We start from the raw sequence: 72089 nt of genomic DNA on the forward strand, positions 1-72089 counted from the left end.
ACTTCTTATTCGCTATTTTGGGTAGTTCGGGACTGTCGATGAGACGGTGGTTCGGGAATCTGCTTCTTCGGTTCAGATCGGCATCTCGAGGTGAGTTATCCTCACTTTATCAATAGGGTCTAAGGCACCAAGGCCGGCCCTTTCTCGGATTGTATACTTGTATTGGCTTGATATGCTTATTGATCTGTTAGATAGGCGTCCTGGTAATTAGGACGGTATTATGTTAGTGACCTGGTCTAGGTCGGTATCCTTGCATATAGGATGGTACTATGTTAGTGACCTGTTAGGTCGGTATTCTGGATAGGATGTTGCTATGCTATATGATCTGTTACATTGGTTTGTTATATATCGACTGTTCTGTGATTATCTGTTTATGTGCACATGGTTGTTTGATTGTGGTTGGGTTGAGGCGGGTCCTGCTTTATGCTGTAGGCCAACATACCCAGGGCGGACCGGATAGACTGCAGACCCGGGAGGGCACATAGTTAGGGTGAAAGCCCGACGAGCGGTCCGGATAAGATGAAGGCCCTGCGAGGGCGGTCCAGACGTGCCGAGGCTCGGAGAGTGGGTCAGATAGACTGAAGGCCCGGTGCGGGCGGTCCAGTCGTACTGTAGACTCAGAGAGTGGACCAGGTGGACTGAAGGCCCGGTGCGGGCGGACCAGTCACTCTGTAGACTCGAGATGTATAGCTGTTCTGTGTTTGTTATATGATACGTTTATGGTTATATGAGGTTGGTAGTTTTGGGGTAACTCACTAAGCCTTCGAGCTTACATTTATCAATTATTGTTTCAGGTTCGGCAGATGACCGCGGGAAGGAGAAGGCGTGACCCTACACTTACCTTGATTTATGATTATGATTTCCGGGAACTCTGATATGAAACTGTTTTGGAAACCATTTTGTAATAACTATTGGTATTTTAAATGTTTTTGAAATTCTAAATTTGGCATGAATTTTACATGTTTTACAATTAGTCTGATTGGGTGTGTGTACAATATCATTGCCAATGCGCTTGCTTTTAGAATAAATAGGGTTATCAGTTCGGTCATTGATGAGTCGCATACCACTTTTGTTTAGGGATGAGTATTCTTGGTGGTCCTTTGATCATCAACAAGTGTGCACTTGGCCTAAAAATAGCTAAATACAATTCCTTTTTGTTTAAAGCTGATTTAGATAAGGCCTTTGATTCAATTAACAGGAATTTCTTAGACTCTACCATGATGCATATAGGTTTTGGAGCTAATTGGAGATTTTGGTGTAACATCCCAAGTTCAGAAGCAAGAAGTTGAAGGGTGCTAAGTGAAAATAAAGGAAGGGACTCGACGAGTAGGTCTCTTGACTCGTCGAGTCGAAGCGGGTGCCGAACACGTGATTAAGTGGCCTGACTCGTCGAGTCGACGGTTGGACTCGACGAGTAAGTGCTGAATGAGGAAAACCCTAATGTTCGGGTTTGCACCCTATTTAAAGGACTTAATGTCTTCCCCTCAACTCCCTTAGCCCCCTTTAAGATCCAGAAACCCTAGAATTGTGAGTGAGAGCCCTTGGAAGCAAATTGGAGCTTAGATAAGTGTTTTGTGAAGAGATCTTGAAGATCAAGAAGCTTGGATCAAGGAGATTTGTGGAGATTCAGATTACTCTTCAGTAAAAGATCGTTTTGGAGGTAATGAATCGTTATCCTTGGCCTTCTCCTTTCTAGATCCGTCTTTCATGGAGTTTTAGGGTTTGTTTGGAGATGATATGATAAGATCTTGGTGCATAAGTTAGATCTAGAGTTGAAACTCCAAATCTGAGCTCTATTTGGATTAAAGATGCAGAAAGCCCTTTTGGTTGCTATGCAAAAGTCATTCCCCAAGAGTTAAGTTCCTTTCTAGCTTGGTTTTTGGTATTATGGGACATGGAGCACGTAAAGGTAGCAACTTTATGTTGCTAATGGACTCTAGAGACCCAGATCTATTGTTTGGAGCAAAGGAGCAGCTTTGTGACTCGAGATTATGGGAATGCACGTATGGACTCGGTGAGTCGGGCTAGGGACCAAACTTTGAGTCACGTAGTAATTCGGCGAGTCGCATGAGTGACTCGGCGAGTCATATGATTATGAGCTTGGACTCGACGAGTTGAAGAACAACTCGGCGAGTCTGATGAAGATTCCCGTGGACTCGGCGAGTCTGTTCTTGGACTCGGCGAGTCATGACGCAGAACTCCAACATCTTTTGGTTAAAGCCTTGGATTAGTGATTCGGTTGGCGATTCAGTGAGTTGGGCAGGATGGGACTCAGAGATCGTTGGACTCGACGAGTCTTGGGGCGACTCGGCGAGTTAAGTCGGGCTATGAGAGTTTTCTGAGTATGAGAACTCGGCGAGTCGACAGGTTGACTCGGCGAGTAGAGTCAATCAGGAAGGTTGACTTTGGCCACGACTTTGACTTTGACCTTTTTGATCTTCAGGGGTGTTATGGTATTTTGAGTATTTATGTCTTGGTCCATTGATGGCATCAGGTGTTGGAGTTTGGGACAGTTCTTCGGGTCAGTGTTTTCGTGGTTCGTTTCGGCAGTTGCAAGGTGAGTTATCCTCACTATATCGACAGGGTCTACGACACCAAGGCCGACCCTTTATCGGATGGAAATCCGGGTATTGTTTGCTATGTTATTGATTTGTTAGATCTTCATCCTTGTATTTGGGATGGTATTATGTTAGTGACCTGGTTAAGGTTGGTACCCCAGTATATAGGGTAATGTTATGCTAGTGACCTGTTAGGTCGGAATCCTGGTTAGGATGTTGATATGCTATGTGAACTGTTAGACTGTCTCTCTGGTTAAGGAATTGTTATGTGATTAGTTGTTTTATGTGCACATGGTTGTTTGACTAGGGTTGGGTTGAGGCAGGTCCTGCTTTATGTTCTAGGCCAACATACCCAGGGCGGACCGGATATCCCGAAGGCCTAGCGAGCGGTCCAGATAGGCTGAAGGCCCCAAGAGGGTGGACCAGACATGCCGAGGCTCGGAGAGTGGACCAAGCCGACTGAAGGCCCGGTGCGGGCGGACCAGTCATACTGTAGACTCGGAGGGTGGACTAGGTGGACTGAAGGCCCGGTGCGGGCGGACCAGTCACACAGTAGACCCAATATGCATGGTTGTTCTATTTGTGATATGTTATGAGTATGTTTATGTGTGGTTGGTATTTTGGGGGTAGCTCACTAAGCTTTCGGGCTTACAGTTTAGTGTATTGTTTCAGGTACTTCAGGAGATCGTGGCAAGGCAATGGCATGATCGTACGGCTCCTCATTTTTATGTTAATGGTTTTGGGGATACTCTGATGTTTAAACTCTTTTGAAAACAAGTTGTAATAACTTAATGGATTTTGAATGAATTAAAATGTTTTAAATTGGTGCAATTTTTATGGTCGTTTCAAGTTGGTATCAGAGCCTTGGTTTGAGTGAATTGGAGGAACATTCGTGTGAATCCAGTCTCAAATCAAGGGGAGTTTCAAAATGATTTTCTAAATGGTTTTCAAAATGAGTAAAAGAGGAGGTGGAGTGTACGATCAGCCGAAGCCAGTAAGTTGACCCCAAAAATACCATAAAAGTTATTTGATTATGTGATATGTTAGAACAACATGCTAGTACTAGGCTAGGGATCTTTAGGAATTGCATGATAGAATTGCCTGATTATATGATGCCTGCTAGCCTAGGGTTTCCTTTGTATGAAATTGACATCATTACTGTAGTTATTTAGTGTATGTATCACAGTTACACATAATTAAGATCTTATAGCTTGAGAATGTTTGATTTGGCCTTATGTTCTGATCTTGTATGATTGGGAGCTTAGGGTAGGATTGGATATTCAAAAGTCTATAGGGTCCAGCATTATGAATGACTAGCATACACTAGTGCTGCAGGGTTGATGGATGTTTCATGGATGGGTGGGTTGTGCGAGACTAGTAGGTCGGTTATGAGATAGTGGTGCTCCTCTAGGAGTGAGTATCAAGTGTTCGTTATGTATATGTTATTGTTAGGGTGTTTTGGTGATATTTGATATAAATATGGGTAGGTGTGGAAGGTAGTATGGGCCCATACTACTGAAAGCACATGACCCATACGTATATCAAAGAAGTCACAACCCCTAGGGTTTTGTTGGGAGCTAGTTCTCGGGGTTGTTATTAGGAATGCCTAATATCTTGTGGCGTATTTTTAGTATGGCGATTACGAGACATTTCGAGGCAGGATCCGGTTCGGGATCGGGATCAGGAGAGGGTGATCAGGATGGATCAGTACCACCCGAGGTCATTGGTTAGATGAGAACGGATGAGTTGGATGCCAGGATTCGTGAGATCCTGCATGATGAGGTTGCTGCTATGTTCTGGGCTAAGTTGCTGGAGATGTTTGGGTCGATCAAGACCGCCATGGTTGAGTACTTTGATGAGCGCTATGCAGCTCTTGCAAAGACGGCTGTCGTGGCAGCTACATCGGCTATAACAGCGGCAGGGGGAGGAACCGGTCGAGGTTTTTAGTATCGGGACTTCGATAATATGAAGCCCCTACCTTTGATGGAGTTCAGGATCCTATCATTGCTATGAGATGGTTGTCAGACGTGGAGGGTTGTTTCTTCATGTGTTCATGCCCTACGGATCAGAGGGTGAGGTGTGCTCTGAACCTTTTGAGGCTCGGAGCGAAGGATTGGTGGAGGTTGACTACGGGATCTTAATCTGATGTGCAGCGGGCTGCGGTTTCATGGGATCAGTTCCGGGAAATGTTTAGTACTCGTTATGTTCCGTGGATTGAGAGAGAGAGGTTGGCTCAGGAGTTCTTGGAGCTGAAGCAGGATTCAGAGTCGGTGACGGAGATCACCAGGATGTTCACTGAGAGGGCGATGTTTTGCCTGGAGTTTTCCTCGGAGCAGGCTTAGATGTCCCGATATCTGAGTATGCTCAAGAGGGATGTCAGGCAGTTTGTGTCCGCGCAGAGGTGTGATACCTTGTTGGAGTTGCAGGAGGCCGCCAGGCGGCGTGAGTTGGAGATTGAGTTGCAGTTACGAGAGCAGAGGCAGGCCCTGGTACAGTCGAAACCGGCACCGAAATGGTCTAAAATCGTTGACTCTAGGGTTGAAGGTCAGAGAAGCCACACTTGTGAGAAGTGTGGGATGGGTCATGCCGGAGTTTATAGGTCCGGTGGTACGTGTCGCAAGTTTGGGAGAGAGGGGAATTATGCAAGGGATTGCCGTCAGTCGGCCCTGGTTCAGGATATGAGGATTTGTTATCACTACCATCAGGTTGGGCATTTGAGGACCAACTATCCACAGCTTGTTGCAAGACCGGTGCAGGCTCCAACACCGGCCACTTTGAGGATTACGGGCGGAGGTCAGGGGGAAGCGGAGCCTCCGAGGGCTCAGGGACGTGTTTTCCAGCTTATTGCAGAGGAGGTTAGGGCAGAGCCAGATGCAGCTTCGGGTATGTTTCCATCTTGTTATTTTGTTATTCGTGTGGTATTGTAAACCTGTCTGCCTTGTTCCGCATGATTTGTAGTATGTTTAAGGATCTTAGTAGTTAGGAGTTGTAGTTGGTTAGCATTTAGGAGGATTCTTTGTCGAAAGATTAGATATATTATCTCGTTGCTAGGAATAGCAAAAGTGATGCGAGAAGTGTTCAGTTGAGATTCGAACTTCCTTGGAGTTCGGGATGTACGATGACGGGAGCGTGTTCTGTGGAGGTTGCTCACTCCGGAGAGAATTAGTTCCTTGAGAAGGGGGAACTTTATCAAGTAAGGTCGATCGAGTCATGTCGGTTTTGTCAACGGAAGTTAGTAGTTGGTACACTAAGTGGGGAGAATTGGAAAATTCTCCGGTTAGACAGCAAGTATCCAGGGTTGGTTAGTTGTTTGGATTTATCAGTGTCATTAGCCGAGAGTGTGGTATGATTGGAGTAGTTGATAGAAACTTGGGGCAGGGAACAGACCATGGCTTCGGATAAGGTAGTTGGTCGATGTGAGGCCTGGGTTTAGGCCGTGGGAAAAGTTCAGGGAACGGAACTGGAGTTCGGAACCCAAAGAGGGCTAGAACAAACTGCATGGGAGAGATTCCCGGGAAGAATGGTTCAGGGTGATGTAGGACAACTTTTGAGCGGTCCGGATAGACTGAAGGCCGGTAGGCGTACCAGTCAGGCCGAAGGCTCGGAGAACGGTCCAGACAAGCTGAAGGCCCAGAAGGGCGGTCCAGACCTGATGAAGGTTCTGAGAATGGTCCAGATAGGCTGAAGGCCTGGAAAGGCGGTCCAGTCATACTGAAGACTCTGTATGTATTAGTGGATCTGTATGCGGAGAATGGGTGATTATCTCGCCATGCAATAGCAATCAATATGGTCTGGCCCCAAGTATTAATCATGATGATGGAGTTGGCTGGACGCCGTACACGGGCCTTGTTAGCTATGTGATCGGATTCGGAGTATATGGGAGTTCGAGAATAGCAGTTGCTCTACATGGATAGTGTAGAGTGGAGTTTAGCACGGTGGCACTTATAGGTGTGGTAAGGGTTGTTGAGTAGACTTCCTGGAAAGGAAAGGTTTGTTGCTCTAGAAAGGAGTGTGGGTCCTCTGAAAGGAAGGCAGTAGAGTAAATGGATGATTAGAAGTACTTTAGTTATTGATAGTAAGCATTTAGATTGTACCAGATGTATGGAAGCACATACGAGTTGGATGCCCGTTGAGGTTGTGGAGTGGTCAGCACGGATGCTGAGTCAGAGGAGCTCGGAAGTGATGCAAGGGTAGATCCTTGGGTCCCGAATTATGGTTGTGTTCATGAGTCATGTATGTAGTGGTGTTCCATCCTAGGGATGGCTGGACCATCGTAGGTGTGCCTGGTTTTCCAGCCCGAGGCTGATTGGGCCAGGTATGATGTGTATGAACGTTATAGCTGGGTGTTCAGGAAGGTTGCTCGGAAGCTGTGAAATGTTCTATCGTGTCAGCGCGGTAAGGGATTTGATTCAGGGAGGAAACGGGATGAGTTTCCATCGGTGCAAGTTAATAGAAGTAGCGCCAGTGGGGCGAAAGATAGCGGGTTAATACTGGGTCAATACCCAGTGGTTTATAATGGTATCCAGTTTTCACAGGCGGCGAATGAATGCGTAAGACGGAAGTATGGTAGTGTCAATAGGTGGCACTTAGTTGATGAGTGTTGTCATTAGAGAAAATAAGCCAGTGGCCGGCTTGAAGCAGTTATCAGGACCCTGCAAGGGAAGAGATGGATTTTAGGGATTCGATAGCAGTTTTTGAAGGAATCTGGGCCGGTTTGAGATCAGTGGATGCATTGTGGGAGTATCATCCGGAAGTTTGTGTTGCCGCAGGCTTCGAGGACGAAGCCTAATTTAAGTGGGGGAGAATTGTTACATACCAAGTTCAGAAGCAAGAAGTTGAAGGGTGCTAAGTGAAAATAAAGGAAGGTACTCGGCGAGTAAGTCTCTTGACTCGTCGAGTCGAAGCGGGTGCCGGGCACGTGATTAAGTGGCCTGACTCACCGAGTCGGTGGCTGGACTCGATGAGTCAGTGCTGAACGTGGAAAACCCTAATCTTCAGGTTTACACCCTATTTAAAGGACTTAATGTCCTCCCCTCAGCTCCCTTAGCCCCCTTTGAGATTCAGAAACCCTAGAATCGTGAGTGAGAGCCATTGGAAGCAAATTGGAGATTAGATAAGTGTTTTGTGAAGAGATCTTGAAGATCAAGAAGCTTGGATCAAGGAGATTTATGGAGATTCAGATTACTCTTCAGTAGAAGATCGTTTTGGAGGTAATGAATCATTATCCTTGGCCTTCTCCTTTCTAGATCCATCTTTCATGGAGTTTTAGGGTTTGTTTGGAGATGATATGATAAGATCTTGGTGCATAAGTCAGATCTGGAGTTGAAACTCCAGATCTGAGCTCTATTTGGATCAAAGATGCAGAAAGCCCTTTTGGTTGCTATGCAAAAGCCGTTCCCCAAGAGTTAAGTTCCTTTCTAGCTTGGTTTTTGGTATTATGGGACATGGAGCATGTAAAGGTAGCAACTTTATGTTGCTAATGGACTCTAGAGACCCAGATCTATTATTTGGAGCAAAGGAGTAGCTCTGTGACTCGACATTATGGGAATGCGCGTATGGACTCGGCGAGTCGTGCTAGGGACCAGACTTTGAGTCACGTAGTAACTCGGCGAGTCGCATGGGTGACTCGGCGAGTCATATGATGATGAGCTTGGACTCGACGAGTTGAAGAACAATTCGGCGAGTCTGATGAAGATTGCCGTGGACTCGGCGAGTCTGTTCTTGGACTCGGCGAGTCATGACGCAGAACTCCAACCTCTTTTGGTTAAAGCCTTGGATAAGTGAGTCGGTTGGCGATTCAGTGAGTTGGGCAGGATGGGACTCAGAGATCGTTGGACTCTACGAGTCTTGGGGCGACTCGACGAGTTAAGTCGGGCTATGAGAGTTTTATGAGTATGAGAACTCGGCGAGTCGACGGGTTGACTTGGCGAGTAGAGTCAATCAGGAAGGTTGACTTTGGCCAAGACTTTGACTTTGACCTATTTGACCTTCAGGGGTGTTATGGTATTTTGAGTATTTATGTCTTGGTCCATTGATGGCATCAGGTGTTGGAGTTTGGAGCAGTGCTTCGGGTCATTGTTTTTGTGCTTCGTTTCAGCAGTTGCAAGGTGAGTTATCCTTACTATATCGACAGGGTCTATGGCACCAAGGTCGGCCCTTTATCGGATGGAAATACGGGTATTGTTTGCTATGTTATTGATTTGTTAGATCTGCATCCTGGTATATGGGATGGTGTTATGTTAGTGACCTGGTTAAGGTCGGTACCCCGGTATATAGGGTAATGTTATGCTAGTGACCAGTTAGGTTGGAATCCTGGTTAGGATGTTGATATCCTATGTGATCTGTTAGACTGTCTCTCTGGTTAAGGAATTGTTATGTGATTAGTTGTTTTATGTGCACATGGTTGTTTGACTGGGGTTGGGTTGAGGCGGGTCCTGCTTTGTGCTGTAGGCCAACATACCCAGGGCGGGCCGGATATCCCGAAGGCCCAGTGAGCGGTCCGGATAGGCTGAAGGCCCCAAGAAGACGGACCAGACATGCCGAGGCTCGGAGATTGGACCAGGCCGACTGAAGGCCTGGTCGGGCGGACCAGTCATACTGTAGACTCGGAGAGTGGACCAGGTGGACTGAAGGCCCGGTGCGGGCGGACCAATCACACAGTAGACCCGATATGCATGGTTGTTCTATTTGTGATATGTTATGAGTATGTTTATGTGTGGTTGGTATTTTTGGGGTAACTCACTAAGCTTTCGGGCTTACAGTTCAGTGTATTGTTTCAGGTACTTCAGGAGATCGTGGCAAGGTAATGGCGTGATCGTACCTCTCCTCATTTTTATGTTAATGGTTCTGGGGATACTCTGATGTTTAAACTCTTTTGAAAACAAGTTGTAATAACGTAATGGCTTTTGAATGAATTAAAATGTTTTAAATTGTTGCAATTTTTATGGTCGTTACATTTGGATTAGTGGTTGTCTTAAGTCTTCCAGGGCTTTAGTGATTATCAATGTTCTGCCACTAAGGAATTCCCGTTCACCAATGGAGTGTGTCAAGGTGATCCCCATTTCTCATTCCTGTTCCTTATTGCAATGGAAGGTTTAAATGTGGTTATGAAAATAGCATGTCAAAAAAGTCTTTTTTCAAGGGTGTTAATATTCCTAATTCGGATCCGTTGATGTCTTATATGTTTTATGCTGAGGACACAATGTTTGTTGGAAGTTGGTCGAACTCCATTTTTTTTATTTAGATCGTATTTTGAAATGTTTCCATGCTTCATCCGGGATTAAAGTGAATTTCAACAAGTCAAAGGTCTATGGCATTGGTGTCTCTAACAATGAAATTTCTCGGTATGCTCATATGCTTGGTTTCAAGGCTTCTTATCTTAACTTCAAATACCTTGGAGTTCCTGTCGAATCATGTTTATTATTCTTGATCTTGGCGACCTTGGTTTCAAGCTTTCATCCATTTTTGATATCCATATTGGTTCTGGTGAGAGAACCCTATTTTGGTTTGATGATTGGTTAAGAGAAGGCCTGCTTAGTTCTAGATTCCCCTGTTTATTTGAAATAAAGAAGAAGAAATCTTGTTTCCTATTTGAGAGATTTGTAGATAATGTCATTTCGTAGGCTTGGAAGAGAATTCCCTGGTGTCCCATTGAGGTCTCAGAGTTGGTTAGTATTTATTAGATTGTTAACTCAATCTCGACTTCGTAGGAGACTGATAAATGGAAGTCCAAACTCTCCACTGATGACATTTACTATGTTCATGATCTTAGACATCTAATTGATGCCAAGATCATGTTTTAGGTGTATAACCCCACAATTTGGATCTCTACTGTGCCTCTTAAAATAATTTGCTTTGTTTAGAGGGCTTGTTTGAACCGAATTCCTTCGGATTTGGCGTTAAGGCGCAACGGATTTAAGGTGTATAGTACTTCCTCTTTACTTTGCAATGTAGGGACGGACGAGGTTGATCACATTTTGGTTAATTGCTCTTTTGCGAGGAATGCTTTGGATTGGAATTTCTCTTGGTGTGGAGTTCCCGTGCAAAGTTTAATTATATCTATGAATTCATAAACATTGCGGCTAAAAGAAGGAAAGTTTACCCATGCAAAGCGGCGACAACGAATATCTTCATTCGGCAATTAGTTTCTTTCGCCAAATAGTTTTTTTACTGTTAGTTTTGTATCAATGATTAATTTATATTCGGAAGCATGTCATCTTAAAAAAACACACGATGTATCAAATATCATTTATAGATTCATATCTATTGGGACGTGATGCACATAGAACGGCTTTGTATTCTTATATAGGGTTCAAACTACATTTAATTTTCATAGAAACTGGAATGTAATTGAAAAGGAGCTTATACTTACCTGTAACCTAGAACATATGTTTAATTAAATAAAAAACCGATTGGGTGATAAAGAGATCCAGGTGGATTCTTTTAGGCAGATTTCATGTTATCAAAGATGCGAAGGTTTGCCAGTGACGAGAAACCGTTGTTGAGAGAGAGATAGAGATAGAGAGAGATAGATAGATAGAGAGAGAGAGAAAAAAAAGAGGTCTGACTGACTGTGGCGTTGGCGATTATGGACAAAGAGAGAAAGGGGGAAGGGAGAAGACATAAGAGTGCACGAAATGGAGACGAATTGGACGCATGGATGGACCTAGTATGTACTACAGAGTAGCCCGTGCTACTCCTCAAATTTTCCTGCATATGGTAAATGTTTTGAAAATTTCTCGGCATTTTGTAAATTTCTGATAAATTAAGAAAGCTGACACTCCTTTATTTTCTCTCCTCTCAACTTGTACCATGCATATCAATATTTGTACCAAACAGTTTAGGATGGGAGAGATGAAATATTTTATTTAATGTGTTTAAGGATGGTAGGGTTGGTAGTTGTAGTATAGAGAGAAAACCTGATATGTCGCATATCATTAGGGTTGGGAAGATTAAACTCCCACTATCTTAGGCGAATAGAAGTCTAAATTTTAAAAGACATGTCATATTTCTAAGAAGAACATATACAGACCCACGTCGTTATTGGTTGGTTCATATTTGTTGGATATTGGTCTACAAAATATAAAGCTATTGGAATTTTAGAAAGTAACAATTTGTAACAACCCAAAAATCAAGGGTAAAAATTTCATTTTGTTTATAATCAAAACACCATTATAACTTTATCCGAACATTTAAAAGCATCTCAAAGTAAGACAATTATTAGAGTTCATTCCCAAAGATCACATATTGCGGAAAACACAGGTGTATGCGTTGCGATCAAGCCATACTCTTTCCTTTCGAAACGGAAGTACCTGAAACCATAAACCACAAACTGTAAGCACAAAGCTTAGTGAGTTCCCCCAAACATACCCACATACAACATCAAAAATCCACATAATCCATACATACAAACATATAAGGATGTCGTGGAAACCCTCCATGGTCTTACACCGGGTGCCATGGGAACCCCCACATGGTCTTAACTATCTGCCATGGGAACCCCCACATGGTCTTATCAATTTGCCATGGGAACTCCCTACATGGTCTTATCTAACGGCCATGGGAACCCCCACGTGGTCTTCATATAAATGCATAACACATTGATAGCACATTGGTAAATAACCACTACCGCTAAATAACATGGGTCGGCCTTGGTGCCTTTGAATCATTGGTATGGTGAGGAGACTCACCTCGAATGCTGAACCTCACTGCAAGAAATCCTTAGCTATTGCCCTGACAACTTCCCGAGCTAACAATACCAAAATATCATCCAATTAGCAATTAGGTTCCAAACCATGATCCATAAAGCCCACTAATGGCCCAATTTTCCAAATTGGGCACTAAACCCTTACATGGGCCTTTCCCTAAAACCCATTTACTTTCTCCGGACCAAAAAACACAATCATAGCTAGCCCAACAAAACCCCACGCCATCCAAGCCCATAAAATAGCCCGAACTCGAAATGGCACCACAAAGCCCAATAAGGCCCAATTACCCTAATTAGGCCCAAATCCATCATGGACCTATCCCGAGAAGGTCCAATATCCAAAAAGGCCTGAAATACTAAATTGTCAACCATGGTCATATCCTAGTCCAAGGTCCAAAGCCAAAAAAGTCAACAAAACAAGATGAGTCAACCACGCCGAGTACGCCCTACGTACTAATATGGTACGCCAAGCGTACACCCTTTGGGTGTAGTACGCGCAGCGTACCAGGTGGGTATGCCTTACGTACTCCCCTAGACTCCAAACTTCTCCAATAAGCACTTAATCACTTCATCTGTAACAACCATAAAATTTTACGCCAAATTTAAACTTTTTCAATCATAAAAAAAACCAAATAGTATTTTTTTACAAAATGTTTTCAAATCATTATTCATCAGAGTGTCCCAATAACCAGATCATAAGGATGAGGAGTAGTACGGTCATGCCTTCGCCTTGCCGTGCTCTCCGGAAGTACCTGAAACAACAAACTGAAAACTGTAAGCCCGAGGGCTTAGTGAGCTACCCCCAAAATACCAATACCACACTGATAATACCATATCAGTAACATACAATCAACAACATGCATACTAGGCCATCGGCCTGACTGGACCGCCCTACAGTGCCTACAGTCTATCTCAATCTATCCCGAGCCTTCGGCATGACTGGACCGCCATGTGGGCCTACAGTCTCCCTGGACAGCTGATAGGGTATGTTGGCCTTCTGCACAAAGCAGGACCGCCTCAACCCAACCTACAAGCAATAACCATGTGCGCATAACTAACATATACTGGCATATACAAACATCAAACATATCTATCTCACCGACCTAGTCGGTCACGAACATACCAATCCCTATGGATCATAAGAGCATAACTTACTGTCTATCCTGATTCCGATCTAACAGATCATAACCACATGTAGCATACCATAACAATAACAACTAAAGGGCCGGCCTTGGTGCCTTAGACCCTATTGATATAGTGAGGATAACTCACCTTGCAGATGTCGACTCGGAAGATAAATTCCAACTCTCGGATCACTGCCAAGGACTCCACCACCTATTCCCATAATATAATCACCCCCATAAGCCAACTAATCAACCCCTGGTCAAAGTCAAAGTCCTTAGTCAAGGTCAACAGTCATGTTGACCCTTACTCGCTGAGTACCCTCGGTTACTCGCCGAGTTCCTTGAAGTACTTGTCCACTCGCCGAGTCAATGGAGTGACTCGCCGAGTTCCTTTGGTTTACGATCGAACTCTAAGGCCACTCGTCGGGTTTTCTTCTTACAACTCGACGGTTACACATGCATACATAAATTGGAGAAACCTCATCCGACTCGCCGAGTTGTTCATACAAGTTGTCGAGTCTACGACAATCTTCATCGGACTCGCCGAGTTGTTCATCCAACTCGTAGAGTCCAGGCCTATCATCATTTGACTCGCCGAGTCAACCTTGCGACTCGTTGAGTTCCTTCAGTCCTTAAGCCATACAAACTCTTTTAAGCCATGCAGCGGCTCCAAATTACAGATCCAAGCCTCTAAGGCATGCTTTTCACATAAAGTTGCAAACTTTACGTGCATGCATGGCTAAAAAGGCTCTTAATGTCAAATCCAAGCTCGCAATGGGGTTTCATACACAAGGAAGGCTTCATACAAGGCTAAACTCGGAGCTTTATGACTCTAGAACCCAATAAGGGTCCATATCTGAAGTTACACCTTCAGATCTAGCTCATATCTCACAATATCATCTCATTCAAACCATAAAAACCCTAGATCTCCACCAAATTAGGTCTAGAAGGAAAAAGAGGTAAAGGTGACGACTTGATACCTTCAAATGATGCTAGCTGAGGTAGATCTTGGATTCCCACACCTTCCTTGCTCCTATCCTCTTCCTCTTCGAGTTCTTCCTTTCCAAAAACCTTCTTTCCAAGCTTAAAACACACAAGAATGAAGCACTACACGAATTAGGGTTTCTATGAGCTCTCAAGGACTGCAAAGAGGCCAAATGAGGCTTATGCTTCCTTAAATAGGGTGCAGAACCCCGAGATTTAGGGTTTCATCTGCCAGCTCCTACTCGTCGTGTTTCTTCCTGGATTCGGCGAGTAGGTCACTAAATACGCGATCCCACCCACTGCTACTCGACGAGTAGGAAACTAACTCGTCGAGTAGGTCTTAAAACCAAATAAATTTTCATTCAAATCAACACCTGAGACTCGGGGTGTTACAATTCTCCCCCACTTGAACTAGACTTCGCTCTCGAAGTCAGCTGGAATAAACAATGTCGGGTAATGCTCGCGTATCTCCGCCTCCAGCTCCCATGTCCACTCGGATCCCCTCTGATGTTCCCACTGCACCTTCACCAAAGGTATTTCTTTGTTCTGCAAAATCTTCTTCTTCTTCTCCAAGATATCCATAGGCCTCTCCACGTAATTCAGGCACTCATCGACCTGGATATCCTCTAGCGATACCACTACCTCCTGGTCCATAATGCACTTTCGCAATTGCGAAACATGGAACGTGCTGTGAATCCGACTAAGCTCCTCCGGAAGCTCAAGCCTATAAGCCACTTTGTCAACCCTGGCAATCATCCTGAATGGCCAAATATATCGAGGTCCCAATTTTCCACTCTTTATGAAGCGGATCACACCGTTCCAGGGCGAGACCTTAAGAAGTACCATGTCACCCACCTGAAATTCCAACTTAGATCGACGTCTGTCCGCATAACTTTTCTGCCGACTCTGAGCGGTTTGCAATCGCTGTCTAATCTGTTGTATCTTCTCGGTAGTTTGCAGAACTACCTATGTCCGATCCATTACCCTGTGTCCGACCTCACCCCAACATATTGGGGTTCTACATCTCCAACCATACAACAGCTTAGAAGGCGCGGCGCCAATAATGGAATGATAGCTGTTGTTGTAGGCGAACTCTACAAGCGATAGGTGGGAATCCCAACTCCCATCGAAGTCAATGACGCATGCCCTCAGCATATCCTCGAGGGTCTGAATGGTTCGCTCACTCTGTCCATCGATCTTCGGATGGAACGATGTACTAAAGTGCAGCCACGTACCCAATTCCACATGGAACTTCTGCCAAAAACGGGAAGTAAACCTGACATCCCGATCGGAAATGATAGAGACTGGAACCCCATGGCGAGAGACAATCTCGCTGACGTACATGTCGGCCAATTTCTCAGCTGACGAAATCTCCCGTATGGCCAAGAAACGGGTACTCTTGGTTAGTCGATCCATGATGACCCATATAGCATCGAACCCCTTCGCCATCCTTGGCAACTTTGTAATGAAGTCCATCGTGAACTGCTACCATTTCCACATGGGAATCTCCAGAGGCTGCATCTTACCATGTGGCCTCTAATGCTCGGCCTTGACCATCCTACAGGTCAGGCACCTCTCAACATACCAAGCAATTTCTCGCTTCATATCGGGCCACCAGTAACTCAAACTTAGATCGCGGTACATCTTGGTGGCCCACGGGTGTATAGAAAAGTGAGACTTATCAGCCTCATTCATCACTGTCTGCCAGACCCCTCCGGACATCGGAACCCAAACCCGACCGTGTCAGGTCAATAATCTGCAACTATCCTGAACAAACCAGGTGCTCTTGCCCTTAATCCTCTCAAACTTCCAGTTCTCTGGCCTCATGCCCTCAACCTGAGCATCCCTAATCAAGCTCATAAGCGGGGAAATCCACTGCTATCCTCATACACCTTGCTGGGGTAGAAGACCCAACTGACTTGCGGCTCAAAGTGTCCGCAACCACATTCACTTTACCAGGATGGTAAAGGATCTCACAATCATAGTCCTTGACTACATCCAGCCACCTGTGCTGCCTCATGTTCAGGTTCGGCTGATCCATGATGTGTCTCAAACTCTTGTGATCCGTGTATATATTGCAACGGACCTCGTAAGGATAATGCCTCCCAATCTTGAGAGCGAATACCACCGCTCCCAACTCAAGATCGTGCGTAGGGTATCTCGTCTCATGCGGCTTCAGCTGCCATGATGCATAAGCTATCACTCGTCCCCTCTGCATGAGGACTGCCCCCAAGCCTGTGATGGATGCATCACAAAATACTACAAAATCCTCAACTCCCTCGGGGAGCGTCAACACTGGCGCCTCACATAAACAACGCCGGAGGATCTCAAACGCCCTATGCTGCTCAGGGCCCCACTGGAAATCCACTCCCATCCTCGTTAGACGAGTGACGGGTACTGCAATCTTGGAGAAATCTCGAATGAATCTCTGATAGTACCCTGCTAATCCCAAGAAACTCCTGATGTCTGAGGGAGATTTCGGAATCTCCCACTGCATAGCCGCCTCGACTTTGGCCGGGTCGACCAAAATCCCCTCCTATTTAACGAGATGTCCGAGGAACTGGACCTCTCGTAACCAAAACTCACACTTCGAGAACTTGACATGCAGCCGTTCTCGCCGCAGATCCTCCAGCAGCTCTCTGAGGTGCTACTCGTGCTGCTCTCGGGTATTGGAATACACCAAGATATCATTTATGAACACAATGACCGAGCAATTGAGCATCGGTCTGCAAACCCGATTCATCAAATCCATAAACACTGCCGGCGCGTTGATGAGCCCAAACAGCATCACCACGAACTCGTAATGACCATAACGAGTCTGAAACGTGGTCTTCTCCACATCTTCCTCTCTCACCATAGCCTGGTGATACCCGAATCTCAAATTGATCTTGGAAAACCAAGATGCACCATGCAGCTGATCGAAAAGATCATCTATCCTCGGGAGTGGATAACGGTTCTTCACCGTTAACTTGTTGAACTCCCTATAGTCAATAGACATCCTGTGCAAACCGTCCTTCTTCCTGATGAAAAGGATCGGTGCTCCCCATGGAGAACTACTTGGGCGAATAAACTGCTTACCCAGCAGCTCCTGCAGTTGAGATGCCAACTCCTGCGTCTCTGGCGGTGCCAGAAGGTACGACGCCTTAGCGGTAGGGGCCGCACTCGGCACTAGATCAATCCTGAACTCTACCTGCCTCTCCGGAGGCACACCAGGTAACTCCTCTGGAAATACATCAGCAAACTCTCTAACCACTGGAACCTCTGAAACTGAAGCATGATCCCCAATCCGCGTATCTATCACATACGCTAGATAACTGGCACATCCGTGCTGAATGAACTGCCGAGCCCTGGCGGCTGAACAAAACCCTGTTCCCACTCTGGTGCCCTCGCCATATACCACTAGTTCTCCCCCACTTGGGGTTCGAACCACCACTCGCTGTCCCTCACAATCGATCATGGCGCCAAACGACTAAGCCAATCCATCCTTACGGTCACACATACTTCCCTCATGGGAATAGGAATCAAATCTATCGGGAAGGATACCCCAAAAATCTCCAACTCGCATCCCCGGTAGACCGAAGAAGCAGAAACCCCGTGCTCGTTGGTGATCGAAACTAGGAACAGACACTCAAGCTTATCTACCGGCACACTGAACCCTCTATTAAAAGTCTGAGATACAAACGACCGAATCGCCCCTAAGTCAAATAAAACCAAAGCAGGCAAAGAGTTTACTAAAAACGTACCTAAACACAGGTACAACCGATAAGCATAACACATATATAATAACTGGAACAGAAAGTAGAAACATACCAACAACCACATCCGGTACTGCCTTGGGCTCCTCGGCCGTGAGCTGGAAGGCCCGCCCCTGAGCCTTCGGAGGCTCCACCTTGACTGGCCTCCCATCCCCTATCCTCAAAGTAGTCGGTGCGGAACCTTGCGCCGACTTGGCGGCGAGCTGCGGACAGTTGGTCTTCACATGACCAACCTGATGACAATGGTAACAAATCCTCATATCTGCTGGAGGGGCGGACTGGCGACAGTCCCTGGTATAGTGCCCCTCCTTGCCACATTTGTGGCAACCACCTCCTGCTCAACAAACCCCAGAATGACCCCTACCACACTTTCCACAAGTGCGGCTCTGCTGACCCCCGGTCCAAGTATCAGCGGTCTTGGACCGCTTAGGTGCCGACTGAGACTGTGCCAGAACCTGACGCTGCTCCTTCAGCTGCAACTCTATCTCCAACTCACGCCACGTCGCCACCTCACGGCTTCCTGAAGATCCAGGAGGGTATCACAACGTTGTGTAGAAACGAACTGTCGAATATCAGTCTTGAGCATACTCCGATAACGAGTCATCTGAGACTGCTCTGAAGCAAACTCCGGGAAAACCATAGCCTTCTCCATAAACATACGAGCGATCTCCATCATAGACTCCCCATCCTGCCTCAATGTCAAAAAATCCTGAGCAAGCCGCTCCTACTCAACGCATGGAATGTAGCGGGTGCGGAACATATCCCGGAACTGCTCCTAAGTGACAGCAGCTCTCTGATCATCAATATACGATATGGTCGTCAATCTCCACCAATCCTTGGCCCCAAGCCTCAGCAGGTTCAGGGCAAACCTGACCTTCTGGTCAGTAGGGCATGAACACGTGAAGAAACAGCCCTCCACGTCGGATAACCACCTCATAGCCCTGATCGCATCCTGTATACCGTCAAACGTCGGGGGCTTCGTGTTATCGAAGTTTTGGTACTGGAAAGCCCTGCCGGCTCCTCCTCCAACCCCTGTCGTGGTTACAACCGATGTGGCTGCATATCGCTCATCAAAGTACTCAACCATCGCGGTCTTAATCGACCCAAACATCTCTGGCAGCTGCGCTAGGAACTCCGTAGCAATCTCATCATGCAGAATCTCCCGGATCCTGGCATCCAACTCCTTTGTCCCTATTTGTACTATGGGCTCAGGTGCTACTGGCACCTCCAACCCTTCGTCTCCCAATCGTGATCCTGATCCTGAACCGGATCCAATAGTAAAACGTCTCGTCACCACCATACTTAAAAATATACCCAAGACGTCAGCTAAACAACATAATATCAGGAGATCAATTCCCATAACCCTAGGGGTTGTGACTTCCTTTCTACGCATATGGGTCATGTGCTTTCAGTAGTACGGGCCCATACTACCTTCCACACCTACCCATATCTGTCTCAAGTATCACCACAACGCCCTAACACTATCATCAACATAATATGCGCTCAACCCTCGCTCCTAAGGGAATATCGACTATCTCGCAACTGGTCTCACAACATCTCACAACTCACACATCTATGGAACTTCCACCAGCCCTGCAGCACTAGTGTATGCTAGCCACACATAACGCTGGACCCGATAGACTTTCAAATATCCAATCCTACACTAAGGTCGAATCATACATTCTCAGGTTATAAGATCTTGATTATAAACAGCCTTGATGCATACACTAAACATCTACAGTTATGATGTCAATTCCATTTACAAGAAACCCTAGGCTAGTAGGCATCATATAATAAGGCAAGTCTATCATGCGATTCCTGAAGATCCCTAGTCTAGCACTAGCATGTTGTTCTAACATATCATAATATCAAATAACTGTATGATATTTTAGGGTTTACTTACAGGCTTCGGCTGATCGTACCCTCTGCACCCTCCATCCTTTATTTTGAAAATCGTTTTAGAATTTTATTCCGAAAATTCCATTGATTTGAGACTGGATGCACACAAGTGTTCCTCCAATTCATTCTAACCAAGGCTCTGATACCAACTTGTAACAACCATAAAATTTTACGCCAAATTTAAACTTTTTCAATCATAAGCACAACCAAATAGTATTTGCTAACAAAATGTTTTCAAATAATTATTCATCAGAGTGTCCCAATAACCAGATTATAAGGATGAGGAGCAGTATTGTCACGCCTTCGCCTTGCCATGCTCTCTTGAAGTACCTGAAACAATAAACTGAAAACTGTAAGCCCGAGGGCTTAGTGAGCTACCCCCAAAATACCAATACCGCATTGATAATACCATATTAGTAACAGACAATCAACAACATGCATACTGGGCCATCGGCCTCACTGGACCGCCCTGCAGTGCCTACAGTCTATCTGAATCTATCCCGAGCCTTCGGCATGACTGGACCGCCATGTGGGCCTACAGTCTCTCTGGATGGCTCATAGGGTATGTTGGCCTTCAGCACAAAGCAGGACCGCCTGAACCCAACCCACAAGCAATAACCACGTGCGCATAACTAACATATACTGGTATATACAAACATCAAACATATCTATCACACCGACCTAGTCGGTCACGAACATATCAATCCCTATGGATCATAAGAGCATAACTTACTGTCTATCCTGATTCCGATCTAACAAATCATAACCACATGTAGCATACCATAACAATAACATCTAAAGGGCCGGCCTTGGTGCCTTAGACCCTATTGATATAGTAAGGATAACTCAGCTTGCATATGTCGACTCAGAAGATAAATTCCAACTCTCGGATCACTGCCAAGGACTCCGCCACCTATTACCATAATATAATCACCCCCATAAGCCAACTAATCAACCCCTGGTTAAAGTCAAAGTCCTTAGTCAAGGTCAACAGTCGATGTTGACCCTAACTCGCTGAGTACCCTCGGTTACTTGCCGAGTTCCTTGAAGTACTTGTCCACTCGCTGAGTCAATGGAGCGACTCGTCGAGTTCCTTTGGTTTACGATCGAACTCTAAGGCCACTCGTCGGGTTTTCTTCTTGCAACTCGACGGTTACACATGCATACATAAATTGGGGAAACCTCATCCGACTCGCCGAGTTGTTCGTATAACTCGTCGAGCCTACGGAAATCTTCATCGGACTCACCAAGTTGTTCATCCAACTCGTCGAGTCCAGGCCTATCTTCATTTGACTCGTCGAGTCAACCTTGCGACTCGCCGAGTTCCTTCAGTCCTTAAGCCATACAGACTCTTTTAAGCCATGCAGTGGCTCCAAATTTCAGATCCAAGCTTCTAAGGCATGCTTTTCACGTAAAGTTGCAAACTTTACGTGCATGCATGGCTAAAAAGGCTCTTAATGTCAAATCCAAGCTCACAATGGGGTTTCATACACAAGGAAGACTTCATACAAGGCTAAACTCGAAGCTTTATGACTCTAGAACCCAAGAAGGGTCCATATCTGAAGTTACAACTTCAGATGTAGCTCATATCTCACAATATTATCTCATTCAGACCATAAAAACCCTTGATCTCCACCAAATGAGGTCTAGAAGGAAAAAGAGGTAAAGGTGACGACTTGATACCTTCAAATGATGCTAACTGAGGTAGATCTCGGATTCCCACACCTTCCTTGCTCCTATCCTCTTACTCTCCAAGTTCTTCATTTCGAAAAACCTTCTTTCCACGCTTAAAACACACAAGAATGAAGCACTACACGAATTAGGGTTTCTATGAGCTCTCAAGGACTGCAAAGAGGCCAAATGAGGCTTATGCTTCCTTAATTAGGGTGCAGAACCCCAGGATTTAGGGTTTCATCTGCCAGCACCTACTCGTCGAGTTTTTTCCTGGACTCCGCGAGTAGGTCACTAAATACGAGATCCAACCCGCTGCTACTGGACGAGTAGGGCAACCAACTCGTCGAGTAGGTCTTAAAAAAAAATTTCATTCAAATCAACACCTGAGACTCGGGGTGTTACATCATCCCTTGCTCCAACTCTCCACTCTGATTCCTATGGATGGCTTTTCAAGTAAAGTTGACAACTTTACTAGCATGTATGGCTTAATGGGACTCTAGAGCTCAAAAGAGCTTAATGGATGGTCTTAACTCATGCTTGAACTCAAAAACTCCATAAAGCATGCACCTTTATGAGTGAGGGACTCATAAAATGTCCATATCTACTAGATTGAGCTCCTAAAAAAACCTTAGCTCACCAAGACCAAGCAAAACAGACTAAAATGGCCAAAAACCATCCCAAAGTAGATCTATGCAATGAATACCCAAGATAGAGACTTTATACCTCAGAAGACTTGAAATGGAGATGCTAACACTGGATCTCTATGCTCTTCTCTAGAGGTTGAGTCTTTCACCTTCTTCTTCTCTTGCACAAACCACCAAGAATCTTCTTTCAATCTCTAAGCTTCAGCCGAAGTACTCTAGGGTTTCATGAACGTCAAAAAGGGGTGGTGGTTGACTTAAAATAGCCAAAGGGGTGGAGTATGCCCCGCTTACCCCTTAGTACGCCCGATGTACTCACAAACCACCCGCGACCATTTATCTTTATATGCTGGGCGTACCCAGCCAAACACGTGCATGCATCCTTGCATGCATGGGACTGATCTGCCAAATATTTCCATTAGGGGCCAAAACTATCAATAACTTCAAAATACCATAACTCCCTCATCCTAAGTTCATTTCCAGCGAACCTTAAATCCACAAAAAGGTGGCGAGAAACCCTACACTCCTAACAACATACCCAGACCTTAAAACCTCTCGAACAAAACCCAAAATCCAGAAAAGATTGAGATATCCAATTACGATTATAACCTTGGCCTCTGAAGACACAACCGAACACTTGGATCACTTATAATATGACATCCACATCCGAATTGGGCCAAATCCTTCCTTTCCCAAGGCCCTAAGCCTTACGACAACTGTTGACTGGGTCGCAACCCCGAGCAACGAAGCAAATCCAAAACCGAGTGTTATACAATTTGTGGTTTTGGTGGAGAAGTTAGACCACCTCATAAAATTATGTCATTATTATATGAGTCTTTAAAGAAAAATTATATCTAAAAATAATCAAACTACACCTAAAAGCTCAAATTTATTGAAAATTTAATAGTTTGTAATTTGTAATAACATGACATGATGAAAACTGAAGTTTGTATACCAATTATCTATTTGCAAAAAGTAAAATAGGGAGGAGCGGAAAAAATCACTGATATGTGATTTCATTTGAGTAGCTTAAGCCAACTTTTCATCCTTAATCGCACAATACGCTCTTCTACATATTGTAGCTTGAGTTTTCATGTTGTTTCCTTGAGCCTTGACTCAACCTTTAGAGGAATAACATGAAAAAAAATACCTCATAGTTGAATCCCATATCCTTGTAACTAAATTTATATCAACATCACCAACATCTTCCAAAGAAAAAAAATATAACACCAACAGAAGAGAAAATGCAAATATGGTTCATCGGTTCATCCTTCTCAATTTAACTAAATACTAAAAAAAATTAAAAAAATTCTGAAAAAAGTGCATCCAAACCACAATGTAGTGGTGTTGATTATGATGGCATGTGCGGAATAGAAAAGATCTAGTGAATCATCATGCAAAATCAAGAACACAAGGAGTAAATAAATCTTTGTAAGCTCATATTAGATCTAGAAAGAATATACGAATGGGTTTGTACAAAGTTTCTCTCTCTAGTCTAACACTCCAAATGGCTCCTTTACATAAAATGAGTGCCACTCACTTCCTTATAAAGGAAAAGCAACTCATTACACACACAAGTGGGTAAAGCCTCATCCAAGCGTGACTTTGCACCCTAACATTATCCCCTCAAAGTTAGGATTGGATGCCCGACTTCAATATCCAACGAGCTAGCGCGATCAAGACCAAACTCCCCCTCGAATTATCACCGATCTTCAAGATCCGCAAAGAATATCCGAGAAACCCACTTCGAATACCCATCATTGTCTCCCTTTTTATAATCAAAAAATGATTATAAAACCCATTAAGGGTGAGAAGTGCCCGATGAATGAACAATACAATACTCCCCTTGATGTGTACCAAAAATGAATCACCAAAAATCTTGCACGGAAAAACAATCACGAAAAAGCCTAAAAAAATTTCCAATTTGTGAAAATTTTTGACTTTTTGGGTGAAAGTTGCAAGATTTTTCAAAAACCGGGTAGAAATTGTCACTTTCTGAAACTTGTAGGGACTCATTGCGCCAAAAACAGCCAAATATGTGAAACTCTACCCCATTTTCGAAACTGGGCATAAAGTGTAAATTCACACAAACTGCAGGCCTGAAATTCATATTTTTCAATTTCTGAGCAAAATTAGTCCATTTTCGAATTTGGGCAAAAACAGTCGAACATACGAAAGTTGCAGGGACAAATTATGAAAATTCTTTATTTTCCTTCAAAGCACACGAAACTTTGCCTATTCGTACGAAAGTTTAGGGGCCATTTTCGTAACATTTGCTTTCTTCTTCAATTCGTACGAAACTTAATCAATTCATACGAAACTTCATCTGCCCATATAAATGAAAATATTTTAAACTTTCTTCTTCCCTTAGTACGAAATAGAATCAAAATTTCCCACTTCATCGATTTCGTTCCTTCTCATATTGACATCAATATCAATACTTCGTTTTTCAGTAACAAACATCCAAAAACTCGTCGACATCCAAAAATCACACCTTTCGAAATCACAAATCAAAATCCGATCATCGACATCAACTATTGAATCTCTCGTCGCTTCGCGTTTCCAAATAATCAACCATCGACATTGATTTCTGTTGTACACAAATCGACTATTGACTTACAAACCCAGATCGTTACTAATCGTCAAAACTGAATCAATATCAACCTCCAAAATCATCGACAACACGATTGAGTTCATAGCCTTTGACATCAAAATTCAAATCTTCGATTCCTAGTCATCTAGACTTCGTTCCCAAATACAACCACTCAATCAACAAATCCATCGATCGACATCAAAATCGACTTCATGACTCCAAATCAAGCATCAGACTCCAATAAACGAATTCTAAACTTTCGATTCAACATCAAGTAACAGCGAGTGTCGACTCCAATACTGAATTCCAAATCAACAATAGACAATCCACATATGCAAATCTTCAAAATCCAATACTTCGCTTTAACTATCAAACACTCTAAATCGAATTCGTTAATTAACATATAGCCTTCCCAAATCAAGACATTGACCTGTAACCATTCAACTGTTTACTTCGTCCTTTGATTTTCAGTAACCCAAATCATCAATCCCTTCGAACATCGACTCAAAACTCTTTCCAGTTCTTTATCAAAATCTTCAAAAACGACTTAGACCCCTTGGACATCAAATTGTCGAATTCCAGTATATCATTCTTCGAAAAATGACATCAACCATCAATCCATTGATTTCAAAAGCAATCATCCAGCCATCGACTTTAATCAACTAGAATCCGTCATCAAGAACATGGACACAGAATCAACTTATTCAAAATTCTCTACTTTAATTTTCTGCTTAGTTGACTTTTTGAAATCAAAGTACAAGAAACAACAATTCTACGATTCCATCACCAATTTTTAGATCAAACAAAGAATCTTCAACTTGTTCTTCATTACATTTAAGTGTTCTTGACCAAGATTCATAAGAACTCAAAATCAATTTCCGATTTCAAAGTCTAGATACGAACAAACCTGATTTCATCATACACAAATCATCTAAAATCGATTTCTAAGTTCAGATTAATAATCAACAACAAATGATTATTAGAGATGAAGGAATGAAATCCGGAATTAAGAACAACCGATTAATGAACAATCAATGAATGAACAACAGATGAAGAACGAAAATAAACTTGGAACAAATGTACAACTCGGTAATACAGGCGTACACACAGATCAACAATTGTTTGATATCGATTAATATGAGATACGAATGATAGGTATTCTGATGGAATTTTACTTTAAACTAAATTGTAAACAGTAACGAACAAAATTTGGTCTCAAACACTGTTGTGAACAGTAATAGACTACGATCATTTGGGCTTAAAGTGATTCAATGTGAACAGTGTATGAGATTATTTGGGCTCTAGATTCAAACAATAACAAATTCATGATTTTTGGATCAATTGTGGTTGGATGAACAGTAATGATCATTTGGAAAAAAAAATTGATTGGGCTTGATCTAAAAAAAAATTGTTGGATCAACAATGGGGTTGAAACGGATTAGATCCAACGATGCAAATCGATCAAAAATGAAAATCGTAAAATATGAATCAAAATCATGGACGTTTTGGAATCCATTTGAGAATTTGAGATACTTTTTTGACGAATCTAGTTCCATTTTCAACAAACGAATCAAATTTAGAAGATCTTGGTTCTTTTGTTGGAATGAGAAAATCTCCAATTTGAACATTGTACCACCCATTATGCGAGATGTACAACTTCTTCTTCGTGTTCTTCGTCAAACCAAGAACATCTTCAAAAGAACCAATAACATTTTTGGGTTTTGACTTCAAATTCAATGCAACCTTGGAAAATTGTTGCTTCGGAACCCAAATTTGTTTCACAGATTTCGACTTCACACAAACATTTGAATAAACGCGCTTGTTTTTGCATTTAATCTTCTTCTTCTTTTTCTTTCTCATCTTTTTGCATCTTGAAGACTTGATTTCACGAACAAACCCACTTTCCACAACTTGAACATTTTGAGTTTGAATCGAATTCTTTGGAGTTTGATACTTGTAAATTTCTTGGATCACCGGCTTCCGATAAGGAATCATTCCTTCAAACGCATCACAAGAACACAAAATATCATCGGTTTGAACTCCAATCGAGCATAAAACTTTTTCATAATGAGAATCAACTTGAACTCCTTTTTCTTTAACATCAAGAACATCACATTGAACTCCATTGTCAAGAACTTCAACAAACTTAAGAGCATGAAGATCATTTGGGTCTTCAATAAGAAAAACATATTTCTTTTTGAACAAATATTTTTTCTTCTCCATTCTTATCACTACTACGTTTTGATATGGACCATGTAATATCAGCCAACCATTTGATCTCAAAAAGTGGTTGAAATATCAAGTTTCCATGATCATCCATAAGAAATCATAGTTTCCCAATATATCAAATTGTTCACCAACCCATAATATTGATCTTTATTGACTTTGTATTTGATATCTTCAACGATCACAATCCAAGAAATGTAAGACAAATTCACCATGATCACAAAAACTTGAGGATTTCTAGAGAGAGAAAGTGATTGCAAATGGGTTTTCTAGAGAGAGAAAGTGATACAAACAAGTATTCTAGAGAGAGAAAGTCGAATTATGGATCAAATCAAGGAACTATTCGATTTGTAGAACATAAAACACTCTCTAAACACGAAGATCAATAAGAACATGAAGAATCACCAAATCAAGACAACCATCAAGGATCAATTCTTGATCCAATCAAGAACACCCGCTCTGATACCAATTGTAGTGGTGTTGATTATGATGGCATGTGCGAAATAGAAAAGATCTAGTGAATCATCATGCAAAATCAAGAACACAAGGAGTGAATAAATCTTTGTAAACTCATTAGATCTAGAAAGAATATACAAATGGGTTTGTACCAAGTTTCTCTCTCTAGTCTAACACTCAAAATGGTTCCTTTACATAAAATGAGTGCCACTAACTTCCTTATAAAGGAAAAGCAACTCATTACACACACAAGTGGGTAAAGCCTCATCCAAGCATGACTTTGCACCCTAACACACAACAAAAAAGGGATCCGTACATTGACCTTCGTTGTTGTTATTGTTCTAAGGCTAGTTTCACAATTTCAATAATCATGTTCTTTTAAACCCTAATACAAAACAAAAGAAAATTATATCATAAAATAGAATCAAATCATCTAAAATTAGTGCAACTTAAATACTCAAAATATCATCATAATTTATCCATTTTTTCATTGATAAGTATTATACATAATGTAAGGTCTAATTTTCACGTATTCGCTTTTAACCCTTGGGTTGTGTTTGTTTGCAAGAATAGTCCCCAACAACATTTTCGTAAATCCACACACAGCTTAGTATGCGGGGCGTACACCTAGGTATGCACAGCGTATTAGGTTCTATGCTAGTTAGCTAAGCGTATGCTAGTACGCAAGGCGTATGCAGCCTGGGTGTAAACCCTAAATTTTAGGGTTTAGACCCTATTTAAGCACCTTTATGGACTCATGCACCCTCTTATCTTCAACACCCTTCCTCATTTTGAAACCCTAAAGTGTATGAGTGTGTTATGAAGCTTGAAGAGCCGTTTTTGGTTTTGTTTTGGAGCCCTGGAGTAGAAGGAAGAATCATGAGGTTGTGGTATTTCTCTAAAGGCTTTGGATCTAACATTTTCTCCTCATTGTGCATCTTTTGGAGGTAAAAAGCTTCAATGTTGGTGTATGTTTCTTATGGATCTTGTTCTAACCCTAAGTTGTCACGTTTTTGTCCACAACTTAATCCTTGTGAGTAAGAGGTACTCCAAGACGTTTGAGTTGTCCTTTTAGTGGTTTTGAGGGGTGTTAGGTCATAAAAATGTGCTTTTGGTCGCTAGTTTCTCCCCTTGCATGTGCTAGAGTGTCTTAATCGGTTAAGAAGTTAGGGTTTTTGGAGCTAAGGTCTTAATAGCCATGCTAAACCATAAAGTTGGAAACTTTATGGTTAAGGACATCTCTTTTAGCCTAGATCTGGATTTTAGACGTAAATGCTTAAGGAATAAGCACTTAATGGCTTAAGTGGAGAGCAGCCGTGTATGCTGGGTGAACCAGGGTACACTGTTCGTATGTGGTCAGCTCTTCAGTCCTTGGTCAACCATGCAGTACGCCCCGCGTCCAACGTACTCACTGAGTCAGCTTGGCTGACTTAGTTGTCTTCGACCTGGATTCTGACTAAGGTTTGACATATGGGTATTTTAGGTATTTGAGTGGTAGTCCGAGTTTTGGTTACTGTTATTCGTAAAGTAGCATGGGTTTCAGAGCAGCGTGTCGTTTCAGCTTTTCTTCTATCTGTGAGGTGAGTCTTTTTACCACCTTAATTGGACCGAAGGCACCAAGGCCGACCCACTGTATTGTATGAGTAAAAATTGTATGTTGACGTATCATATTGTCTAATGTGATTGTATGTTTTTTGTATGGATTTGATTTAGGCTCATTGTCGTTATAGACTCGGGGTTGATACGGACCCAGGGGGTTGATTCGGACCTGACACGACTACTGATGTTATTTTGGGTTGATACAAACCTGACACAGCCACATGTTGTTATATTATATGCATGTTGTATGTGGTATTTTGTGAAACTCGCTAAGCTTTTGCTTACAGTTTGTTTGTGATTTCTGGTACATACGGTACAAAAGGGAAGGGCTCGACATGATCGCTTTGCATCTACCCTTGTGACATATTTTCCTTATGATTCTGATGTGTACTCTGAGTCTTATTTGACATACGTTGGTTGGTTCCTTATGAATACTTGATGGTTTTTTGATTAAAATCAAAATGAAAATTTTATCATTGTTTTGGGACGTTACACATAAATCAAACCAAAAATATTAAAATCATAAAATTTGGCACATAAGTGAAACATCTCAGAGAAAGTATCCCCACAGTAACTAAAACTCGTTAAAACTTGAGAACCCTAAAACATAGTGGGGTGTAGTTGTCGGACATTAGGGTTTAGGGTTGTACTCCAAGAACATAAAAATCATGGGGACGAAGCTCATGATTCAGGAATATCTTTAAGCTCGCAAAGATATGATCAAGTAAGAAGGGGGAAAGCGAAAACCTAAATTGATGCAAGCCAACAAGCGCCTGTTTGCAAAACAAATCTTGAACAACACATGTTTTTGTACCTTGCTTGCATTTTGCAACAATCCGTTAACAAAATACCTTTAAATAAAAAAAACTACAATTTAAATTAAACCTAAAAATGAGAAAAGAAAGAGAAGGATTAGTGATCAAAACTCCAAGGTGTGTGCGTCTGATGTATCGACTTTGAGGCGTTGGAAGCTTCAAACATCAGACAAGGTAGGTTTTAGTCGTTTTCAAGGGTTATGCTGATGGAGGATACGGTGATAGATGGAATGGTGATCCTTAGCATACTTAAAGCAAAAAAGGAATAAGCCCTAAGTTATAATTTCTAAAAAATCATAAATGAAGAGAATTAAACATGAAGCTAACGAAGAAAGAAAAAAGATAAACATCGGTGGTAGTAGTAAAGCATGGTGGTGATTGGTGAAGGGCAATGAGTTTTGAGTGAGGGTTATGAAACGTGGTTTTCCAATGATGGTCTGCTCAACAATGACCAATTTGTATAATGCTTCCAATTTATATGAACAGAGAATGTTGTGGATGGCGAGATACATAAAGGAGCCAGTTTAAAATAATAGTTCCAAGTGAAACCGATACACATGGAAGAGATAGGATGGTTGGGTTAAAACCAAAAACTGGAAAAATACGTAGAGTGACTGGTATACGTATGTGTGTATAGACAATAGAAAGAGGGTGTGTGTATATACCTCTGATTGCATCCTTTCTCAATTCTACAATAGATAGAAAGAAAAAGAGGGAGAAAGAGGATAGATTGATTAGGGGTTTAACCAACCAAAAGAATGAAGAAGAAACACTGACACTAACGTGTCTTAAGATCAACAACATAAACAAAGTATTTACCTTTTGAGTTCGATTGTCGGCAGCGACCGACAATAAAGAAGAATATCTTGGAGTCTACAGTTTTTCTAGAGAGGGGAGAGAAAATGGTTTAGAGAGAGTTTGTATTTCAAAAATTGAATTCAGATGAATAAATAAGAGCGATATGCAGATGGGAGAAGGGAGGAGTGATGGTGAAAGATGAATGCTCGTTAGGTTTTCTGTGGTGGTAGACACAGACAAGTGGTTAGAACACTCACGGTTAGGGCTTATCTAAGAGAAGGGAGTAGGGTAGGTGGTGGAGCAGTACTTGGATGTGGGTTGTTTATGGCAATGCGGAACAACGATTAAGGGCTATGTTGGTAAAGATATACAAGGAATGCGGGCCAGAATCGAGATATATTTGCACAGATATCGAGATTTAATGTAGACTTGGTCACAAATGATTAAAAGGGCCGAGCCAAAAGTTAGAGAGAAGATACTTATGCATCAAGTAATTTTAATCAGTGTTAAGTAATTTGTATTACATCATGTTTAATATTATTTTATTTATAACTGGTTGTACTTTAAGTTTAAAGAGTTGAACGTTTTTAAAAAAATATTATTATTATATTAAATCTATTTATAGAATAATAAGATTTTTTTAAAGGTAGCATATATATATATATATATATATATATATATATATATATATATATATATATATATATATATATATATATATATATATATAGTAAAAATGAAATGAAGTTTTGTTTTTTTATACATATAATTTTGCAGGACCACATATTTTAGTAACATGGAAAATGCAAAAACGAGGTTGACCTACGAAAGTTGTGGTATTCGAAGAAAAGTTTAATACTTTAGACTAATTTTATCATTTTATCTAAACAGGATTAATTTATATAAAATATTTAATTTGATTATTTTTGGGATATAGGTAAATAAACCTCCTCCAATGATGGATGTCTGTATGGGTGCATAGGTGGATGTACAAATGAAGTTCAAATAAGATTCCGCTAAAATAAATGCACCTTTGTTGAAAACGTAATCATATCAGAAAAGGAATCACTTTCAACTTGATAATGCCCTATAAAAAATTAACGGATTATTTTTCTATTCTGCAAAATTTGTATTGAATATCGTCATCAAATCAAAGCATCGTACGTAGGATCCTCCTAAAAATAACGTATTCACACCATTTGACACCCAGGACTGTGACGGAGATAGTCCGCATGCATCTAATATATGACGATCCCCACGAGTCCACTACCGCCATTGATCTCTTCGTCTTCCTTGTTTCTCCCAAATGCATTATCCCTCTGCCGGTTTGTTAGGTAAAATGATCCACAATCTCTCTCTTGATTCAAATTATTCCCTCCAGTTGTACTCCATTCTTCTATATTATGTCGTTTTCCAATTCTATATAAACCGACTGCATATTTAGTCCATGACCATCTTCACCGCCACCTACCAACATCATATCACCATTAGCCAGCAGCGATGAACACCCTCCTCCAGCTTCAATGCCTAACCCCAGTTGATAACATGTTGACGAAAACTGTCTCTCTTAGAGCCCGACAACTCGAAACCCCTCATCTAGTGTACAGTCAAACTTTGCACCACCAAACCCCGCCGTCAGAGAAGAAAGGGTGGTGTTCTTGTGGCTGCACTAAGTGCAATGACCCGACGGTTCCATACGACTACTTTGAGGTTGTTCTGGATTACATTAACGATATGCTCATGGGGGAAGATGATGACCTGATCAACAAATCATCCATGTACCATGATTGTTCTGCTCTCCAAGCCAAGGAGAAATCGTTCTATGATGTTCTTGCCCAGAAACAACCTACTTTTCCTTCCAGCATTGAAGCATTGGATCTCAATTTGTCTTCGAGTCAACTTCCCGGAAGCCATTTTGTTGGCAATCCGACAGGGGTTTCTCAGAGGGGAAAGAAGAACCAGAAACCGTCGAAATGTGGTGGTTCTGAGCAACACAGGAGTAACAAGCACTTAGCGGGTGGTCGTCGTGAGGAAGAGCTAATGGAGACTGAAATCACAGCCAAGATCGACAAGCTCCTACTTTGTCCGGATTCAAAGGAAGTCAGATTACATGATGAGCTCGCTTGTTGTCCCTTTGACACGCCTGCAAATCCATTAGTAAAAGGAAAACAAAGAAGAAAGAGAACTGACACCACCAAAGAGATCGTTGACTTGAAGAGTCTACTCACTCAATGTGCACAAGCCGTTTCATCAAACAACACAACAAGGGTAAGAAAATTTCTCAAGAATATACGTAATCAGTCTTCTCCTCGTGGAGATTCAGAGGAGAGAATGGCACATGACTTTGCTGATGCGCTCGAGGCCCGGTTTTTAGGCACCGGAATGGATCTTTATGCAAATTTAGCCTCGAGTAAGATCACGGTTTATGATATTGTTAAAGCTTATAAAGTTTACGTCTCGGCTTGTCCTTTCAAGAAAATATCTAATATCTATGCTACCAAAATGATTGGAAACCTTGTGAGAGGTTCACCAAAGCTTGACATCATTGATTTCGGGATCCCAATGGATTCTGGTGGGCCCCCACGTATTAGGATTAAAGGAATTGACTTTCCTTAATCGGGATTTTTCCGAATCGATAGAGTTGAAGAGACAGGAAATCGCCTAGCTGAATACTGCAAAAGTTTCAACATCCCATTTGAGTATCACGTGATAGCAAAACAATGGGATAGTGTTACAATCGAAGATCTCAAAATCAACAACGACGAGGTTCGCGTGGTTAATTGCTTGTATCGACTAAGGAATGTACCCGATGAGACCGTACTTGGAGCAATAGAGTGTCCCCGGGAGTCGATCTTGAAGTTGCTTAGGACTACCAAGCCACATATGTTCCTCCATGGGGTTATCAGTGGGAACTACAACACCCCATTCTTCTTGACAAGATTCTGTGAGGCATACTTCAACTTCTCGGTGTTATTCGATATGTTCGAGGCGGCATTGCATCGTGAAGACGAGGAGAGGTTGTTTTTTGAGAAAGAGGTGATTGGTTGGGCAATGATTAATGTGATAGCATGTGTAGGAACAAAGAGGATTGAGAGGCCGGATACGTATAAGAAGTGGCAAACTAGGAATGAGAGGGCAGGGTTTGTGGCGGTGCCGATGAACCAAGACATAATGAAGGAGGTAAGGGCGAAGGTGAAAATTAGGTTTCATAAGGATTTCATGGTGGATGATGATGGACATTGGATGGTGCAATGGTGGAAGGGGAGGGTGATCTATGTTATTTCCTCATGGAAGATAACATAGCCGTTTGATGGAGATTTATTTGGACTCATCTTTTAGATGATAAATCATTATACCTTAAAGATTGTGAGTTCAAGTCTTTCTTTAACTTTAATAAAATAAGCTATGTTGTTTTTATTATCTAAGTAAACCATAATAATATAGCAAGTTATGTTGTTTTTAGTATCCAAATATACAAAATAATGTAGGAAAACTATCGGCCTTCACGTACAATGATCATCTCTATAACTTACCTTTTGGCAAGTTGTAAAATAATTTGTAATATAAACATCAAATAAAGCTTATTAACTCATGAGTCATGATATAAAATCATTTAGTCTACTCGGTATGGGCAACACCATAAGGCATTATGTTGATTTGGCAGCTCCCATAACGGCGCCATAACACCGGAACACCGGCCCCCTCTCATGTTATTTGGTGTTATGTTAAGAAATGTTACCATGGCCACAAAAAGTAATATGAGAATCAACCAATCGAAAGTCATTATCTCACTCTCTCTCTAACATTCTTTGTATCTCTTAACATGTTATAACATGTTATAATATTTGCACACCATTTTCTACATAAATCAAATGGTGTTAAAGATGACATGGTCACAAATGATTAAAAGGTCCAAGCTAAAAGTTAGAGAGAAGATACTTATGCATCAAGTAATTTTAATCAGTGTTAAGTAATTTGTATTAAATCAAGTTTAATATTATTTTATTTATAATTGGTTGTACTTTAAGTTTAAAGAGTTGAATGTTTTTAAAATATATTATTATTATATTAAATCTATTTATAGAATAATAAGATTTTTTTAAAGGTAATATATATATATATATATTGGAAAATGAAATGAAGTTTTGTTTTTTATACATATAATTTTGCAGGACCACATATTTTAGTAACATGGGAAATGTAAAAACGAGGTTGACCTACGAAAGTTGTGGTATTGGAAGAAAAGTCTAATATTTTTGATTAATTTTATCATTTTATCTAAATAGGATTAATTTATATAAAATATTTAATTTGATTATTTTTTGGGATATAGGTAAATAAACCTACTCCAATGACGGATGTCTATGGGGGTGCATAGGTGGATGTACACATGAAGTTCAAATAAGATTCCGCTAAATTAAATACACCTTTGTTGAAAACGACATCATGTCAAAAAAGGTATCACTTTAAACTTGATAATGCCCTATTAAAAATTAACGGATTATTTTTCTATTCTGCAAAGATTGTATTGAATATCGTCAGAAACTCAAAGCATCGTACGTAGGATCCTCCTAAAAATAACGTATTCACACCATTTGACACCCACGACTGTGACGGAGCTAGTCCGCATGCATCTAATATATGACGGTCCCCACCAGTCCACTACCGCCATTGATCTCTTCGTCTTCCTTGTGTCTCCCAAATGCATTATCCCTCTGCCGGTTTGTTAGGTAACATGATCCACAATCTTTCTCTAGATTCAAATTATTCCCTCCACGTTGTACTCCAAGTTGTGCTGATTTGGCAGCTCCCATAACGACGCCATAACACCGGAACTCCACCCCCCTCTCATGTTATTTAGTATTATGTTAAGAAATGTTACCATGGCCACGGGAAGTAACGTAAGAATCAACAAATAAAAAGTCATTATGTCACTCTCTCTCTAACTCTCTTTGTATCTCTTAACATGCTATAAAATGTTATAATATTTGCACACCATTTCCTACATAAATCAAATGGTGTTAACGATGACATGGTCACAAATGATTAAAAGGGCCGAGCCAAAAGTTAGAGAGAAGATACTTATACATCAAGTAATTTTAATCAGTGTTAAGTAATTTGTATTACACCAAGTTTAATATTATTTTATTTATAACTGGTTGTACTTTAAGTTTAAAGAGTTGAACGTTTTTAAAAAATATTATTTTTATATTAAATCTATTTATAGAATAATAAGATTTTTTTAAAGGTAGTATATATATATATATATATATATATATATATATATATATATATATATATATATATATATATATATATATATATATATATATATATATATATATTGTAAAAATGAAATGAAGTTTTGTTTTTTATACATATAATTTTTACAGGACCACAAATTTTAGTAACATTGGAACTGCAAAAACGAGGTTGACATGCGGAAGTTGTGGTATTCGAAGAAAAGTCTAATATTTTTGATTAATTTTATCATTTTATCAAAATAGGATTAATTTATATAAAATATTTAATTTGATTATTTTTGGGATATAGGTAAATAAACCTCCTCAAATGATGGATGTCTGTATGGGTGCATAGGTGGATGTACACTTGAAGTTCAAATAAGATTCCGATAAAATAAATGCACCTTTTTTGAAAACGGCATCATGTCAGAAAAGGAATCACTTTAAACTTGATAATGCCCTATAAAAAATTAACGGATTATTATTCTATTCTGCAAAGATTGTATTGAATATTGTCAGAAACTTAAAGCATCGTACGTAGTATCCTCCTCAAAATAACGTATTCACACCATTTGACACCCACGACTGTGACGGAGCTAGTCCGCATGCATCTAATATATGACGGTCCCCACCAGTCCACTACCGCCATTGATCTCTTCATCTTCCTTGTGTCTCCCAAATGCATTATCCCTCTGCCGGTTTGTTAGGTAACATGATCCACAATCTTTCTCTAGATTCAAATTATTCCCTCCACGTTGTACTCCATTCATCTCATTATGTCGTTTTCCAATTCTATATAAACCGACTGCATATTTAGTCCATAACCATCTTCACCGCTACCTACAACCATCGTATCACCATTAGCCAGCAGCGATGAACACCCTCCTCCAGCTTCAATGCCCAACCCCAGTTGATAACATGTTGAGGAAAACTGTCTCTCCTGGAGCCCGACAACTCGAAACCGCTTTGCTTGTGTACAGTCAAACTTTGCACCACCAAACCCCGCCGTCGGAGAAGAAAGGGTGGTGTCCTTGTAGCTGCACTGAGTGCAATTACCCGACGGTTCCACACGACTACTTTCAGGCTGTTCTGGATTACATTAACGATATGCTCATGGGGGAAGAAGATGACCTGATCAACAAATCATCCATGTACCATGATTGTTCTGCTCTCGAAGCCACGGAGAAATCGTTCTATGATTTTCTTGCCCAGAAACAACCTACTTTTCCATCCAACATTGAAGCATTGGATGTCAATTTGTCTTCGAGTAAACCTCCCGAAAGCCATTTTGTTGGCAATCCAACAGGGGTTTCTTAGAGGGGAAAGAAGAACCGGCAACCGTCGGAATGTGGTGGTTTTGAGCAACATAGGAGTAACAAGAACTTAGCGGGTGGTCGTCGTGAGGAAGAGCTAATGGAGACTGAAATCACAGCTCAGATCGTCAAGCGCCTATTTTGTCCCGGTTCAAAGGAAGTCAGATTGCATGATGAGCTCGCTTGTTGTCCCTTTGACACGCCTACAAATCCATTAGTAAAAGGAAAACAAAGAAGAAAGAGAACTGACCCCACCAAAGAGATCGTTGACTTGAAGATTCTACTCACTCAATGTGAACAAGCCGTTTCATCAAGCAACGCAACAAGGGTAGAAACATTTCTCAAGAAGATACATAATCACTCTTCTCCTCGTGGAGATTCTGAGGAGAGAATGGCACATTACTTTGCTGATGCTCTCGAGGCCTGGTTTTTAGGCACCGTAATGGATCTCTATACAAATTTAGCCTCGAGTAAGATCATGATTTCTGATATTGTTAAAGTTTATCAAGTTTACGTCTCGACTTGTCCTTTCAAGAAAATGTCTAATATCTATGCTAACAAAATGATTGGTAACCTTGCGAGAGGTTCACCAAAGCTTGACATCATTGATTTCGGGATACTATATGGATTCCGGTGGGCCACCACGTATTAGGTTTACAAGAATTGATATTCCTCAATCGGGTTTGCCCAACCGAGAGAGTTGAAGAAACAAGAAATCCCGTAGCTGAATACTGGAAAAGGTTCAACGTCCCATTTGAGTATCACGCGATAGCAAAACAATGGGATAGTGTTACAATCGAAGATCTTAAAATCAACAAGGAAGAAGGTTCTCGTGGTTAATTGCTTGTATCTACCAAGGAATGTACCCGATGAGACCGTACTTGGAGCAATAGAGTGTCCCCGAGAGTCGGTCTTGAAGTTGATGAGGACTATCAAGCCACATATGTTCCTCCGTGGGGTTGTCAATGGTAACTACAACAACCCATTATTCTTGACAGGATTCCGTGAGGCTTACTTCAACTGCTCGGTGTTATTCGATATGTGCAGCATTGCATTGCGAAGACGAGGAAAGGTTGTTGTTTGAGAAGGAGGTGATTGGTCGGGAACTGCTTAATGTGATAGCACGTGAAGGAACAAAGAGGATTGAGAGGCCGGATACGTATAAGCAGTGGCAATCTAAGAATGAGAGGGCAGGGTTTGTGGCGATGCCAATGAACCAAGACATAATGAAGGAAGTAAGGGCGAAGGTGAAAATTGGGTTTCATAACGATTTCATGGTGGATGATGATGGACATTGGATGGTGCAAGGGTGGAAGGGGAGGGTGATCTATGCTATTTCCTCAAGGAAGATAACATAGCCATTTGATGGAGATTTATTTGGACTCATCTTTTAGATGATACATCATTATACCTTAAAGATTGTGAGTTCATATCTTTCTTTCACATTAATAAAATAAGCTATGTTGTTTTTATTATCTAAGTAAACCATAATAATATAGCAAGTTATGTTGTTTTTAGTATCCAAATATACAAAATAATGTAGGACAACTATCGTCCTTCACGTACAATCATCATTTCAATAACTTACCTTTTGCCAAGTTGAAAAAATAATTTGTAATATAGACAACTAATAAAACTAATTAACTCATGAGTCATGATAGAAAATTGTTTAGTCTACTCGGTATGGGCAACGTCATAAGGCGTTATGCTGATTTGGCAGCTCCCATAACGGCGCCATAACACCAGAACACCGCCCCCTCTCATGTTATTTGGTGTTATGTTAAGAAATGTTACCATGACCACGGGAAGTAACGTGAGAATCAACTAATCAAAAGTCATTATCTCACTCTCTCTCTAACTTTGTTTGTATCTCTTAACATGTCATAACATGTTATAATATTTGCATACCATTTCCTACATAAATCAAATGGTGTTAAAGATGACATGGTCACAAATGATTAAAAGGGCCGAGCCAAAAGTTAAACAGAAGATACTTATGCATAAAGTAATTTTAATCAGTGTTAAGTAATTTTATAATTGGTTGTACTTTAAGTTTAAAGAGTTCAACGTTTTTAAAAAATATTATTACTATACTAAATCTATTTATTGAATAATAATATTTTTTTAAAGGTAGTATATATATATATATATATATATATATATATATATATATATATATATATATATATATATATATATATATATATATATATATATATATATATATATATATATATATATATATATATTGTAAAAATGAAATGAAGTTTTGTTTTTTATACGTATAATTTTGTAGGACCACATATTTTAGTAACATGGGAAATGCAACAACCAGGTTGACCTGCGAAAGTTGTGGTATTCGAAGAAAAGTATAATATTTTTTATTAATTTTGTCATTTTATCTAAATAGGATTAATTTATGTAAAATATTTAATTTGATTTTTTTTTGGGATATAGGTAAATAAACCTCCTCCAATGATGAATGTCTGTATGGGTCCATAGGTAGATGTACACTTGAAGTTCAAATAAGGTTCCGCTAAAATAAATGCACCTTTGTTGAAAACGACACAATGTCAGAAAAGGAATCACTTTAAACTTCATAATGCCGTATAAAAAAATTAACGGATTATTTTTCTACTTTGCAAAGATTGTATTGAATATCGTCAGAAACTCAAAGCATCATACGTAGGATCCTCCTAAAAATAACGTATTCACACCATTCGACACCCATGACTGTGACGGAGCTAGTGCGCATGCATCTAATGTATGACGGTCGCCACCAATCCACTACCGCTATTGATCTCTTCGTCTTCCTTGTTTCTCCCAAATGCATTATCCCTCTGCCGGTTTGTTAGGTAACATGATCCTCAATCTCTATCTTGATTCGAATTATTCCCTCCACATTGTACTCCCTTCTTCTGCATTATGTCGTTTTTCGATTCTATATAAACCGACTACATATTTAGTCCATAACCATCTTCACCACCACCTACAACCATCGTATCACCATTAGCCAGCAGCGATGAACACCCTCCTCCAGCTTTAATCCCCAACCCCAGTTGATAACATGTTGAGGAAAACTGTCTCTCCTGGAGCCCGACAACTCGAAACCGATTTGCTGGTGTACAGTCAAACTTTGCACCACCAAACCCCGCCGCCGGAGAAGAAAGGGTGGTGTCCTTGTGTCTGCACTGAGTGTAATTACCCGACGGTTCCACACGACTACTTTGAGGCTGTTCTGGATTACATTAACGATATGCTCATGGGGGAAGAAGATGACCTGATCAACAAATCATCCATGTACGATGATTGCTATGCTCTCCAAGCCAAGGAAACAACCTACATTTCCTTCCAGCATTGAAGCATTGGACCTCAATTTGTCTTCGAGTCAACCTCCCGGAAGCCTTTTTGTTGGCAATCCGACAGGGGTTTCTCAGAGGGGAAAGAAGAACTAGCAACCGTCGGAGTGTGGTGGTTTTGAGCAACATAGGAGTAACAAGCACTTAGCGAGTGGTCATCGTGAGGAAGAGCTAATGGAGACTGAAATCGCAGCTCAGATCGTCAAGCGCCTACTTTGTCCCAGTTCAAAGGAAGTCAGATTGCATGATGAGCTTGCTTGTTGTCCCTTTGACACGCCTACAAATCCATTAGTAAAAGGAAAACAAAGAAGAAAGAGAACTGACCCCACCAAAGAGATCGTTGACTTGAAGAGTCTACTCACTCAATGTGCACAAGCCGTTTCATCAAGCAACGCAACAAGGGTAGAAACATTTCTCAAGATGATACATAATCACTCTTCTGCTCGTGGAGATTCTGAGGAGAGAATGGCACATTACTTTGTTAAAGCGTATCAAGTTTACGTCTCGGCTTTTCCTTTCAAGAAAATTTCTAATACCTATGCTAACATAATGATTAGAAACCTTGCGAGAGGTTCACCAAAGCTTCACATCATTGATTTTGGGATCCTATATGGATTCCGGTGGGCCCCCACGTATTAGGATTACAGGAATTGACTTTCCTCAATCGGGCTTTCGCCCGACCGAGAGAGTTGAAGAGACATGAGATCGCCTAGCTGAATACTGCAAAAGACTCAACGTCCCATTTGAGTATCATGCGATATCAAAACAATGGGATAATATTACAATCGAAGATCTCAAAATCAACAAGGAAGAGGTTCTCGTGGTTAATTGCTTGTTTCGACTAAGGAATGTACCCGATGAGACCGTACTTGAAGCAATAGAGTGTCCCCGGGAGTCCGTCTTGAAGTTTGTAAGGACTATCAAGCCACATATGTTTCTCCATGGGGTTGTCAATGGGAACAACAGCACCCCATTCTTCTTGACAAGATTTCATGAGGCTTACTTCAACTTCTCGGTGTTATTCTATATGTTCGAGCCGACATTGCATCGTGAAGACGAGGAGTGGTTGTTTATTGAGAAGCAGGTGATTGGTCGGGAACTGATTAATGTGATAGAATGTGAAGGAACAAAGAGGATTGAGAGGCCGGATATGTATAAGCAGTGGCAAACTAGGAATGAGAGGACAGGATTTGTGGCGATGCCGATGAACCAAGATATAATGAAGGAGGTAAGGGAGAAGGTGAAAATTTGTTTTGATAAGTATTTCATGGTGGATGATGATGGACATTGGATGGTGCAAGGGTGGAAGGGGAGGGTGATCTATGCTTTTTCCTCATGGAAGATAACATAGCCGTTTGATGGAGATTTATTTGGACTCATCTTTTAGATGATACATCATTATACCTTAAAGATTGTGAGTTCAAGTCTTTCTTTCACTTTAATAAAATAAGCTTTTTTTTTTATTATCTAAGTAAACCATAATAATATAGCAAGTTATGTTTTTTTTAGTATCCAAATATACAAAATAGTGCAGGACAACTACTGTCCTTTACGTACAATCATCATCTCTATAACTTACCTTTTGCCAAGTTGAAAAATAATTTGTAATATAAACATCAAATAAAACTAATTAACTCATGAGTCATGATAGAAAATCGTTTAGTATACTCGGTATGGGCAACGCCATAAGACGTTATGCTGATTTGGCAGCTCCCATAACGATGCCATAACACCGGAACACCACCCCCTCTCATGTTATTTGGTGTTATGTTAAGAAATGTTACCATGGCCACGGGAAATAACGTGAGAATCAACTAATCAAAAGTCATTGTCTCACTCTCTCTCTAACTCTCTTTGTATCTCTTAACATGTTATAACATGTTATAATATTTGCACACCATTTTCTACATAAATCAAATGGTGTTAAACATGACATGGTCACAAATGATTAAAAAGGCCAAGCCAAAAGTTAGAGAGAAGATACTTATGCATCAAGTAATTTTAATTAGTGTTAAGTAATTTGTATTACATCAAGTTTAATATTATTTTATTTATAACTGGTTGTACTTTAAGTTTAAAGAGTTGAATGTTTTTAAAAAAATATTATTATTATATTAAATCTATTTATAGAATAATAAGATTTTTTTAAAGGTAGTATATATATATATATATATATATATATATATATATATATATATATATATATATACAAATTACTTGATGCATAAGTATCTTCTCTTTAACTTTTGGCTCGGCTCTTTTAATCATTTGTGACCATGTCATCTTTAACACCATTTGATTTATATAGGAAATGGTGTGCAAATATTGTAACATGTTATAACATGTTAAGAGATACAAACAAAGTTAGAGAGAGAGTGAGATAATGACTTTTGATTAGTTGATTCTCACATTACCTCCCGTGGTCATGGTAACATTTCTTATCATAACACCAAATAACATGAGAGGGGGCGGTGTTCTGGTGTTATGGTGCCGTTATGGGAGCTGCCAAATCAGCATAACGCCTTATGACGTTGCCCATACCGAGTAGACTAAATGATTGTCTATCATGACTCATGAGTTAATTAGTTTTATTAGTTGTCTATATTACAAATTATTTTTCAACTTGGCAAAAGGTAAGTTATAGAAATGATGAGTGTACGTGAAGGACGATAGTTGTCCTGCATTATTTTGTATATTTGTAATACATTATTTTGTTATAGAAATGATGATAGTATATATATATATATATATATATATATATATATATATATATATATATATATATATATATGTATATATATATATATATATATATATATATATATATATATATATATATATATATATTGTAAAAATGAAATGAAGTTTTGTTTTTATACATATAATTTTGCAGGACCACATATTTTAGTAACATGGGAAATGCAACAACGAGGTTGACCTGCGAAAGTTGTGGTATTCAAAGAAAAGTCTAATATTTTTGATTAATTTTGTCATTTTATCTAAATAGGATTAATTTATATAAAATATTTAATTTGATTAGTTTTGGGATATAGGTAAATAAACCTTCTCCAATGATGGATGTCTGTACGGGTGCATAGGTGGATGTACACATGAAGTTCAAATAAGATTCACCTAAAATAAATGCACCTTTGTTGAAAACGGCATCATGTCAGAAAAGGAATCACTTTAAATTTGATAAGGCCCTCTAAAAAATTAACGGATTATTTTTCTATTCTGCAAAGATTGTATTGAATATCGTCCGAAACTCAAAGCATCGTACGTAGGATCCTCCTAAAAATAACGTATTCACACCATTTGACACCCACAACTGTGACGGAGCTAGTCCGCATGCATCTAATATATGACGGTCCCCACCAGTCCACTACCGCCATTGATCTCTTCGTCTTCCTTGTTTCTCCCAAATGCATTATCCCTCTGCCCGTTTGTTAGGTAACATGATCCACAATCTCTCTCTTGATTCAAATTATTCCCTCCACATTGTACTCCATTCTTCTCCATTATGTCGTTTTCCGATTCTATATAAACCGACTGCATATTTAGTCTATAACCATCTTCACCGCCACCTACCACCATCATATCACCATTAGCCAGCAACGATTTTATTTTTAAAATGTTTTAGGTACTTCTGGTTCCAATGGAAAGGGCCCAACCTAATCGTAGTACATCCCACAAAGTTTTATTCCTTACTACTTATTTGATACACTCTTATGTTTTTGAGAATTTTATATGTACTGGTTGGTTTTAACTAAATGGTTATATGGTTTAATGATTTGAAATCAAAATTTTTACTTAGTATTTTTGGGACGTTATAAGTTGGTATCCGATCCTTGGTTTAAGGGATTCAAACACACTTTCGGGTGTGTCTGGACTCAAAATGAGTATTTGTACATTTTTTCTAAAAAGAAAAGACTATTATAAATAAAAATGGGTGTGATGCATGAAATCATTGGAGCTCAAGTAAGTGATTTCAAAAATACCTAGTTATGGATGTTATGCTTTAATATGCTATTATGTGAGCTGCATGCTAGAATAGGGCTAAGGATCCCTTCAGGAATTTTATGATAAAATTGTGTGTTATGTGTGATGCCTTATAGCCTAGGGAATTGTTTTTATGTGCTACTTGGAGTCTAGATAAATAATGTTACTTGCTAAGTGTATGTTTTTGAATTGTACATGATTAAGATGATATAGCCTTAGAATGATTGATTTAGCCTTATTTCATGTTCCTTGTTTGGTTGTGGGCTTAGGGTAGAATCGTTTATTCGACTATCTATTTGATCTTGTATTCTATATAATTGGCATGCACGAAGCAACCAATAGTGTTGGTAGAGATTTTTAGTAATGCGGAAGTGAGTGAGAGGGGGATTCCTAGGAGAGTGTAGGAAGTATTGGACTAAGTTATTTATGTTGTTTAGCATAGGATTTATGATAGTTACCATAGTGGATTAACCTAGAGGGTTTGAAATGATTCTTGAGGGAAGTACGAATAAGTGTAGGAGGTAGTATTGGGCCCGTACTACAGGAAGCATAGGATCTGTACTCGAATCAAGAAGAGTCACGAAAATTCTAAGGATCTTATAGAATGAGGGATTCTTTAGTTATGTTCTAATCTTTTGTATTGCTAACTTTAAGTATGGTGGTGACTACCAGAGGTTCTGGTTTTGGTTCCGGTTCAGGCGTTGATGATGAACTAATTGATAAGAGGATACACGAGTTTTTCATGTCAGAGATCACTAGTTGTCTATTGGATACGAGTCCTATGATGTTCGATACCATCAAGGATGGAATTATGGAGTTGTTGGATGAGCGCTTAGAGGTCTTTTGTGTAACAGATCATATTTCCAACAGATGGTGGTTTACAGGCATGGAGAGCGCTCAACGGATGAGTTTCTACCCCGAGGGATCGAAGTAGATGTTCGCATCTAGCCTTATGAGGGATTAAGCTCGCAACTGGTGGGAGGGGGTTGGTCATGCTATGAGGGCGGAGGCCATGACCTGGACAAATTTTGTTACTAGGTTTAGACTTGAGTTTGCGCCCGCTATCAAGCTGCAACAGTTGGCGAGAGAGTCTTAGGATCTGCATCAGATGACGGAGTCTATGGTGGAGATCACCGCCAAGTTCAGTGAGAGAGCTTTGTTGGTTCCTTATTATGTTATGCATGAGGAGATGAAGAAGATGAGATACCATGATATGCTGAGGGATGACATCATGGAGTTTGTTATCATTTCAAGATGCGATACTTTGGAGGATATGCTTGACTAGGCTCGGGAATGGGAGATTGAGTTGGAGCTTCAGACGAAGTGGAAGCTAGCTTAGGTTCAAGCTGCTGAGGGCCCAGCGAAGAGGCCCAATGATGGTCGAGGTCATTGCGACAAGTGCGGTAAATCGCATGATGGAGTTTGTCAATCAGTGGTTTCAGACTGCTACAAGTGCGGCAAGACCGGTCATATTAGTCGGGATTGTCCTGAGAGATTGGGTCTGATTTTATTTTATTGAAATCAGACGAGCCACAAGAAATCTGACTATCCAAGGTTATCAGGAGGAGCAGTGGTGACACCCGCTCTAGCTACTTTAAGGATCACGGATGGCCACCCGGTCAAGGCGGATGCTCTAGTAGTGAAGAGCCGAGCATTCCAGTTGACGACGGAGGAGGCCAGAGCAACACCATATGTTTTCACTGGTATGTATCCCTATTATATTTTACGATTCTACTTAGTTATGATTATGTTTTATTTTTTTAGAATTAGGGATGTTTCTAGTTAATGGTGTGACTGCTCATGTTCTTTTCGATTCGGGTGCAACTCGATCTTTTGTATCACTTGTGTTTACCAAGAAGTTTGGTGATGCTCCCGGAGCATTGGATTACCCATCGGAGGTGGAGATTGCTGATGATCATACTGTGAGTGCTTTGAGGGTTCACCTGAGTTGCATTATTGAGCTGTTCTGTGAGAAATATCTGATAGACCTGGTCCCCATTCCTCTATGAGGGATGGAAGAAATGGTTATTCATGGTGATGGCACTCAACGAGGACCAACTATTTGCTTAGATGCGAGGGCTAGGAGGTATCTTCAGTAGGGGTGCTCTAGATTTTTGGCATATATTTGCTGGGTTTTGAGAATTCTAACACCCCTAAGGTGTACATGCAACCCTAGAAACCTTGGATCTATGTTTTTCTAAAATACATGCAAAATTTGATTTCCAAGGTTCTTAATCCTATCTAGCATGCATGGGGAACTTTTAATCATAAAGTTAGTTAGAATTACATACCTTGTAGTTAAATTGATTCCTTGAAAACCTTGTGAGCCTAGCACCCCAAGTGTGATGCCTCAAATGTCTCACACAACACTAAATGCTTTTGGAATGACTTTGAGAGAATTGTACAATCCTTGAAATCGGCTTGCCCTCTTTGTCTCACTAGTGTAACCGATTTTGGTTGCCATAATGTTCCTTATATAGTGTGTTACAATTAGGGTTACACCATTTAAACCCTAATGTAACATGACTCTTCATTTCCATGACCCATGGGTTTAAACCTCCATGGAGCATCCTATGGGTTTTAGCCCAACTTGATAATCCATGGAGAATCTAGCCAACTACACAAGTATGGATGATTTACACAATCAACCCATATAATTAATTAGTCATCTTTTGATCACTTAATTGTAAATTAAAACTTATAATATATTAATAAATCATACGTGTTATTTTCTCTCATTTTAGTCTATCCAATTGCATGATGCCATGCAACCCAAATGGACCATGCTAACCGGGTCAAGTACATACCAGAAATAGTTATGGACTTAGACACCTTATCCAACAGTCTCCCACTTGGATAAGTCTAATAACTATAACTGCAAGTATAACTTCAGGAACCGATCAGCAATCGTAGCTCTTTCAAGGTCTCTCCGCACTGAGATGATGATGATACGCCATTTAAGATAAGTGATCATATAATCCTCTGTTCTAGATATCAGTCGGATAAATACATGGAACAATGTCTTACTTATTGTCCAGCAGTTTGTTTCCAGATTTCCGATTTGTTTGACAAAGAACTTAATCGAACACATCAATTTAGTTCTGACCGGGCCCGGTACATAGCTTAAAACAAAATCATCGAGGGGCCCAGATATCGCTTCAAATCCAAGAAGGAACAGATAAACTTCGACTCATATGCTTGTTCTACTACTTGTTGAATCACACACAAAGGCACATTTTATAACATCGAGTTACCAATGCGTTTTCGTACAATTAATGTATAACCAACTCATAGGCAACAACTCATATCTCTGGTTTGAAGACTTATATGATATTACCGTCTCACGATCACCCGAGATAAATTCCATGAAGTGATGCAAGTGAGCGTGGGTTGATTCCAATACTCAGAACTTATGAGTACTCATGAAGTGTTGTAGCAAAACTTTGCCATGTCCGACAACTTAGACATCTACAAGCCAACCTCATGACAATCTTGATTCATATCTACTTCTGACATATGACTGACCGTGGAAAATTTTGAATAATATGTAAAACCATAACAGAAATATTCTGGAAGTCAAAACTTGCAAAATGAAATGATAGTAAACGATTGACAGAAGACATCAACACTTTACTCATAAATAAACACAACTTTTATTCATCATCAAATGTTAATTACACTTTACAAAATTCAAAGCTATCTATCTACTAAAACTAATATCATCCTTCAGCCCTATGCGCCTCACATGCTGGAGATGCTTAACCCTACTCAGTCCCTTCGTGAGGGGATCTCCTGGGTTCTCATCTAATGATACCCTCTTTGCCACGAGGAGTCCTTCTTCTATGCGATGTCTGATGAAATGATATTTTCTGTCGATGTGTCTAGATCTCCCGTGATCCCTTGGTTCCTTAGCTAAGGCAACTGTACTTTCACTATCACCGAAAATTTCCATAGGATCCTTTATAGCTGGTACTACTCCAAGGTCTCCAATGAAGTTCTTCAGCCATATCGCCTCCTTTGCTGCCTCGCTTGCTGCTATATACTCTGGTTCGCAAGTTGAATCAGCCACTGTCTCTTGCTTGGAACTCTTCCAAGTAATTGCTCCTCCATTTAAGGTAAAGACCCAACCTGACTGAGAGCGAAAATTATCCCTATCAGTCTGGAAGCTAGCATCACTATACCCTACAACTCTCAAGTCATCACTCCCACCGAGGGTAAGGACCCAGTCCTTAGTCCTCCGCAGGTACTTGAGGATATTCTTTACCGCAGTCCAGTGAGCCTTGCCACGGTTCCCCTGATATCTGCTAACCATGCTCAAAGAAAAGGCCACATCAGGACAAGTACAAGTCATAGCATACTTGATCGAGCCTACAACGGAAGCATAAGGTACTCGACTCATTTCTGCTATCTCAGCCTCAGTACTCGGGCTCTGAGTCTTACTCAATCTGGCATTACACTGGATCGGTAACTCTCCTGTCTTGGAGTCCTGCGGGCTGAACCTTTTCAGCACCTTATCCAACTAGGTACTCTGACTAAGTCCAATTAGTCTTTTACTCCGGTCTCTCAGAATCCTTATCCCTAGAATACAGGCAGCTTCTCCAAGGTCCTTCATAGCAAACACTTCCCAAGCTAGGACTTTACTTCCTGCAGAGTTGGGATGTCATTTCCTATGAGTAGTATGTCATCCACATACAATACCAAGAAGCTAACTATACTCCCACTAGCCTTGACATATACACAAGATTCATCTTCACTCCTCAAAAAGCCAAACTCTTTAACTTTCTCATCGAAGCAAAGATTCCATCTACGAGGTGCTTGTTTCAATCCATATATGGATTTCTCAAGCTTACACACTCTATTAGGGTACTCTGTATTGACAAAAGCCTCTGGCTGAATCATGTATACATCCTCAGCCAACTTTCCATTTTGACATCCATTTACCAGATTTCATAGCCATGAAATGCAGCAATGGCTATCATAACCCTAATAGACTTAATCGTTGCTAATGGAGAAAAGTTCTTATCATAATCAACTCCCGGAGTTTGACAAAAGGCCTTTGCAACCAGTCGTGCCTTATAAGTGTGTACATTACCATCCATGTTGGTGTTCTTCTTGAAGATCCATTTGCACTCGACTGTCTTACGACTTGGTACATTCTCAACCAAGTTCCAAACTTGATTGTCATACATGGACTATATCTCGCTGTCCATTGCCTCCTTCCATTTAGCAGACTCGGGGCGTGCCATGGCTTCTACGTAGCTGTTAGGTTCATCCAGACTTACCAGTGTCTCATCACTGATAAGTGTTTTTGAGTCTAATTGTGTTGCATCATTGGCTTGTATTTTTAATCCGGATTGGGCCTGTCTATCCATGATTATCTAATAGGGTTAAACTATAAATATGCATGCATGTATGCATTAGAAAGTGTAGATTTTACGTTGATTATTTTGTAACCCTAAACACCTCTACAGTCGAAGTTCTTAATCGAGCTCTTCTGAGGTGTTGAAGCATTAATCATACGACACATTTAAAGCCATTCTCGTTTTCATAATTACGTTGTTAATTGTTTGTCTATATAGAATCTAACGATCCTGATTGAACTTTGATTCGACAATTGGTATCAGAGCAGGAGACTGTGTGATCAATACACATTCCTTCTGTATTCAGAATTCTTTAGGGTTTCTGCTTTTATCGTTTAAATAGAAACCGTCTTCTTCATATCGACGGTAACTCTGTTTTTGATAAAACCCTAATCTCAAGTTTACAGGTTTGATTCTAGAAGCTCACCATGTCTCAGGAAGATTCGCAAACAAATCCCATCAACATCTCAAACAACATTGGATCCACTACCAAAATTCCCATTCTTTACACTCAGGACTATGAAGTATAGGCGCATCACTTTGAAGATTATGTGTTTGGATCGGAAGAAAATGTCTATCTCATCTGGGAAGCTATCACTCTTGGGCCATTTGTTCACTCAGGAACGAACACAACAGTTAAGTCCCAAAAGCAATATAATAAGCTAGTGGCGGACGTAGAGAAGATACCACAGGACGAGAAAGACAAGTTGATGTGTAATGTGAAGGCAATGAGAATGATCAGATTCGCCTTGTAGTTTGATACTTTTCGGTTGGTTGGTTCTGTTGGATTAGGTGTCTAAGCCCATAACTATAATTGGTATGTACTTGAATTGATAGCAGCACAATCCTTTTGGGTTGCCCTCAACCTAGCAACTGGACAAGGAAATTATGAAAGGAGAGATATTAATTTATAAGATTAATAAATTAATATATATATATATAATTGATTTATTAATATGTTAATTGATTAATATATTAATTAGAAATCATTATGTTTAATTAATTGTTAGCCAGAAATTAATCAGAATTGATTTTGGGGTTAAAAGAATTAATTATAAAGTGCAGGGACTAGTTTGCAATTAACTGATAGTTGAATGGAAGGATCCAGAACTCCCTTGGAAGGGGGTGGACGAAAACCCTAGGGGAAACCCTAGAGAATTCGTCCAAAGGGTCCAAGATAATGCCTTGGGTCTTGCTTAGGCCCTAAGCAAAGGATAACTAGGGTTTTCCCTAAACCCTAGTTCCCTCAACTATTTAAGGAGCCTCCTGGCTCACATTTTGGGTACTGATTTCTTTGGAAGAAACCCTAAGGCCGAAATTGCATACTCTCTCCATCCTCTCTCCTCCAAGTTTCCTTCTTGCTAGTTCTTGGGTGTGATTCCATTAGAGGCATTACATTTGTGGTGCTAAGCTTCCAAGAAGATCAAGATCAAGATCAAGAGGATTATCAATTGTTTGCTATAACAATTGAAAGGTATGTAACTCCTAAACCCTAGTTTGTTAATTTCGAAGTTAGCCTCTCTCCTCTAGGGTTCTTGTTTTGCAATTCAAAGTTGTATGTTCAATAGTTAAAACATAGATCCAAAGTAGGTTGCATGTGAACTTAGGAATTGTTTTCTAGTTTATTTGTTTTACCTAAAACCCATCAGTGGTATCAGAGCCATTGTTATTTAAATTTAATTGCTACAATTGTTGAATTGCAAATTAGGGTTTATAGCTATTAAACCCTAAAGGCCAAAATTTTTGATTTCTAGGGTTTTGGATCAAAGGGTTTTTTCGAAAACCCTAGCCTCCAAAGAACCCTAATCGAAATTAGGGTTAGGGTTTTGAAAACCCTAGCCTCCTCCCTTGTAAATTTCGAAATTTGCTTAGAAGTTTTAGGGTTTCTTGTTTTGGATAATTGTTACTTAATTAGATTAATTGGATAATTATCCTTACCCTATTTTTCGAAATTTAGAGGGATAAGGATTAGGATTAAATTAATGGATTAATTTAATTAGATAATCCTTACAAGATTTAATAATTTCATTAATAGTTAATTAAAAGATAAATATTAAATCTAGTTAATTGGTTTATTTAAATTTAAATTTAATAGCTTAAATTTCGAAATTTATAAACCCTTGAAGTTTTAAAATGTTTTAAAACACACCTTATATATATATTATAATTAAAAGTTTAATATTATATATGTATAATTATTTGGTCAGTCAAATCGCTAGTATGCCTCATTCACGAAGCTAATCTATAAGGGGGGTATAAGGAAACTGCCTATAAAATGGTAGTTGAATGGGTGTCCACTCTCACCCACCGCTTCCTTGATTAGTGGAGGGTCGTTAGCAGAACGGATTTGATAGGACAACTACTTCTCATTAAAAGTATAATGATATTAAAGAAAGTACTAGAACATTATTTTCAAAATCCCAACTCTAGTTACTTCAGGAAAAACGTGAAAAGTATGCTAATCCATGAAATTGCACATTATGCTTTATTGGTCGGTAGTGGAGCGTGTGTGGTTAACCAGCACACTAAAAGGTACTAATAAAGAGTAGTAATGGGTATCTCATAATTGTCATTTTGATGGAGCGTGTGTGGTTTACCAGCACATCAATAGTTAATGATAAAGACAATGAGGTTACCAAGCACATTTGCATGGTTATTCACATCTTGTTTGTGATCCTCGGCATCCCAGTCACAAATAGAAGAGCATAATCTGAGATTAAAACATGCCATTGAATAGTTTCAATGTATCTCAAAAGAATTAGGAATTTCACTTCGTTTGTTTTGTCTAATGGTGGAATTGGTGAATCGTCATTCACCTACCTTTATGAAATTTGCACTTGGATCTCGGCATCCCATTTCTAAGTTGTGAATCTTCATAGTTGGATCCTAACCTTGATATTATATCTTTGGGTTATTCTATTAAGGTATCTTGAAATCTAACTAAAACTTTCTTTCTTTTCAGATGTCTACTCCTGGAAACACTTCTGCTTCATCCTCCTCCAACCAGAACTTCTCTTTGCTCAATATCTGCTCCAAAGTCGTTATGGATGGCTCAAACTATAACGATTGGATGCGCAACATCAAGATGGCTCTTCGTTTCGAGAACAAAGAATATGTTCTTGAAAAGGAGCTCAAAGAGCTTGATGAGAATGAAGCTACTCCTAAAGATCTTGCTGCCTACAAGAAACATTACGATGATGCTACCAAAGTGGCATGCATCATGGTGGCAACTATGTCCCCAGAACTGCAGAGGTACTATGAGGACTACTGGCCTTTCGAGATGAACAAGGACCTTATGGAAAAGTACCATAAGCGAGCTCGTCAAGAAAAGTTCGAAGTAGTCAAGTCACTCATGGCTTGCAAAATGAAGGATGGGGAGTCGGTAGTGTCACATGTGCAAAGAATGCAACGCTACATAGAGCGTTTGGTCAAGCTCAATATTCACTTTGATGAGGAATTGGCCATTGACATGGTCTTGAACTCACTTCCTGAATGTTATGGTCAGTTTATTCTAACTTACCATTTGAACAATACTGAGCAGACCTTGGCCCAATTGCACAACTTGTTGCAGACAGCTGAGGCAGGGATGAAGGGTAAAAGTATACCCTCCACACCTACGAGTGCCCCTGTTTTGGCTATTGGACAGGGAAAGGGGAAAAAGAGGAAAGGTCCTCCCAAGCAAAACTGGAAGAGCAAGGCTCAAGCTGGGTCATCTAGTAATGGCCCAAAGGCTAAGCCCAATGGTTCCACTCCCCATGTTTCTGATCCAAAAGAGGCAGTTTGCTTTTACTGCAACCAAAAGGGGCATTGGAAGAGATCTTGCCCACAATATCTGCAAGATATCAAGGATGGCAAAGTGAAGCCATCTTCGGCAGGTATTTACACTATTTCTGCTAATAACTCATTATCTTCTCGTTCATGGGTCCTTGATACAGGATGTGGTTTTCATATCTGTTCTGATTTGCAGGGTCTAAAGGAAAGTGAGGAGATAGAGCGAGGAAGGATAAACCTGATCATGGGAAACAGAAAGTCTTCACCAGTAACCAAGATCGGAGTTTATCAGCTTCTGCTTAGTAATGATGTTAGATTAGATTTAATAAATTGTTGCTATTCGTCTGAGATGACGAGAAACATTATTTCATTTCATGCATTGTTCAGACAAGGTTTTACATATTCTTTTAATGATTTGAATGGTTCAATTTCTGTTTATAAGAATGGTGTTTTTATGTTTGAAGCTTTGCCTTGTAATGGTGTGTATGAAACAGTGACTTGTGTTGATAGCCTAGGAAATAATGTACTTAATATTGACTTGTCTAATAGTGTAGACAAGGCATGCTTGTGGCATTGTTGTCTTGGACACATTAACAAGAAACACATAGCCCAACTCCAAAAGGATGGAGTGTTGGAATCATTTGACCTAAAGTCAGATGATATGTGTGAATCTTGTCTTTTGGGAAAGATGACAAAATCACCATTCACAGGGTCTTGTGAAAGAGGTGAAGGTCTGTTGGATCTCATACACACGGATGTGTGTGGGCCCTTCAGATCAACTACAAGAGATGCTAATCGATTCTATGTGACTTTCACTGATGATTATAGCAGATATGGATATATCTACTTGATCAAGCATAAGTCAGAAACTTTTGAAAAGTTCAAAGAGTTTAAGCATGAAGTCGAAAATCAATTGGGCAGAAAGATAAAGATACTTAGGTCCGATAGAGGCGGGGAGTATCTTAGTATCGAGTTTAACGACTATCTGAAAGAATGTGGGATAGTCTCACAATTGACTCCTCCTAGGACACCACAGTTAAATGGTGTAGCTGAGAGGCGCAATCGAACCTTGTTAGACATGGTTCGTTCTATGATGAGTCGGGCTTCGCTTCCTATTCACTTCTGGGGGTATGCCTTAGAGACAGCCGCCCACATCCTCAATCTTGTCCCTACAAAGAAGGTTGCCAAAACACCTCACGAAATGTGGACAGGGAAAGTTCCCTCGTTAGCACATATTAAAGTCTGGGGTTGTGAAGCTTTCGTAAGACGAGAGACTCACGACAAGCTAGCAGCTAGAAGTGAGAAATGTGTTTTCATTGGTTACCCAAAGCAGTCTTTTGGATATTTGTTCTACAGGCCTAGTGATAACGTGGTCTTTGTAGCACGAAGATGAGTCTTTCTTGAAAGAGAGCTCATATTCAAAGAGGACAGTGGGAGCACTATTGACCTTGAAGAAATTCAAGAGTCAGCCAATGAAGGAACCTTAGATGACACTAGCACTCAACCAGAGGAAACAGTTCCTGTTGAACCAATCGATAACTCATTACCTCTTAGAAGATCCACTAGGGTGAGTGTGCCACCTGAGTTGTATGGTTTTCATATTACTTCAGATGGTGACACATTCATAAGTGACAGAACACTGGTAAACTTAGATGAACCAGTCACTTATAAGGAAGCAATGGCAGGCCCAGAGGCTTCCAAGTGGAAAGAGGCAATGGACAGCGAGATTAAGTCCATGTATGACAATCAAGTTTGGAATTTGGTTGATAGTGCACCACGTCGCAAGACAGTTGGGTGCAAATGGATCTTCAAGAAGAAGACAGACATGGATGGGAATGTGCACACATTCAAAGCTCGACTGGTTGCAAAAGGTTTCACTCAAACCCCAGGGGTTGACTATGATGAGACCTTCTCACCAGTAGCTAAGATTAAATCTATTAGGATATTGCTCGCCATAGCTGCCTTTCATGATTATGAAATCTGGCAGATGGATGTCAAAACTGCTTTCCTTAATGGGAAGTTGGCTGAAGATGTTTACATGAGTCAGCCAGAGGGTTTTGTTGATGCAAAGTTCCCCAATAGAGTGTGCAAGCTTGAGAAATCCATTTATGGATTGAAACAAGCATCTCGCAGTTGGAATCTTTGCTTCCATGAGAAAGTCAAAGAGTTTGGTTTCTCTAGAAGTGAAGATGAGTTTTGTGTGTATATCAAGGCTAGTGGGAGTATAGTAACTTTTCTGGTGTTATATGTCGATGACATATTACTCATTGGTAACGACGTTCCAACCTTGAAAGAAGTTAAGTCTTGGCTTGGAAAGTGTTTTGCCATGAAAGACCTTGGAGAAGCTGCCTATATTCTTGGGATTAGAATATTGAGAGATAGAAAGAAGAGACTAATTGGACTTAGTCAGAGCACATACTTGGATAAGGTACTAAAGAGGTTTAGTATGGAAAATTCCAAGAAGGGAGAGCTACCTATCCAGAGCAATACCAAATTGAGTAAGACTCAATGTCCGAGTACAGATGTTGAAATAGATGACATGAATCGTGTACCTTATGCTTCCGCTGTCGGATCGATCATGTACGCTATGACATGTACTCACCCTGATGTGGCATTTGCTTTGAGCATGGTCAGTCGCTATCAGGGAAACCCAGGTAGAGCTCATTGGATAGCAGTAAAGAATATACTCAAGTATTTGCGAAGGACAAAGGACTGGGTCCTTGTACTTGGTGGCAGTGATACTTTGAGAGTAGATGGTTACAGTGATGCCAGCTTTCAGACGGATAGAGATAACTTCCGTTCTCAGTCAGGCTGGGTATTTTTACTGAATGGAGGAGCAGTTACTTGGAAGAGTTCCAAGCAAGATACGGTGGCTGATTCTACTTGTGAATCAGAGTACATAGCAGCGAGTGAAGCGTCGAAAGAAGCAGCTTGGTTGAGGAACTTCATCGGAGATCTCGGAGTTGTTCCAACCATCCAGGAGCCTATGGAACTGTTTTGCGATAATGAAGGAGCGGTTGCCTTGACAAAGGAACCGAGAGATCATGGTAAGACCAGACATATCGACAGAAAGTACCATTTCATCAGACATAGAGTAGGAGAAGGCCATCTTATAGTAAAGAGGGTGTCATCTGAAGATAACCCAGCAGATCCTCTCACAAAGGGTCTGAGTAGGGCTAAGCATATTCAGCATGCTCGGAGCATAGGACTGAAAGATGATATTAGTTTTAGTAGTTAGATTAGTTTTTGAAACTTGTAACAAAGTAAATGTAATTGACTTTTGGTGATTAAATAATAAAGTATTATTTATAAGTTTGGCTACTACCTTTTGTCAATTGTTTATTATTGTGTTTCATTTTTGCATGTTTTACTTCCTGAATAATGAGATTATTCAAACTCCACAGTCGCTCGTACTCTTGGAAGTAAGTAGTGAATTAAGACTATCATGAATTGGATTGCAGATTGTCTAAGGATAGACATGGCAATAGAATTGCTGCAACGTTCATGAGTACTCAGAAATTGAGATTTGAGTATTGGATAAACCCTCGCTCAGAGTATTACTTCATGGAATTCATCACGAGTAATACTGAGACGATAATATCTTATAATCTTGAAACGAAGATATATGAGTTGTAATTTACAAGTCGGTTATGCATTGGTGATACGAAAACGCATCAGTAACTTGGTGTTATAAAACGTATTGTCATGCATAATTTGATGAGTAAAAGATACAAGCATATGAGTCAACGTTTATTCGTTCCTTTTGCCCTAATAGGAAAAGCGATATCTGTGGGCCCCTCGATGATTTTGTGTTGACTTATGTGCTGGGCCCAGCCAGGACTGAATTGATGTGTTCGATTAGAAGTCTTTCATCATCACAAATCAGGAATCGGGAAACATAGATTCTGGACAAAGAGATTGATTACATTCCATGTCTTTTGTCTGGGGATATCATGCAGAACGAAGGGTTATATGATCACTTATCTTAGGACACGTAACTGACTGGGTCAGAGTTCGGCAGCAGCTTTTTGGAAGCTACAATTTGCTGGTCAAATTTAGAAGGCATACTAGCAATTATAGTTACAGACTTATCCAAGTGGGAGACTGTTGGATTAGGTGTCTAAGCCCATAACTATAATTGGTATGTACTTGAATTGATAGCAGCACAGTCCTTTTGGGTTGCCCTCAACCTAGCAACTGGACAAGGAAATTATGAAAGGAGAGATATTAATTTATAAGATTAATAAATTAATATATATATATATAATTGATTTATTAATATGTTAATGGATTAATATATTAATTAGAAATCATTATGTTTAATTAATTGTTAGCCAGAAATTAATCAGAATTGATTTTAGGGTTAAAAGAATTAATTATAAAGTGCAGGGACTAGTTTGCAATTAACTGATAGTTGAATGGAAGGATCCAGAACTCCCTTGGAAGGGGGTGGACGAAAACCCTAGGGGAAACCCTAGAGAATTCGTCCAAGGGGTCCAAGATAAGGCCTTGGGTCTTGCTTAGGCCCTAAGCAAAGGATAACTAGGGTTTTCCCTAAACCCTAGTTCCCTCAACTATTTAAGGAGCCTCCTGGCTCACATTTTGGGTACTGATTTCTTTGGAAGAAACCCTAAGGCCGAAATTGCATACTCTCTCCATCCTCTCTCCTCCAAGTTTCCTTCTTGCTAGTTCTTGGGTGTGATTCCATTAGAGGCATTACATTTGTGGTGCTAAGCTTCCAAGAAGATCAAGATCAAGATCAAGAGGATTATCAATTGTTTGCTATAACAATTGAAAGGTATGTAACTCCTAAACCCTAGTTTGTTAATTTCGAAGTTAGCCTCTCTCCTCTAGGGTTCTTGTTTTGCAATTCAAAGTTGTATGTTCAATAGTTAAAACATAGATCCAAAGTAGGTTGCATGTGAACTTAGGAATTGTTTTCTAGTTTATTTGTTTTACCTAAAACCCATCAGTGGTATCAGAGCCATTGTTGTTTTAAATTTAATTGCTACAATTGTTGAATTGCAAATTAGGGTTTATAGCTATTAAACCCTAAAGGCCAAAATTTTTGATTTCTAGGGTTTTGGATCAAAAGGTTTTTTCGAAAACCCTAGCCTCCAAAGAACCCTAATCGAAATTAGGGTTAGGGTTTTGAAAACCCTAGCCTCCTCCCTTGTAAATTTCGAAATTTGCTTAGAAGTTTTAGGGTTTCTTGTTTTGGATAATTGTTACTTAATTAGATTAATTGGATAATTATCCTTACCCTATTTTTCGAAATTTAGAGGGATAAGGATTAGGATTAAATTAATGGATTAATTTAATTAGATAATCCTTACAAGATTTAATAATTTCATTAATAGTTAATTAAAAGATAAATATTAAATCTAGTTAATTGGTTTATTTAAATTTAAATTTAATAACTTAAATTTCGAAATTTATAAACCCTTGAAGTTTTAAAATGTTTTAAAACACACCTTATATATATATTATAATTAAAAGTTTAATATTATATATGTATAATTATTTGGTCAGTCAAATCGCTAGTATGCCTCATTCACGAAGCTAATCTATAAGGGGGGTATAAGGAAACTGCCTATAAAATGGTAGTTGAATGGGTGTCCACTCTCACCCACCGCTTCCTTGATTAGTGGAGGGTCGTTAGCAGAACGGATTTGATAGGACAACTACTTCTCATTAAAAGTATAATGATATTAAAGAAAGTACTAGAACATTATTTTCAAAATCCCAACTCTAGTTACTTCAGGAAAAACGTGAAAAGTATGCTAATCCATGAAATTGCACATTATGCTTTATTGGTCGTTAGTGGAGCGTGTGTGGTTAACCAGCACACTAAAAGGTACTAATAAAGAGTAGTAATGGGTATCTCATAATTGTCATTTTGATGGAGCGTGTGTGGTTTACCAGCACATCAATAGTTAATGATAAAGACAATGAGGTTACCAAGCACATTTGCATGGTTATTCACATCTTGTTTGTGATCCTCGGCATCCCAGTCACAAATAGAAGAGCATAATCTGAGATTAAAACATGCCATTGAATAGTTTCAATGTATCTCAAAAGAATTAGGAATTTCACTTCGTTTGTTTCGTCTAATGGTGGAATTGGTGAATCGTCATTCACCTACCTTTATGAAATTTGCACTTGGATCTCGGCATCCCATTTCTAAGTTGTGAATCTTCATAGTTGGATCCTAACCTTGATATTATATCTTTGGGTTATTCTATTAAGGTATCTTGAAATCTAACTAAAACTTTCTTTCTTTTCAGATGTCTACTCCTGGAAACACTTCTGCTTCATCCTCCTCCAACCAGAACTTCTCTTTGCTCAATATCTGCTCCAAAGTCGTTATGGATGGCTCAAACTATAACGATTGGATGCGCAACATCAAGATGGCTCTTCGTTTCGAGAACAAAGAATATGTTCTTGAAAAGGAGCTCAAAGAGCTTGATGAGAATGAAGCTACTCCTAAAGATCTTGCTGCCTACAAGAAACATTACGATGATGCTACCAAAGTGGCATGCATCATGGTGGCAACTATGTCCCCAGAACTGCAGAGGTACTATGAGGACTACTGGCCTTTCGAGATGAACAAGGACCTTATGGAAAAGTACCATAAGCGAGCTCGTCAAGAAAAGTTCGAAGTAGTCAAGTCACTCATGGCTTGCAAGATGAAGGATGGGGAGTCGGTAGTGTCACATGTGCAAAGAATGCAACGCTACACAGAGCGTTTGGTCAAGCTCAATATTCACTTTGATGAGGAATTGGCCATTGACATGGTCTTGAACTCACTTCCTGAATGTTATGGTCAGTTTATTCTAACTTACCATTTGAACAATACTGAGCAGACCTTGGCCCAATTGCACAACTTGTTGCAGACAGCTGAGGCAGGGATGAAGGGTAAAAGTATACCCTCCACACCTACGAGTGCCCCTGTTTTGGCTATTGGACAGGGAAAGGGGAAAAAGAGGAAAGGTCCTCCCAAGCAAAACTGGAAGAGCAAGGCTCAAGCTGGGTCATCTAGTAATGGCCCAAAGGCTAAGCCCAATGGTTCCACTCCCCATGTTTCTGATCCAAAAGAGGCAGTTTGCTTTTACTGCAACCAAAAGGGGCATTGGAAGAGATCTTGCCCACGATATCTGCAAGATATCAAGGATGGCAAAGTGAAGCCATCTTCGGCAGGTATTTACACTATTTCTGCTAATAACTCATTATCTTCTCGTTCATGGGTCCTTGATACAGGATGTGGTTTTCATATCTGTTCTGATTTGCAGGGTCTAAAGGAAAGTGAGGAGATAGAGCGAGGAAGGATAAACCTGATCATGGGAAACAGAAAGTCTTCACCAGTAACCAAGATCGGAGTTTATCAGCTTCTGCTTAGTAATGATGTTAGATTAGATTTAATAAATTGTTGCTATTCGTCTGAGATGACGAGAAACATTATTTCATTTCATGCATTGTTCAGACAAGGTTTTACATATTCTTTTAATGATTTGAATGGTTCAATTTCTGTTTATAAGAATGGTGTTTTTATGTTTGAAGCTTTGCCTTGTAATGGTGTGTATGAAACAGTGACTTGTGTTGATAGCCTAGGAAATAATGTACTTAATATTGACTTGTCTAATAGTGTAGACAAGGCATGCTTGTGGCATTGTTGTCTTGGACACATTAACAAGAAACACATAGCCCAACTCCAAAAGGATGGAGTGTTGGAATCATTTGACCTAAAGTCAGATGATATGTGTGAATCTTGTTTTTTGGGAAAGATGACAAAATCACCATTCATAGGGTCTTGTGAAAGAGGTGAAGGTCTGTTGGATCTCATACACACGGATGTGTGTGGGCCCTTCAGATCAACTACAAGAGATGCTAATCGATTCTATGTGACTTTCACTGATGATTATAGCAGATATGGATATATCTACTTGATCAAGCATAAGTCAGAAACTTTTGAAAAGTTCAAAGAGTTTAAGCATGAAGTCGAAAATCAATTGGGCAGAAAGATAAAGATACTTAGGTCCGATAGAGGCGGGGAGTATCTTAGTATCGAGTTTAACGACTATCTGAAAGAATGTGGGATAGTCTCACAATTGACTCCTCCTAGGACACCACAGTTAAATGGTGTAGCTGAGAGGCGCAATCGAACCTTGTTAGACATGGTTCGTTCTATGATGAGTCGGGCTTCGCTTCCTATTCACTTCTGGGGGTATGCCTTAGAGACAGCCGCCCACATCCTCAATCTTGTCCCTACAAAGAAGGTTGCCAAAACACCTCACGAAATGTGGACAGGGAAAGTTCCCTCGTTAGCACATATTAAAGTCTGGGGTTGTGAAGCTTTCGTAAGACGAGAGACTCACGACAAGCTAGCAGCTAGAAGTGAGAAATGTGTTTTCATTGGTTACCCAAAGCAGTCTTTTGGATATTTGTTCTACAGGCCTAGTGATAACGTGGTCTTTGTAGCACGAAGATGAGTCTTTCTTGAAAGAGAGCTCATATTCAAAGAGGACAGTGGGAGCACTATTGACCTTGAAGAAATTCAAGAGTCAGCCAATGAAGGAACCTTAGATGACACTAGCACTCAACCAGAGGAAACAGTTCCTGTTGAACCAATCGATAACTCATTACCTCTTAGAAGATCCACTAGGGTGAGTGTGCCACCTGAGTTGTATGGTTTTCATATTACTTCAGATGGTGACACATTCATAAGTGACAGAACACTGGTAAACTTAGATGAACCAGTCACTTATAAGGAAGCAATGGCAGGCCCAGAGGCTTCCAAGTGGAAAGAGGCAATGGACAGCGAGATTAAGTCCATGTATGACAATCAAGTTTGGAATTTGGTTGATAGTGCACCACGTCGCAAGACAGTTGGGTGCAAATGGATCTTCAAGAAGAAGACAGACATGGATGGGAATGTGCACACATTCAAAGCTCGACTGGTTGCAAAAGGTTTCACTCAAACCCCAGGGGTTGACTATGATGAGACCTTCTCACCAGTAGCTAAGATTAAATCTATTAGGATATTGCTCGCCATAGCTGCCTTTCATGATTATGAAATCTGGCAGATGGATGTCAAAACTGCTTTCCTTAATGGGAAGTTGGCTGAAGATGTTTACATGAGTCAGCCAGAGGGTTTTGTTGATGAAAAGTTCCCCAATAGAGTGTGCAAGCTTGAGAAATCCATTTATGGATTGAAACAAGCATCTCGCAGTTGGAATCTTTGCTTCCATGAGAAAGTCAAAGAGTTTGGTTTCTCTAGAAGTGAAGATGAGTTTTGTGTGTATATCAAGGCTAGTGGGAGTATAGTAACTTTTCTGGTGTTATATGTCGATGACATATTACTCATTGGTAACGACGTTCCAACCTTGAAAGAAGTTAAGTCTTGGCTTGGAAAGTGTTTTGCCATGAAAGACCTTGGAGAAGCTGCCTATATTCTTGGGATTAGAATATTGAGAGATAGAAAGAAGAGACTAATTGGACTTAGTCAGAGCACATACTTGGATAAGGTACTAAAGAGGTTTAGTATGGAAAATTCCAAGAAGGGAGAGCTACCTATCCAGAGCAATACCAAATTGAGTAAGACTCAATGTCCGAGTACAGATGTTGAAATAGATGACATGAATCATGTACCTTATGCTTCCGCTGTCGGATCGATCATGTACGCTATGACATGTAGTCACCCTGATGTGGCATTTGCTTTGAGCATGGTCAGTCGCTATCAGGGAAACCCAGGTAGAGCTCATTGGATAGCAGTAAAGAATATACTCAAGTATTTGCGAAGGACAAAGGACTGGGTCCTTGTACTTGGTGGCAGTGATACTTTGAGAGTAGATGGTTACAGTGATGCCAGCTTTCAGACGGATAGAGATAACTTCCGTTCTCAGTCAGGCTGGGTATTTTTACTGAATGGAGGAGCAGTTACTTGGAAGAGTTCCAAGCAAGATACGGTGGCTGATTCTACTTGTGAATCAGAGTACATAGCAGCGAGTGAAGCGTCGAAAGAAGCAGCTTGGTTGAGGAACTTCATCGGAGATCTCGGAGTTGTTCCAACCATCCAGGAGCCTATGGAACTGTTTTGCGATAATGAAGGAGCGGTTGCCTTGACAAAGGAACCGAGAGATCATGGTAAGACCAGACATATCGACAGAAAGTACCATTTCATCAGACATAGAGTAGAAGAAGGCCATCTTATAGTAAAGAGGGTGTCATCTGAAGATAACCCAGCAGATCCTCTCACAAAGGGTCTGAGTAGGGCTAAGCATATTCAACATGCTCGGAGCATAGGACTGAAAGATGATATTAGTTTTAGTAGTTAGATTAGTTTTTGAAACTTGTAACAAAGTAAATGTAATTGACTTTTGGTGATTAAATAATAAAGTATTATTTATAAGTTTGGCTACTACCTTTTGTCAATTGTTTATTATTGTGTTTCATTTTTGCATGTTTTACTTCCTGAATAATGAGATTATTCAAACTCCACAGTCGCTCGTACTCTTGGAAGTAAGTAGTGAATTAAGACTGTCATGAATTGGATTGCAGATTGTCTAAGGATAGACATGGCAATAGAATTGCTGCAACGTTCATGAGTACTCAGAAATTGAGATTTGAGTATTGGATAAACCCTCGCTCAGAGTATTACTTCATGGAATTCATCACGAGTAATACTGAGACGATAATATCTTATAATCTTGAAACGAAGATATATGAGTTGTAATTTACAAGTCGGTTATGCATTGGTGATACGAAAACGCATCAATAACTTGGTGTTATAAAACGTATTGTCATGCATAATTTGATGAGTAAAAGATACAAGCATATGAGTCAACGTTTATTCGTTCCTTTTGCCCTAATAGGAAAAGCGATATCTGTGGGCCCCTCGATGATTTTGTGTTGACTTATGTGCTGGGCCCAGCCAGGACTGAATTGATGTGTTCGATTAGAAGTCTTTCATCATCACAAATCAGGAATCGGGAAACATAGATTCTGGACAAAGAGATTGATTACATTCCATGTCTTTTGTCTGGGGATATCATGCAGAACGAAGGGTTATATGATCACTTATCTTAGGACACGTAACTGACTGGGTCAGAGTTCGGCAGCAGCTTTTTGGAAGCTACAATTTGCTGGTCAAATTTAGAAGGCATACTAGCAATTATAGTTACAGACTTATCCAAGTGGGAGACTGTTGGATTAGGTGTCTAAGCCCATAACTATAATTGGTATGTACTTGAATTGATAGCAGCACAGTCCTTTTGGGTTGCCCTCAACCTAGCAACTGGACAAGGAAATTATGAAAGGAGAGATATTAATTTATAAGATTAACAAATTAATATATATATAATTGATTTATTAATATGTTAATGGATTAATATATTAATTAGAAATCATTATGTTTAATTAATTGTTAGCCAGAAATTAATCAGAATTGATTTTGGGGTTAAAAGAATTAATTATAAAGTGCAGGGACTAGTTTGCAATTAACTGATAGTTGAATGGAAGGATCCAGAACTCCCTTGGAAGGGGGTGGACGAAAACCCTAGGGTAAACCCTAGAGAATTCGTCCAAGGGGTCCAAGATAAGGCCTTGGGTCTTGCTTAGGCCCTAAGCAAAGGATAACTAGGGGTTTCCCTAAACCCTAGTTCCCTCAACTATTTAAGGAGCCTCCTGGCTCACATTTTGGGTACTGATTTCTTTGGAAGAAACCCTAAGGCCGAAATTGCATACTCTCTCCATCCTCTCTCCTCCAAGTTTCCTTCTTGCTAGTTCTTGGGTGTGATTCCATTAGAGGCATTACATTTGTGGTGCTAAGCTTCCAAGAAGATCAAGATCAAGATCAAGAGGATTATCAATTGTTTGCTATAACAATTGAAAGGTATGTAACTCCTAAACCCTAGTTTGTTAATTTCGAAGTTAGCCTCTCTCCTCTAGGGTTCTTGTTTTGCAATTCAAAGTTGTATGTTCAATAGTTAAAACATAGATCCAAAGTAGGTTGCATGTGAACTTAGGAATTGTTTTCTAGTTTATTTGTTTTACCTAAAACCCATCAGGTTCATACATGACGGCCAAAGAAATCTGGGATAGGTTGAAAGAGCTTTATTCAACCGATGAAGATCTACAACACTCCATTCAAACCTTGTTGCTGTCAGAATTTGGAGTTTTCAAACAGAAACTAGAAGAAAAACTCATACAAACTTTCGATCGGTTCAATCATCTCCTAAGTAAGATGATCAAGCACGGAATAGAAAGAAAGTTGATCGAGCAGAAGGTGACCTTCATGAACGGTCTCAGACCAGAATAGATGGCCGTGGTCTCAACCGTGAAAGCACATTAACAGTTTAAATCTTACTCACTAGCGAAACTTCTGGGAATAATTATGTCCCATGAAAGTGTAGTGACCAAAGAAGCAAAGGTAGTTTCAGGTGTGGGGTCGCTGGCCCTTGTCTCAAAAGGAAAAAGCATAGCAGAAGAGGAAGAAGAGTATGATATGTCTGAATGTGACCTTACAAGCGAGGAGTATGCTTTAATGGTTACCAATCCAAAGAAGTTTGCACGAAGAAAATTTCTTGTCAACAAGAACCGAAATTGGTAGGGAAGTTATAGCTCTGAGAAGGTGAAGGATGAAGCGAAAAATTCTTCTCAAAAGGATGAAGACAAGAAGGAGAGCAAGCTTGCGGGAGACTCTGGGTTCGACTGCAATTACTGTCACGACAAGAATCACTTTGCCAAAGATTGCATGCTAAGGAAAATGGCTGAGAAAAGAGATGGTGAAGATGACGAGGCGTACTATATGCGCAAGTTGGAAGAGATCAATAAAAAGAAAGCAACTAACAGTTCTATGAATGCCTTGATTGTACAGGAGAATGCAGATGAAGATGAGTTCGGTGGCGTTGAAGTTTGGTCTACCGACTCTGAAGATTAAGAGGTAAGAAAGCCCACTCATGGAAGGGCTTATGTGGCAAAAGAAGTAGGTTCGGCTGGAAGGTGTCTAATGGTCACAACTGGATCATCAATCGAAAGTTCGAGTGAGGAACCGAACCTGATTGAGGACAAGTGTTTTGCAGCCAAGCCTGTAAGTGAGAAGATCAATGACTGCGATCGGCTAATCAAAAAGGTACAATCCATCCTTGAATCACTTAAAGTTCCAGTAACAGATTATGAAGAAGAATTAAAAGAATTAAAATTCAAATTTTCTAACTTAAGTGGTAGTCTCTTGCAAACTCGCTTAGCGAATTCTAACCTAACTGACCAACTCAGCAGGATGTCTTCAAAAGTGAGGAGAGAAGGATGTGGATTGAGCTGAAGGAGGCGGAATTAAATAAAGCTACGGATGAAAGTATTTATTTGCAAAGAGACAATTTAAAGTTTTAAAAAAAAGGAATGTTTTTTGTTTAATTGCTAAGCGCTTATATACTAATATTGCTCAATTGCATTTAAGTTGTGAGATAGGGAAGAAGATTCATAAAATGATCTTACCCTTTCTTGAGTTTAAGGAGGATGAGGTCATTGCTGAGTGTGAATCAATAGTGTCGTCAGAAAAGACATCCATGTCTTACAAAATTGGACTGGACAAGATAGAAACCTTCATCGACTCTAAAGAACATAAATGTATGCTCAAAAATATTTTGGATGAAAATGATAGGTTAAAAATTAAGTCTGAAACTATTCAATCTTTTGACTCGTCAAACGCCAAATTAATTTCAGAAAATAAAATAAACTTAGATAATACGTCTGAATTTGATGAAGAAAGTGAGATGAGCGAAATTTCAGTGGAAGACGTAGTCGATTGCTCTGAGTTTATGAAGAGTGAAACCGAAAATGAGAAACCTCTCATATCTGAAAATCCGGTTGAATTCGCTCGCCTGTCAAAAGAAAAGCTACAGAACCTCAAAGAAAAAGCCATGATCTATCAAAAGGTTCAAACAGTGCCGAATCAGGTCTATGTAGTTACAGGTGTCACTGCAAAACAAACGACAGAGTTAAAAATCATGGTCGACAAAGACAACGCTGAAGGATGTGACGATTACTTCTGTTCAGCTCCTATAGACAACGCAGAAGAAACCATAGGCTTATCTGAGAAAACTTCATGGAGGGTTAAAGGAAGATACGTTGCTGAACCCATCAACAAACCCTCGAGTTTCGACAAACCAAGCACAAGTGGAACCAAAGAAATCCCTGAAGAACCAATGAAAGAACCAAGAGTTCCAACTAAGACAACCGAAACTCAAAAGGAGAAGCCAAAGGCAAGCTTCAATATCCACAAATCGTAGAAGGAGTTAGCTGAACAGAAACGCTTAAGAAATCAAAGATACATGAAGAATCTAAATGAGCGAAAACATCATTGGCAATCTCAAAATCCCAACTATGTTCCTCCAAAGAAAGAATCAAGTGACAAAGGAAAGGAAAAACTAAAAGGAAAAGAAAAGTTCAGCCCAAATTCCTATTACTCCAAATCTCAGAACCGAAAGTCAACTTTTGGTCCCCAAACCAGCTCTCAGAACCGAAAGTCAAGTTTCGGTCCGTAAACCGGCCCTAAGAACCGAAAGTTAAGCTTCTGTCCCAAATCTAGTTTCGGTCCTTCCAGCAAATCAAACTTAGTAAATGATATCAAAGGAAAGGGAAAGCTCAATTCTGAGATTCATAACAAGAAAAAGTCAGCTAACCCTAGGATTCAAAAGAAAACACCGAAATCATTCAACAACATACCAACTAATACACCAAAGTTTAAACATGATAAAACTAAAACCAAGGTGTATACCATCAAAAGAAAAGATCAATTCACTCTAGTAAAACGAACATATTTAGTTGATATTTCTACTGCAATTCCTTTTTCTGTGAAAAACTCACTAGGACCCAAGAAACTTTGGGTTCCTAAATATGCTTAAATTTGCAGGTGATTCGTGATGAGCAGTTTGATGATGAATGGTATATAGACAATGGATGCTCGCGTCACATTACAGGAAGGAAGTTAGAGCTGAGGGAGTTTCGGTCCCTAAAGGATGGTGGATCTGTGAAGTATGGCAATAACTCGTAAGGAACAATCAAAGGATATGTGATGATAACCAACAAAGATTTCTCAATTCGAAAAGTTGCGTATGTGGAAGGATTGCAGCATAATCTCATCAGTGTGTCACAATTAGTTGTGGGCACAGGTTTGAAGGTATCATTTGATGATGAGGGCTCTAAAATAATTTATAAACAATCTAAAAAGATTATGTTGAAGTCTGAACGCAAGGGAGAGATGTATCCTTTAAATCTTAATCCAATTCGAGGTAAACCAGCGATATGTCTGCTATCAAAGGCGAATATTGATGAAAGCTGGTTATGGCATCGACGCCTATCACACCTGAACTTCAAAGACATTAATAAGTTGGTGCTCGATGATCATGTTCGAGGCCTTCCTCTTCTAAAGTTTGATAAGGAACATCTGTGTGCAGCGTGTGAGATGGGAAAATAGGGCAGAAAGAGCCATCCTACACGTATCAATACAAAGATTGTTGAAGCTCTCGAACTTCGGCACATTGACTTATGTGGACCTTCAGCTATCGAAAGCTTCGGTGGTAGTAAGTTCATTCTTGTCATTGTAGATGATTTTTCACGCTTCACCTGAGTTTTCTTTCTTAAACAGAAATCACATGCTACTCCCAAGTTGAAGATGTTTATCAAGCAAGTTGAAGTACAGCTGAGAAAGACGGTGAGGAATATTAGAAGCGACAATGGGCTGGAATTCAAAAATAAAGAATTTGAGGACTTTCTGGCTGACAAGGGGACAAATCACAACTTTTCATCCCCTTATACACCACGACAGAATGGGATTGATGAAAGACGAAACTGTTCTTTATGTGAGGCAACCAGAACCATACTGAGCTTCGCTTCCCTTCCGTTATACTTCTGGGCTGATGCTGTTGCAACCGCGTGCTACACTCAGAATCGATCCTTGCTCAACAAAAGATTCTAAATCACTCCATATGAGATCTTACACAATCGAAAGCCCAATGTCAAATTTTTCCACATATTCGGTTCACGGTGCTTTATTTTCAATTCTAAAGAAAACCGAAAAAGTTTGACGTCAAAGCTGATGAGGGAATCTTTATGGATTACTCGTTAACATCAAAAGCATACAGAGTGTTGAACAAACGTTCCAAATGAATTGAAGAAACCTACTATGTAACCTTTGAAGATAATTACATGAAGAAAGTTCAAAGGAGCGAAAATGACTTAGGGGCAATTTTTCCTGAATCAGGACAAGTCTCGGTTCCCATATCCAACCTGTTTGAAGAGTACATTCGGTTATTTGATGAACCAGAGAAAGCAGTACACTCAGAAGCAAATGCTGCAGACAACAAAATCGATAATCTCAAAAAGATTATAGATGAAGCTGCTAAAGAAATAAAAACTGAACCTCCTAAACCGACAGATGGTCAATCCTCCACTGAGTCTCCAAACAGCGGCTCATTGTTCAAGGGGGAGAGTTCATTAGCACCTAAGACAACCGAAATATCTTTCGAGGGGGAGAATCCAATTCCGTCCCCAACCCATAAAGGTCCAGGCAAGGGGGAACATACAGTTCCAAAACCACCCAATAGTAGTCCAATCGAGGGGGAGAATCCGACTCCCACTAAGGATGAAAACTCTGACTCTGACATAGGTTACACTTCGCCAGTCGAGGGGGAGAAAGAGAACGCAATTGACGAAGGTGATCAATCAGAACTTGAAGAGGAAGTAAACGCAGAGTTGGATCCAGCCTATGACCTAAATTATCCTCCTTTAGTGAAATAGACTAAGGATCATCCCAAAGCTCAAATTATTGGAGAATTATCTGAGAAAGTCCTTACTCGTTCTCAGTTGAAAGCGAAACACAATGCATTATTCTCTAAAGTTGAATTCTGAATGTTTAACTCGTTTGTCTCCAAGGTCGAGCCGAAACAAGGCTCGGTTGGTAGTAAAAGGATATTGCCAAGAGGAAGGAATAGACTATGAGGAAACCTTCGCTCCTGTAGCAAGGTTGGAATCTGTTAGAATCTTTCTAGCATATGCTGCTCATAAAAACTTTGAAGTCTTTCAAATGGATGTGAAATGCGCTTTCCTGAATGAAGAACTAGAAGAAACAGTGTATGTTGAGCAACCTCCCGGGTTCGTGAACGAGAAATTTACAGATCATTGCTATGTGCTGGATAAAGCTGTATATGGTTTAAAGCAAGCACCGAGAGCCTGGTATGAAACTTTAACTCGCTTTCTGAAAATGTCGAAATTTAAGCAAGGTTCGGTAGACCCAACCTTCTTTCGAAAGAAAGAAGGCGAACATCTAATGATAGTTCAGATTTATGTCGATGACATCATCTTTGGCTCCACGAATCCTAGCTTAACGGCTGAATTCAGGAAGTTGATGGAGACTAAATTTGAAATGAACGCAATGGGTCCAATTAACTTTTTCCTTGGTTTGAATATTAGACAGGGTCCAGAAGGTATCTTTATCAACCAGGAGGCCTATACAAAGAACTTGCTGGTGAAATTTGGTATGATGGGAGACTCAAAAGTGAAGGTTCCTATGGCATTTGGAACTAAGTTAACACCTTCTCTGGAAAAACCTGCTTTTGACATAACACTATATCGACAAATGATAGGGTCCCTTATGTATCTGACAGCTAGTAGACCGAACATAATGTTTTCTTTTTGTTATTGTGCTAGGTTTCAAGCTAATCCAAGAGAACCTCACATGGTAGCTGTGAAAAATATTTTCCGTTACCTTAAGCAAACCTCATCTCTCGGTCTCTGGTACCCCGCCAGATCTGGATTCTTCATTCAAGCTTTCTCTGATGCTGATCTTGGAGGATGTGGTCTAGACCGAAAGAGCACTACAGGTGGATGCCAATTCCTTGACGGTAAACTTGTTAGCTAGCAGTCCAAGAAGTAAACTTGTGTGTCACTTTCAACAGCCGAAGCTGAGTATATAGTTGCGGCATCTTGTACTTCACAAGTAATATGGATTCAAAGTCAACTAATAGATTACGGGCTGAGTATGAAGAACATTCCTCTCTATTGTGACTCCGAAAGTGAAATAAGAATATGTCACAATCCAGTGCAACACTAAAAGACAAAGCATATAACACTGAGATATCATTTTATAAAGGACCATGTAGAAGATGGGAACGTGGAAGTGCATTTCGTTAGGTCCTCTGATCAATTGGAAAATATATTCAC

General features: G+C 40.1%; 1 protein-coding gene and 2 pseudogenes across 1 annotated transcript; all 3 read left to right on the forward strand.

Moving 5' to 3' along the window:
- Positions 1-32328: 32328 nt before the first annotated feature.
- On the forward strand, positions 32329-33444 carry LOC145158756 (scarecrow-like protein 11). Its single transcript, XM_079077609.1, has one exon. The coding sequence runs from the start codon at positions 32329-32331 to the stop codon at positions 33442-33444; it is 1116 nt and encodes a 371-aa protein (XP_078933735.1).
- Positions 33445-33711: 267 nt separating this feature from the next.
- On the forward strand, positions 33712-36426 carry LOC145158757 (scarecrow-like protein 9 pseudogene; annotated as a pseudogene).
- A 4491-nt stretch (positions 36427-40917) lies between these two features.
- Positions 40918-42094, forward strand: LOC145158758 (scarecrow-like protein 14 pseudogene; annotated as a pseudogene).
- The last annotated feature ends 29995 nt before the right edge of the window (positions 42095-72089 follow it).

This window comes from Lactuca virosa, chromosome 2 (genome assembly GCF_052849685.1).
Source record: "Lactuca virosa cultivar CGN04683 chromosome 2, Lactuca_virosa_CGN04683_v6, whole genome shotgun sequence".
Classification (NCBI taxonomy): Eukaryota; Viridiplantae; Streptophyta; class Magnoliopsida; order Asterales; family Asteraceae; genus Lactuca; species Lactuca virosa.

What these genes read in the sequence shown, in the direction of transcription:
- LOC145158756 (XM_079077609.1), top strand. Translation starts at nt 32,329, where the DNA reads ATGAACACCCTCCTCCAGCTTCAATGCCTAACCCCAGTTGATAACATG.